This window comes from Carex rostrata, chromosome 19 (genome assembly GCF_964058835.1).
Source record: "Carex rostrata chromosome 19, lpCarRost1.2, whole genome shotgun sequence".
NCBI classification, from domain to species: Eukaryota; Viridiplantae; Streptophyta; class Magnoliopsida; order Poales; family Cyperaceae; genus Carex; species Carex rostrata.
The window spans coordinates 7,714,357-7,785,801 of NC_135936.1; the positions used below are offsets into that span (position 1 = coordinate 7,714,357).

Consider the following 71,445-nt stretch of genomic DNA (forward strand, 5'->3'; position numbering starts at 1 on the left):
TAACTCGTGAGACAACTGAGTTAATAAACTCAACTCAGTTTCAACTTGAGTTATTAGTGAGTTGAATCCGAATTGATTCCAAAGGAGTCATGAATCACGAGGTTTTTTTTTGTGCACCCCTACCTACATGCAAGCTCTCTTTCTTTTTCGTAATTTAATAATGCTGATCTCGAAAAAAAAAGTAAATTCTATCATTAACATTAATTTAAACTAAAGTTAATTACTATTTTACACTCCTCTCTAAATTAGACGCACATGCAATTGCCCCCTTTGGTTCTTAAAAGTTATTGCACACCTTTGTATTAGACAATAATTAATTTAATTTAATATTCATCCTATCAGTACTGTACTGACAAGCAGTACATAATTAATCATGATACGTAGCTTCTAATTCCTTCACTTGATTTCTCATACAGTAAAAATTAAAAATAATATATATATAGGAAGGAATATTTAATTTGACATCCGAATTTATTTGACAACTAAAAATAACCAATGAGACTTATATTTTAAAAAATTAGATATACTTTTATAGCCGATTTTTTTATTTATATCCAAAAAAATAATTAAATTTCAAAAAATAACCAAATCTGAACAGGATTTCGAAATCTACCCAAACTGAAAAATTTTTTCTGGTAATTCAGTCCAAAACTAGAAAAAATTTCTCCGGTTTTAGAATTCCAAAACAGCGGCTAAAAAAAAAAAGAAACCGTAATTTTTTTTCCTGTTTCAACTTTTTTTTTCTTTTTTCAGATTTCTTTTTTATTTAAATAGAAATCTTTATAATTTATTTATTTTTTGTATTGAAATATTAGAAATATTTAATATATTTCTTTAACAATAGATGGAATACTATATAATTTGATTTATTAGAAAGACTGCTACAAATAACCCGGATCAACATTTTTCATGCCGGATTTTTTGCGGCTGTAAGAAAAATTAATATATTTCTTTATGAATTATTGGAAAAAAAATAAAAATGCTTGGATTCTGAGTTATTGATCCCGGTTTAAAAGTCACTTCTAGGTAATACATAAAATATTGTCATCTTTCTAGTACATTTAATTTCTAAAAAGTGGTATCTATTTTTGAAAAAAAAACAAAAATTTTAAGTTATTTAATTATTGTTATTAAAAAGAATTCTCAAAATAGATACAACTTTTTATAAATTAAATGTACTAGAAGGATCACAATATTTTATGTATTACCTAGAAGTGACTTTTAAACCGGGATCAATAACTCAGAATCCAAGCATTTTTATTTTTTTCCAATAACTCATAAAGAAATATATTAATTTTTCTTACAGCCGCAAAAAATTCGGCATGAAAAATGTTGATCCAGGTTATTTGTAGCAGTCTTTCTAATAAATCAAATTATATAGTATGCCATCTATTTTTAATGAAATATATTAAATATTTCTAATATTTCAATACAAAAAATAAATAAATTATAAATATTTCTATTTAAATAAAAAAAGAAATATGAAAAAAGAAAAAAAAAGTTGAAACCGGAAAAAATATTTACGGTTTCTTTTTTTTTATCCGTTGTTTTGGAATTCTAAAACCGGAGAAATTTTTTCCGGTTTTGGACTGAATTATCGGAAAAAAAAAATTCTAGTTTGGGTAGATTTCGAAATCCTTTCAGCTTTGGTTAATTTTTGAAATTTAATTATTTTTTTGGATATAAATAAAAAATCGGCTTTTATAGTTTAAGTAGGTTATATTTATAAAAGAAAAAAAAATGGTGCATTTTGAAAATTGTCTGGTTCATGTATTAAATGCAATATATAACTTATCTATAATTAATTTACATTTATTTTTGTTTTTAATAATTATTTGATAAGTCATCACCATTAATTGTTAAATGAGTTTGTTGTCAATATATATCACTTTGTTCTCTATCGAAAAATATGGCCTATCTAATTAAATTTATTAGAAGAAAAATAAACAAATTAAAGCATCAGATCTTAACAAATATTCCGCTTATATTACACAAATCTTAAATTAAAATTCACACACAACCTCATTACATCAATCCCGAATCCAAACCAAAGCAGAAAATTAAATGGAAACCTGAAAAAAAAAACACATTAGAGAACACAAGTAGTGTCTCTATATATAGATTTCACTTATGCATTGCACCAGTGCTCCTGAAGGAACTCAATGCTTTTACAGCTTCCCCTCTAAGCACAAATTTGTGGTACAGTGCTGCTATCAATGCTCCAACAAGTGGGCCCACCCAAAAAATCCACTGCCACATCAAATTATAACAATCCACAAGATCAGAAAGATTTTTTTTTTTTTTTTTATACCGTTAATAGCCCAAAGGCTTGGAAAGTTGAAAGAAAAGAAAAGAAAAAAAAAAGGATTTTAATTAAGTAGTAACACTGAAGGTGAAGGGTAGATTCAGTACTTTATACTTCCTTGATAGCATATATATATTAATTAGTTAAGGCTCACCAAAACTCGGTTGTACATGCTATATATATTCAAAATAGTTTATGAAGTTCAGCATAAGATTTACTAATTAATGACAAACAAGCCTAACTAGTTTGCAAGAAAATTTGTATAGATATTATAAATCATGAGATTTCTACTTGTGTATAAAACTATTCAGATCGATTATAATAGATGATTGATAAGTCTTTTGAAAAATAATAAATGTCAGTACCAAATTTCTAAAAAAAAAATTAAAAAAACCATCAAGTGCTTACATGTTCGCGCCAGATTTTCTTATTGTTGTAAATAAGTGCAGCTCCAAGACTCCGGGCTGGGTTTATACCCGTACCCGTTATCGGGATGGTTGCAAGGTGCACTACGAACACGGCAAAACCAATTGGCAAAGGCAGCAAAACCTAATCAAAACACAATTTTTTTAGAAAAAAAAAACCTTGTTCAGAGAATGCGAGTAATTTTTGTGCCGTATATATATCAGTTTCATACTATATATAAAGCACATGCCGTAAGATGTAAAATATAATTAAACATACGGGGACGAAGGAATCACGAGCGGTGCGTTTCGGATCGGTGGCAGAGAAAACGGTATAAACGAGAACAAACGTGCCCATGATTTCTGCACCAAGCGCCGCCCCCCTGGAGTAGCCATGAGCAACAGAGTTGGCCCCACCACCCAGTGAGTTGAAAGGGTGTTTCATGATTCCTTTCACTATGCCAGCTCCACATATTGCACCAAGACACTGAGCTATTATGTACAGCACAGCACGAACAAGAGTAATCTTTCTTCCAACCAAAAACCCAAATGTTATGGCTGGGTTAATGTGGCCTCCTACATAGATTTATAAATACAAAAAATGAGATGAGTTATAAACAAAACTAACACACACACACACACACACATATATATATATACACACACACTATTTGCAACATCAAAGTTTAGCAAAGGATAAACCTGAGATGCCACCAATGCAATAGACAAGAACAAAGATGGATCCACCGAAAGCCCAGGCAACGCCCTCAAAGCCGACACCAGTGCATGCCTCTGTCTGACTCTGGTTTTTGTAGCCAATAACAGTGGCAATGGTGATGTAAAGGAAGAGAAGGGTTGCAACGAACTCCGCTATGATGGCTCGGTAAAGAGACCACTTAGACAACTCGCTCATGTCAAACAGTCGCGCTGGCTCGGGTTTTGGGTACGGTTTCTTTCCGTTCTCCATTACTTCTTCCATAGCCTTTGGCATGGTTGGTTAAGCTAGAAGTTGGTGCTTTGGATAGATTTGCAGGGTAATGGTATAGACTGGGCTAGCTAGGTTCGTTGAGGGGTTAATTTATATTTGAAGGGAGGTACGGATGGACAAATTCTTCCTTTAATCTTTATTTTAGTTTATTAGATAAAGATGCCTTAGCTTTGTAAATTTACAGAAATTTCCAACACATTTTCATTTTATTTATCAAAGATCATAACATGAGGTCGCTTAATTAAGGGCATCTGTTTTTGGTTCCTTCATAATAGACTTGCATCAAGTCGAACATAATACTAATTCTAATATGCTACACGTAGCATAGAGGGCCTCTATGCAACGGCTTAATATTTGAATTTTCAAAATTGTAACGGTCGATCCGAACCGTTCAACATGATCTCAACATGAATATGTAATCGCAAACCAAATTTTACATTTTTTTTTAATTTTTTTACTATTTTTTTAGATTGGTAGAAAATCACTTGATCTGAAAAATATGTACCATTCAGATCAACTGATTTTCTATCTATCTAAAAAGATAGTAAAAAAATTCTAAAAAATGTAAAATTTTATTTGCAAGTACATATTCATATGGAGATCATGTTGAACGGTTCGGATCGACCGTTAGGATTTTGAAAACTCAAATATTGAGCCGTTGCACAGAGGTCCTCTATGCTACGCATAGCACCGTAGGCAACTCCATATCTGTGTGTGTAATCTGATGTTGCGCACTAACATGTGTGCTTCATGAAAAATAAATATAAATGCACTTAAATTTATCAATTAAAATTAATTAGATATATTATTGTTCAACCTTATGATAATCTTTTAAAAAAATACCATAAAAATCAATGCGTTAATTGTGTTATCGTTGGTGATCAATCAAAAAAAAAAAAAAAACCGAGATACAATATTTTTTGAATTACTTGCGACTTCAGAAATAAGATGTAATATCTACGGAGGAGTTCATTCTAGTTATGAAAAATTCATTGGATATTTCTAACTAGATTAAGGTCATTGACATTTTTTGAGTAATAACATGAGCCATGCTCCGATTTGATTAACCGCAGTTGATTACATTATTAGGGGTTTAAAAATTAAACCCTTTGATGTATTTACAAACGAGCAAGCAAAATAAAAAAAAATTATATATATATAGTAGAAAAATGACTCTGGTAAAGCAACACAGAAAAAACCAGCAAAACCAAAAAAATATACGAGCCTTGTTTATTAAGATATATCTCCTCTATTCATTCAATTTCACTGAATCTCAATCTCAATTAACAGAGCAGTTTTTAATTCATGCAGTTCACGAATCATATACAATACTGTTTTGAATAATATTATCCGTGCACTGTATGAATTAATAATTGCTCCGTCAAGATTTGGCTTGCCTCTTTTTGCTACCGACTCTCTTTTGGTATAGAAAAGTGCTTAAAGTAACAGCTAATTAAGAAGGAAGGCATTAGGAGTTGTCGGCACTGAAATTAATTCTTTTTTAAATTAATTGTTGGTGTGAATTTAAATAGAAATTTGTGCGCCAACACCACATATTATATAGAAACATATATATATTAAGAGGAGGGTTGAAATGCATCCAAATTTTTGTGCACTCAAATGCACTATATCTTTCAAATTCTTTTTCTCTGTTTTCAAAGTCCAAATAGTCAATCCGAACCGTTAGATGCGATCTATATATTAAGATATGCTTGGAGACCAAATTTTATATTTTTTGGAATTTTTTTACTATTTATTAAGCCACTTTGAAAATCGCTGATTTTACATTTTCTGGACCATTGGATCAGCGATTTTCAAAGTGGTTTAATAAATAGTAAAAAAATTTCAAAAAAATGTAAAATTTGGTCTCCAAGCACATCTTAATATATAGATCACATCTAACGGTTCGAATTGACTATTTGGACTTTGAAAACAGAGAAAAAGGATTTGAAAGATATGGTGCATTTGAGTGCACAAAAATTTGGGTGCATTTGAACATGCCCGGTCCTGGGGCAGGGCACCCAGGACGATGGCCCTAGGCCCCGGGATCCAAAGGGCCTCAAAAAAAAATTTAGTATGTGTATATTACAAAAAAAATTATTTGTATATATTAAAAATAAATAAAATGTTAGAAATCAAACTTTGTACATATACATATATATATGAGGGTTCAAATGCCTCCATTTTTTGTGCCTCCATCATGCCTCCATTTTTAAAAACTTAAATAACTCAAAGTTTAAAACTTAAATGTCAAAATAAAACCGTTAGATGTAATCTATGTTATTTTCTCTATGTGCCCATAAAAAATTATCACATTTTGATTTTGCTTTTATATGAATCAATAAGGTGAAAAATCAACGTCTAGAAAATTATCCACATTTGTATACATTTTTACAAGCTCAAGATGACAATCAAAACAAAGTTGAAATGCCATAATTTTTTACACGTGCATAGATAAAATGATATAGTTCATATCCAACGGTTTTATTTTGAATTTTAAGATTTAAATTTTGAGTTATTAAAGTTTTTAAAAATGGAGGCATGATGGAGGCACAAAAAATGGAGGCATTTGAACCCTCCTCTATATATATATATATATATATATATGGAGGAGGGTTCAAATGCACCCAAATTTTTGTGCACCCAAATACACCCTATCTTTTTTCTTCATTTTCAAAGTCCGAATAGTCAATCCGAACTGTTAGATGCAATCTATATATTAAGATGTGCTTGGAGACCAAATTTTACATTTTTTGGAATTTCTTTACTATTTATTAAGCCACTTTGAAAATCGCTGATCCAATGGTCCAGAAAATGTAAAATCAGCGATTTTCAAATTGGCTTAATAAATAGTAAAAAAATTCAAAAAAATATATAATTTGGTCTCCAAGCACATCTTAATATATAGATCGCATCTAACGGTTCGGATTGACTATTCGGACTTTGAAAACGGAGAAAAAAGATTTGAAAAATAGGATGCATTTGGGTGCACAAAAATTTGGGTGCATTTGAACCCTCCTCATATATATGTATAGAGCTAGGCTACGGTGAGTTGCGAAGTAAAACACGTTTCTACTTCACGCCGTATTTTTATTTTGAAAGTCCAAATTACCGATCCGAACCGTTAGATATTTAATCCATATTGAAATGTGCTTGGAGACCAAATTTTATATTTTTTGGAATTTTTTTACTATTTATTAAGCATTTTTTAAAGTTGCTGTTTTGCTGTGAACAATAAACAACAGTAAAATTTTCTGGACCATCAGATCAGCGACTTTCAAAATTGCTTAATAAATAGTAAAAAAATTCCAAAAAATGTAAAATTTGGTCTCCAAGCACAGTTCAATATGAAGAATAAGATGAACGGTTCGGATCGATGTTTTGAACTTCAAAATCGCAAAATATAAGCGTGAAGTAAAATAGTTGCTTTACTTCGCAACTCACCGTAGCCTAGCTCTATATGTATATACAATTATACATACATATGTTATATAAATGTAAGGGTGTAAACGGCCGGATACGGATCAGACGTGTCTTTATCCATTATAATTTTTCGAATACGGATGCGAATATGGATAGTTTCGGATACGGATACAGAATTGATATTAAATGTATACGAATACGGATCAGATATCAAACGCATATAAATATAATTCGGATAATTAAAAAAATTATTAATATACATTCTAGTAAAGTATAATATCAATATATAAAAAAAATTTCATTCATTAATTAGATCTAATATTTTTCATAATAAATTTGTGGGATACAAAACATATATCATATTACTAAAATATTAGTCACTATTCATCTCATAATGTTATATTGTTAATTAGAATATATCAATTCAAGATCGATAATATTTTTTTCTAAGCATATAGGACAAAAAAAACAAAGAGAGTCTTGAACCAGCTATATTAAGGATCATTTATCAATACCATGCAACTAAAATATAAGTAATATATAATTGATATTTAACAAATCATTTCTTGTGGAGTAGAGGTGTAAACGGTCAGATACATATAATTACGGATAGTTAATTATTAAACTGTATTCTTATGCATTGTAACTTTTCGGATACGAATATAGATGCGGATACAGATAGTTAATTATTAAACATCCTTATCTGTTATAACTTTTCGGATATGGATACAAATACCGATAGTCTCGGGTACAAATACAAATCAGATAATTTAAGTAATTTTCCGGATTCAGATCCCGCCCCGGGCCTCAAAATCTTCAGGACTGGCCCTGCATTTGAACCCTCCTCATATATTAAACAAAGAATGTTATATATTTTAATTTGTGTCATTCCTGCCAATATTTGCCACTAACAATCCACATATATAACAAATAAAGAAAATGACTCATGCATCTTGTATATTATTAATTTATTACTAACTTTGTATTTTTTTATAAATATTTTCATGTATCCACAAATCAAGAAATTAAATGCATGACTAGGGGTGGCAACGAACCAAACCGAACTAAACTTACCTTAGGTTTGAGTTTGGTTTGAATTAATTTCGAACCGAACCTGGTTTGATTCGTTTCGAACCGAATCCATTTCGAACCGAACCCATTTCGAACTACACATTTTTCGAATCGAACCCGAATCGAATCACGAACTAAATTATTTTTTAGCAGTCCTAGTTATACCGGTAGTTTATACATTAATTTTTTCTCACGGGACAATTCACATGGCTTCCTTTTACCGGTATGAACTATGAAATTAGTGTTTTTAAGTTGAAAAATTGTTCATGAAAAAATACATCAGAGACGGCTTTCCTGGTATGAACTATGAGAGACGACCGAAGAGAGAGGAGAGACAGTCATCTAGTCCGGAGAGAGGAGTGACGGCCGGAGAGACAGCCAGTCGCCAAGAGCGTCAGCTAGATTTTAGAGCTAGAGGGAGAGTGAGTTAGGGAGAGGTGGAGAGAGAACTAGGTTATTGAGATTTGAGAGCGAGGGAGTGTCGGCTAAGTTAAATTATGACTCTCTATCTTGGATTTTAATTTTATCAGGTAAATGGACGGCCGATGTTATTATGAGATTCGAACCATAAAAATGATCGAACCCATTTCGATCGAACCAGGCTAGGTTTGGGTTTGGTTTGAATTAATTCCGAACCGAACCTGGTTTGGTTCGTTTCAATTCGAACCCATTTCGAATCGAATTAAACTCGAATCAAACCCGAATCAAACCCGAATCGAATCACGAACCTCAAATTTTTTTTGCCAGCCCTATGCGTGACCCATCATTATATGTTGTTAACTTTGGACTTTATATTTGTTTAATAAATCTTTGCATCTAAGTAACTTACCATGCACATAACAAATATATGAAGAAAATTAATGGCCCATTCTTCTTTATTCTTAACTTTGCACATTATATTTGTATAATACATCTTTTCATCTATCCATCCACGTCATAAATGAAGAAAATGACTCATCTTTGTATATTCTTTAACTATTTATTTATATTTGTTTAATAAATATTTTCATCTAAAATAAAAATAAAAATGATTCATGATATTTTTTATGCAATAATTTTATTTTGTTACCTATACTAAGGACAACAGCCAATTATACGTATGACATACGATGGTCACTTTTTACTAGAGGAGAAATTCTCACTTTATTTATTTATTTATTTTTGGAAAAATTCCGTGTATACTTCAATGTTTTCAAATCCTTAAATTTTCCAATTGCGTTAGTTTTCCTAATTACAATACACGGCTATGTTCTAAATCTACAAAATAATTATATATGTTCTACATTGACACAAGCTGCTAAAAGTCTATAACCACTAGCTAGTACTAACAAAAGCAATGATAGTATGTTTGTAAATTATTATTAGTCAGATATATTCTTCACTTTGCTTGAAGGTAGGGATAACCTCAAAGAAAATTTAATGAGAGGAAACTTCCCACAATAGAAACTTTTAACATAGAATCGTTCGGAGTTTTTTTTAAATAGAACTAATTTTAAATATTTTAACAAAACAAGTATCATTGATTTGTTTTTTTTTATATATAAAAAACAGCTCCACCGATCCTGCAGATCGGTGTAGACATAAACATATTTGCTCCACTAATCAATTTACTATTGATTTATGTGGTTAGATTATTCAGATGGGTCATAAAATGGCTCCACCGATCCAGCAGATTGATGGAACTGTTTTTTGTATAATCCAAATTAATGGTGCTTGTTTTATTAAAAATATTAAATTTAGCTCAGTGGATCAGTGGAGCAAACATGTTTGTGATCGGTGGAACTGTTTTTGTAAAATCTAAATTAATGGTGCTTGTTTTATTAAAAATATTAAATTTAGTTCTATTTAATAAAAAAAAAAGAGCCAATAATTGCAAAGTTCAAGCAAGCAACTGAATGCATTAAACTAGGCTTCTGAAATGCATTAGAATTGATCAGCAGAATACTTCTGAAATGCATTAGAATATAATCTAGTATGAATGCTAACAGACTAGGCTTTCCATATGGAAGATATGCAACAAATTAGCAATCAAAAAATTAATTCCATGATCACCATGTTATTTTTGTTTTAGTTGCTCTATTTCTTTTTGTGCCTCTGGCAGAAAGACTTGAGCCTTTCCAGACCAAGTTCAAGAGAAGATGGCTCAACTGCAAAAGTAATGCGCAACCAATTTTTCATCTCCAGAACACTTCCTGCAATAGAACATTTAAACATGAACTAGAACATTTAAATTTCAAACAACATAATTCCTAATGAGATGATACAGTGAAATCCAAATCAACATGTATTTTACCTGGACAAAGTACCACCGACTCTTCTTTGGCCAACTTGAAGCAGAAATCCACATCATCATTTATGCCATCCAAAAGTGACAATTCCAGTTTCACCTAAATTTAATGCATCACTATGAGATCTAGTTCCAGCACCTAAATTTTCGGCTCTCAGTCACCCGAAAATCTCCTGACTTTTTACACTAATTCTATAAACAAATTCATTAGATCCGGTAATACTATGAAAACAATCATATAAACAAGTTCAATGGATGTTCTGCAGGTGAAACCGCGTGGTCCCAGATGAAAATGCGTGAAAGCTGTTGAAAACGCGTGGACGCGTGGTCAACGAACAAAGTACAATCGGCAGTTAAACTGGGGACTACCTTTTGTAAACATACACATATTATCCTGTGAACATACAAATATTATCTTGTGAAAATACAAATATTATTTTGTGAACATACATATTGTACTTAAAATTATGGCAGTTGAAAGCACATGGCCGAAAAAGTACTTCTTCCATTACCGACGGTTGAAAACGCGTCGGAACTAAGTTAAAAAGGGATGATTTTTATACGCGGGGATTTTGGGGGGACTGTAGCCCGAGGGATGTTACATTTTCCCTTATGTTATAGGATGATGGTAAGTAGAGGTGTTTATTGGGTCCGGTTTATTCGGTTTTGAACCGAACCGAATTAGTTTGGACCAAACGGTTTGGTTTTTTTAGTTTAATGGTTCGGTTCGGTTTAGAAATTTTCAAAACCGAAATAACTGAATCGACCGAACTTTTATATATTATGAATTTGGTCCGAACCACCCCGTTTATTTCTTAATCAGTTGCTTTAAATACTTCGGTTTATTTCTTTATATCCCAATTTATTTCTTAATACCCCGGTTGATTTCTTAATATACTTCGGTTTATTATAAATAAATTGCTTTAAATAAAAAAATTAATATATTTCGGTTTGATTGTGATTGGGTTTCATTTCTAGCCTACCCCAACTCGTTTGGGACTAAAGGCTTGGTTGTTGTTGTTGTTGTATATTTCGGTTTGAACCAAATAAACCGAACAAACTAAAATAAAACTTTGGTTCAGTTCGGTTCAGTTGCAATGCTAAATCAGTTCGGTTCGGTTCGGTTCTATTTTTGAAACCGAATTATAACTTTGGTTTGCCTAGTTCGGTTCGGTTTCAACTGAACCAAAACGATGAACACCCCTAATGGTAAGCACAGATATTCTAATATTATTTTCGTATTACCATAACAAACATTGATGCCTCTGGTTTGCGAGGGCAGGTAATGCAGCTGATCTCCTTTATCTTGGCATAGCATATCTCAGCTGTCACTCTTAACAAGTTAACAATTCTTTCGAAGTAACCATTTTTTGTTCTTTCGATAATTTGAGGAACTGCTGCCTGTCAAATAGACAACCTTTCAGTCCCAAGGTAATGTCAACTATATCCACATCAATGACAAATTAAAGATTGCTATTACATATATACCTGAATAAATGTTGCAGGATCTGCTGAAATCTCAAGGAAGTTTCTGATCGAATCAATTACCTGTTACAGAAGAGAAAAGAGTCATACAGGGCAGTACAAAGCTCAACTAGTGCTTTTTTAGTTCCTAATCTTTCCAACTTAAAGGCATAAAAGGAGAAAAATCGTAAACTCAAATGTCACCTTGGTTTCCTTCAAGATGGCTTTAGGGTCGGTCATGACAACCCACCCGAGGCGCCACCCTGGAACGATCCAACCTTTTGAGAGAGAGCCCAAAGTGAGGATTGGGACAATGTGACCAAAAACACCCATTGGCACAAAAGGTGTGCCCCCAAATGTCGAATGGCTGTACACTTCATCGGCAATAATCATTATTCCTAGTTTACTTGCAGTCTCTGCAATCTGTATACAATTTCCAGGATTGACTTAAAGGAGGTTATTCTGAGGACTTGGTTAATACTGCACAAGGCATGTTTAATTATTTATGTTTAGAATATGTTCAATGCCTCCTAACAGTAGTTATTCTATACAACTTACAAGGCAGATAGCAAATGAAATACCAAAAGTATCTGTTGCAATTTGTATTAAGGGTTAAACTAGTCTTGGTCTTAAGAGTGCAGTGACTACTACTAGCAAAACTGGTAAAAGTACAGTATTTTTTTTTTAAATGTTGGTAGAAGCTACCAAACAAAGATAAATGTACTGTATACAGTGCAAAAACAAACACTCAAACAAACAAACAAACAGAGCAACAAATATTTACACAGAGATTTAACGAACAAAAGGAGCACAGAACAAACCAACCTTCTGCATGTGCTCAAAGGAAAGCACACTTCCACAAGGATTACTAGGGTTAATAATCACCAATGCAACAGTGTTCTCATCAGAAAGTTGCTCCACTTGGTCAAGATCAATTTGCCATCCCTTTTCAGGAACCAAATCAAAATGCCTGATTTCCAAGTTGCTATACACACAATGTGTCTCATACATTGGGTAGCCGGGCCTGGGGAGCAAGATGTTGGCCCCGGGGCGTGCAAGAGATGCTGCAACTAGTTCAATTGCCTGGTTGCAACCAGCAGTGACGAAAACATCATCAGGTGAGAGCTCATATGGAAGGTTCTCTGAGAGATGCTCTGCAATAGCCCTGATTTTTTAAAACTGTAAGTTGAAGATAAATAAAAAAATTGGCCATAGGGCCAAAAGTCTTCAGAGCACTATTTATTTGCACCCATCCCTCTCAATTTTGAGCTTCAGTAGAGATTTATCAGTCCCGATTAACTTTGCCCCCCCTAAAAATTTTTTTGTTCCCCTCTAAATGTTTGATTTGTAATTCAGGTTACAATTAGGGTTAAAATCAAAATAAATTTCTTCAATTATGATTCATAATTAGAATTATAAATTAGAGCATCAGAAATTACAAGTCAGAGCATTAGAAAGTATAAATCAAAACATTGTTTTCTATTGAGTATCTAATTAGTTAATGGGTTTAAATCTGATTAGCTATTTAAACCCGATTCAATATTTTTTTGCCCTCCTTTGACGAAAATTCTGGATCCGCCCCTGACTATAGTCACACAATGGAGTTATTTAATGACGATTATACTGGAGGTGCACTCAGGGAAATCAAAGGAATAACATTTTCAGTAATAGAATCGGCAGAAATGGAATAAAATCAAAATAGAATTTACAGAATGCTTATATAAACCAATGTAATTCTCTGTACAATTCAACGAATTAAGAAAATAAAAAATTACCTTTTCATTTTTTAAATGTTAGTAGCTTTAAATGTTTTCTAACAATTCCATCGATTAAAAACGTATTTTTCATTCCTAAATCTATTCTTTTATTCTCACGAGTTCCTCTAATCTAAAATAATATTCTATTCCTACTTAACTACACTCTTAATCACTCTATTCACAAATTACCTTTACATTCTTTCTTCTCTATTCTATTTCCTATTAGTATTTTTTTAGCAAAGTGTTTAATTAAACAGAGAGGAGAGAGCTCTCACCGCCTGGCGGAGAGTAAGCCAACAGTAGGTGGATAGTGATTATGCTGAGCTGATCTGAGTGACTCGACAATGGCATCCTCAGCTGAGGTGCTAATGCGGAAGCTAGGAAACACCGAGGGATCGCCATGGCCGAGTGGGACCAATGGTTGTGGGCCCCGCTCATCCACGTTGCCAGTGATCTTGTGGACTATGCTACGGATGCTCAGACCACCTGCCGCCGCTAGCCGATCGCTCGGACCAAAATTCCACCTGTTCACTGCCTCCGTCGGCGGCTTCTTGGTCGTACCGTTCTCCATTTAGGTGGAAGCTAGGTTGTCTAAGTTGTTTGTCGGAGGAGAAGGAGACTTCAGTGTACTCTGTGTGGTTAGAAGGCTTTTGGGTGAAGGGGATTCACCTAAAGTAGCTAGCTGACACAAGAGCACTTACCAAGGTTAGAGAGAGCCTGGCTTGTCTTCCTGCATTTGCATTTCAGAGAAGAGGTCGACAACTGCTTTAAGCAACGACATCTCTCTGGGGCATTTAACCAAACACTTTGTCTGGTCTGGTCTTGCCAGAGATCTCTCTGGAGCATTTCACCAAACACTTTGTCTCGACTCTTAAACGAAATTGATTCCCTGATATATATACTAAAATATTGTTAGAAATAAAATTTTATATTTTAAAAAAAAAATTTACTATTTTTTTAAGAGGGGTAGAAAATCACTGTTTTTTCAAATGTTCAAAAATAATGATTTTGTATCTATCTTAAAAAATAGTAAAAAAATTTCAAAAAATATAAAATTTCATCTCCATGCATATTTTAGTATAAATATTATGTTGAACAGTTCAGATCGACAATTTGAACTTTGAAAACGAAGATATAAAATATGAGATATGAAAGACATGAGGTATTGGAACCCTCCTCTTCTACAAATAATGAAAACAATATTTTTGTTTTAAAAAATAAGATAACATTATGTTTATTTTTCGGAATGTATGTTCACAGATATTTTCTAGTGAGGCTAGCAATGGTATCATGCATAATAATCAAGGTTCTAAATAGCGATTATAGCGTTATAGCTTTTAAGATCCGAAAAAGTTATACTGAGCTATAGCACAACCATAGCTAGTTATTTAGAATCATTATAAAAGAAAAGTGGTTAATAACGTTATAGCTTTTGAAGTCCAATAAAACTATAACGCAGCTATTGCGTACCTATAGCTAGCTATTTAAAACCCTGTGCATAACGCATATTTGTCTGTACTATGAAACTAAATTTTTCGATTTGAAAGTTTTAACCGTCAATCCGAATTATTTAATATAGTCTTTATTTTATATGAATATATACTTGTAAATTAAATTTTATATTTTTTTTAAATATTGTTACATTTTTTTTTTCATTAATCCGTAGTACAGACGAATCATGCTAATATATGCATAGTATCATAGACTCACTCAATATTTTCAATGTGTGTATATTCACTCAGACAGTTCAGAAATGTTGAAAACAAATCTTCAAACACATAAAATAATAGAGTAGAACTATCGGATTTACTTCAAACACACAAAAAAATTAACTCCTTTAAATCTGCATAATAATGCAAGTGCTAGAAATCAACCTCTAAATCTTTTGCAATTCTTACATATATTGATAATATAAAGAAGTTATAGTTTGAGAACTTCTAAATTAATATAATAGTGAAATTAACCACTAACTTATTTTTTTGAAAACTTGATAGTAGCTACCAAGATTCGTGATCTTTGGATATAACAACTCTAGAATATTTTTTTAGCCAATTGTGCTACCTCCCCTTTCTCAATTAACCACTAACTTAACATTCAAAACAGCCGCTAATTCAACAAATCAATGAAATAACATAATAGCGAGCAAATCTAAACTAATTCAAAATTTTAGAACAACTACTTTTAAACTCAAATACATAATAGCGATCTATTTTTTACTATTTCAGACTTAATCCAAACTGTATGCTATTCCGAAAACATCCATACGGCATCAAATATGTTCTTTCGTTTAATAAACCATTCATTATTGAAAGAATAATTATTTAGGAGTTGTAGCCTTACCTCGCTAATAGTGGTTCAAAAGTAGGGGTGTAAACGGATCAGATATTATCCGATTTCGTCCGAATTTGAATCCAAAAAACTACTTAAATTATCCGATCCATATATATATCCGAGACTATCTGTATCTCAAAAATTATAACATATAAGGATACGGTTAGATTTTTTAACTATCCATATCCAACCGTACATCCCTACACCACAACAAATGTACTCTGTATTCTTAAATTGATTTATTAAATTGCATATACATGATTAGTGACTAATATTTTGATAATATGATATATTTTGTAATCAACAAACATATTATGAAAATATTAGATCCAATATATGTATCCCAATATTCGATCCGTATCCAACCGTTTACACCCCTATTGAAAAGGCACTTTGTGATAAAACTGTAGTCGTTGGGGGTCAAATGTTGGAAGGGAAATTGCTCTCTTCAATTGAAACATACAAACCTTCACTAATTGAGAGAGAAGTGATCTCCAATTTTTGCACAACAGCCAATATTTGCTTGTTTGTACAGATGGAGGGGATCCAACGGCCAATATCATACGCATGTACTGACATTTTAAGTTCGGCTTTGATAGAATGGATCATTTGAAACTACTGTCTGCAGACCAACATCATCTTTATTCATCTCAGTAGAGAATAGTAGGTTTCAGCGAAATATACAAGTTACATAATATGATGGTGTGCGTGCTTTTCTGGTAAACAACAGTTCCTCAATCAGTAGTTATAAAGAGGTGAGTAGAAAGCATATAAATGCAAATCAAAGCACCATTTGGAGAGAAATTCTCTTGAGTTGCATAGGTTGCAACTGTGTCTTATTCAGCCATTGCTTGATTGTTCTCATCTTCTTTAATTTCAATTCCTTCATTATGCCTATCTTCTCCTTTGTATTGTTGATGGTGATAACGAATTATCACTATGGACACAAATGCTGCACAACAGCAACAACATTCTTTAAGAAAAATAATTAAAGCAACAACATAAGACGGTAAGCGATGCTTCACTCAGCATATCTTGCAATAAAACATGTACCTGCTATGATGCGAGTCTTGATGCTAAATAAATTCCAAAACATAGTGGCCACTGATGCCGCAACAAATTTCTTGCGATGACAGTTTCTCCAAGCTTCCACAACTCGATGAGTTACATTATCAACTGGAGAATCAAAAAACCATTAAAAAAATTGTACAACATGTTCACTATCATCAATTAGTGCAAGATAGACTTAATTTACCTCCTCTGTTTATCTTTTCTGAGTAGCTATGATAGAGCTTGGGTAAGGTAAAGCTGAAGAAAAATCCTGTAAAGTTAGATGTTTATAATATTAATAAATATATAGTGAAAAAAAATGTCTAATTAGATTATTACTTTCAGTTTAAATTTACCAGCAGCAGAAAGCCTCCAAAGTGTTATCAAGTGACCATATTTTGCACCGAAGAGGAGAATAGGTAGCACCTGGAAAATAAAGAAAAATAACAATACAAACCATTAAACACGACTATCCTTACATCTCAGCAAAAAGAAAACAGGCACATTTTTTCAAGTTTACCTTAATAGTTGTTGATGGGTCGCCAGAGAAAAGCAATTTAACCATTGAAATGGCCTCATTAGCAATTGGTAGCATAACCCTTGATACACTAAGGATGTCTTCTTCTGTGAATTGAAATCTTGTAGCAGGCTTCAACTCTGGCCTATTAAATGTGATTTTAAATTAAAATTGGCAATAAACTAAAATTAAAAAATAAGCAAGCTGTTGACTTAATGTACCTTTGTGGGATGGAATCTCTTAAGAAGGCCAATGCCAATATGAAGATACCCAAATGGCAAAAAGTTGAGATCAAACTGCATAAATTGCTAAATAGTTAAAAAACCAGTTCAGTTGAATGGTAAGGAATAACTTTCAAGCTGTTATTTTGTATACCTGAAGTTAAAATCTTTTGAAAATGAGGTAGATAGGAAGAAGATTGAGCCAAGGCCAAACCAAAGTGTGGATTTTGCAACATCCTTCCACATTATAAGCTCATAAAGACAGTCACATAAACCGACATTAGAATTGTCTCCTTCATTACAAGCAGCAGAGTCTTTAAGTACATATTAAATTTAAAGAAGACAACAAAGGGTTAGCAAGCTAAGTCCAAATCCAGAAAATTGAAAAAATAAAGGGATTCAACATAGAATTTAGCAACAAATTTAACTGGGGCAAGTTATACCTCATTCAGTACTATTGGTGAACTAAACAGTTCAAGATTGTTTTTTTTTTTTTTTTTTGAAGAATCTCTTGGTAAGAACCAAAAAAATTACCAAGACCTCTAGTCACTTCAACAAACACCTTTTGAGCATGCTTGCACAACCCCAAAAAAAATAAGCTAGGTCCAGATTAAATCAGAGGACATGAAAAAGTGTGTTTGGTAATTTCGTCGAACAGATTATATGCAATCTAAGATTGAAAAATATTGTAGTTGGGTCTCAAATTAACTACTAACCTTTTTGTGTATCCTTAGCAGGAGGAACAAAGGGGACTATGCTCAGATCTTCTCTGGGCTCTCCAACCTGAGCTGCTTTCTTAGTCTTACACTGCCGCTTCCTCCTCCCTTTAACCCCACCTTCTTCCTCTCCATTTCCCAACTCCTTCTCCTTCTCTCTCTCCTCTCTCACCACAACAACCTCCTTGTCCAATCGTCTCCTCGCTCTTCGACCAGCCCTAGGAGATGCCACGCAGCCTCCAGGGAACCCACTCGCCGCAGCCACCACCATGGCTGTGGCCCGGCCTCTCCTTTTCTTCCTGGGGGTCAAATTTACCAATGGCTCATGCGCTTCTTCGTGGATCATACCACGTGATGATTTTGGCCTTCTCTTTGGGGACGAGGAGAGGAGTTCCTGGAGAGGGATTGAGGCGGAGAGGTAATTTGAAAGGTGGAGAGGGGAGGGTGAGATCGAGGGTTTCTTGCGTGAAGGAGGTGTCGAGGCTGGAATCGGACTGGAGGGAGGTGGTGATAGTGGCGGCGCCACCTGATAAGGGGGCGGTGGAAGTTTAGGAGATTCCATTAGAGAAGCAAAGAAGGTGGAGAGGATTTTGATGGAGCTTTGAATTAAAGTAGGGGAATTTGGGATTTAAGAGAGAAGGGAATTCTAGCCGTTGGGAACTGGGATTAGAGAAAATGATTATCGCAGGGGTGTCTCCTTATCCTCCCAGGTACCTGATTCAAAACAATTGAAACGGACGGTCCAGATTTACTCTCATCCGGTTCTTTCTCGGGATCAGTATTATATGTGCTTCGAGATTCGTGTTAAGTTAAAACTAATAATTTTGGCCCGTCAAATTCAATTGTACTCAGTCCGGTAACCTGAGAGGATGTGAATTCCACAGGGGTAGGTTAGCAATTACGAGGAGATTTGAATTTGCGTGGAGCCTGGGCCCAGTGCCAGGGGAAGTATTTTGGACCGTTATCAATTGCACCAATCCGGATTGCTTTGGGTCTTATGTAATATTTGAACGTAGGAAAAATTAATGTTGTTTTCGTCGGGTTGAAATTTTAAAGCTGTAAAACAATAAAAAAAAACAGCTATTGAAAAAGGACTGGGCCAATAATATAACCATTTGTATAACTCGCAAGTAATTAACCTTTTTTAAAGTCGTGAACTTATTTATGCACATTTATCAGCATTTTTTATCAGTACTTTCAAAATATTTATTTTTTGTTTAAAGGTGTTTATATCTCACGATAGAAATTTGAATATCTTTTACATATATAGTAACCATGTAGTCGACTTTATGAAAGTTGAGATCATATGCGTGTTCAATGTTTTTTTTTTTTTTTTTTTTTTTTTTTTTAGTTACATAATTTCCAAAAGAAAATGTAACTACTTCTGAATGTAAATAAAAGATGTATATGTCGTTATCAATTTCTTTAAAAAAAAAAATTTATTTTACTAAGTCGTATTTATCTGACAATTTAGCCCACCTGATTGCATTAGTATGTTTATTTAATTTGACTTGTATTAACACCCCCCCCCCCCCCCCCCCCCCCCCCCCCAATTTCATTGTTTCATCATGTGCAGCAAAAAATATTATTATGGTCGAGATTATTTTCTTCATTTAGTTTAAACAATAAATAAATGGGAAAATTAGTTTTATGCCACCCCAAAATATTGAAATTAGTTTTTTGCCACCTCAAAACTTGAAATTAGTTTTTTGCCACCCCAAAACCAATCAATTTATGAAATTGCCACAATTATACATTTAATATATATATTGGATTAAAATTATTCTGAAAATTGTTGTATAAAAGATGTATTTTGATATTTCCAAAATTACCCTTCAATTGAATGTATGAAATTAGAAAATTGAGGCTCCAGTCCACCAGCCCTTCATCCCCTTCGCCTCTCTTTCTCACGTTCCTCCGCCAGAACCATGAATTCCGCCCCAGATCCGATTGTCCCTCTTCTTCCCGTAAGCTCCCTCGCCAGAACCATGAAATCCGCCGAATGAGAAAGAAAGGTTCCGCCCCCTCCTCCATCCCTTCTCTCAGCACCTCAGCTTCAGCGTCTCCTCTCGCAACTCCTCCAAAACAGAAGCAGGTTAGTGAAGCGGAAGAATCTGATTTATAAGAAATTAAGAACTGTTATTGTTATTTTATTTAAGTGGCAATGTCGATATTAAAACCTAGCATCAGTAATTAAGCCAATACATCATTTACTCAGATGCTGCTAAATAATCATGTAAATATTAGGATCACATCTCATATTTGAATCTGATTCGTGTTTGGTCCAATTTTGAATCACTGATTTTGGGGAAAAAAAATGAATTGGGATAATATGTAAAAATGATCATTCGAATCTTTGATTGTATACGAAAGAAATGCATTGAGTTGCTATTTGGTCAAGTTTATTCTAAAAAAGGTCTTCTTTCTTTTGATAGGCATTGAACTTTAAAAAATGTCATCTTGTGCCAATGGAGATGAGATTAGTGACATATTGCAGTTGCTGGTACTATTTTATTCTTTTGTTGTGTTACAATTTCCACTTTCATTGTTGAAAAACTACATTGTGATTGATGGTTAAACTTAGTTCTATTTTGTTATGTTGTCAAAAAAGATATATGTTAAGTTTAATTTTTACGTTTCTGATGTTAAGAATGATAGATGTTATTAATCTGTTTTATTTGTTATTACTTTTATGATGTTAAGAATGATAGATTTACTTTTCTTTTCTGACTTTGAGTTCATTTAACTTCACAGTACATATTTTACTTTTATATTGCATCCTTTCAAGTTGATAGATAAATTTGGGTTAAGTTGCACAATGGGGTGAATTTAGCATATCAGGCCTATAAAAACATAATTAACCAGATTTACTGATTGCATAATTTTGGGCTAAGTTGTTCATCTTGTGTAGTGACAGATTGCAGTATCCCTTTAACTTTCTGAACTTATATTTTTTTTACTTGCAGGTGGTACTAAAGGAATGCTCACTCCAGAGTGTGCATGAAGTATATGAACATTGTTAGAATAGTGATACTTAATTTATTTTGGGATACTGATACTTAATTAATTTTATTTTTGTTTTGGGAAGTTTATTTTTCCTGTAATTGCTTCTCTGCTCATTAACAAGTCCATGCTAAGTAAATATCATATGTATGCATTAAACTGGGATTGTTTTGTGATGTATGCTTTTTATATAATTTCATAACAGTCCCTATTCTTTATTTTTTTCATTGTTCAAACTATTGTGATTTTAGCTGCACTACATGTGCACTCTAGACTCTAAGTCCATCAGTACATGTGCACTACATCGTTCAAACTATTGTGAAATTATGTACAAAAAATCAGACAATGCTTGAACTAAAATCAAGTTCTTTCATCCTTGAGAATTAAACCTATCACAAATATAAACAATTAATGAAATCATGTACTCAACAATATTATTGCATTACTGTACCAGCACATTACTTTTAATAGTTGCAGTTGAAAATAGAAAATAACAACAGAAAATCAAATTTTACAAAAATTTGAGATTTAACATTATCTTGTTATGAAGTTCTATCATCCTTGTCAATTAACAAATATAAACAATGGAGTAACAAGAAATGAACAAAAATTGCATAAATCAAATATCTAATTGAATATATTGCTAAAAATCATCTTTGCAGCTTGAGACTAGCAAACTGCTCCCCATTGTAACACATGCCAAAATTACCTTGAAAATAGAGAAGAGAAAAAAGAATGTCAAAATCAGTAAAAATAAATATATAAACGACATCATATTAAACAATTAAACAATTAATCTTATAACAAATAAAGGTGCTATCTCCTCGGTTGAAAGCACAAACAATTAAACAATTAATCTTATAACAGCAGCTTATGTGCATCTCCTTGATTGAAAGCACAAACAATTAAACAATTAATCTTATAACAAATAAAGGTGCTGTCAGGATTAGTACTTAAGCATCTCGGTTTGATCATTCATTTTCCATTAAATTTCTAAATTTTTGTACAATAGAATTGGGGCTTATCTGTTAAGAAACTGGTACAGAATTGGTATTTCCTGTCAGCAATTTCTCATTGTTGTAAACACTTAAAAAAAGAAATTGAGCTTACCTGGATAGAAGGAGGCAACGGTAGGGTGGAGAATGTGCAGCTCGACAAGGGAGGGTAGCGGGTTCTCGTGAATTGCTCGGCCAGGGTGATGAGGACCTGTGTGTGAGTGTTAGGGTAGAGCGCTTTTGTGTACTAGCGTCACAGATAAGGAACTGAGAGAGGAGAGATCGTTCACTTGAGAGGGTCGGGGAGAGGGGTTGCACAAGAGCGATTTAGGGTTTTTTCACTAATAGAGGGGAGCTTACGGGAAGGAGAGGGACAACCAGACAGAGGGGGCGGAATTCATGGTTCTGGCGGAGGAACGAGAGAGAGGCGAAGGGGATGAAGGGCTGTAAAAAGGAAGAAATAATATAGCATTTTTTTTTATTATTTATGGATGATGTTAGCCCCTTATAACTAAATTTTGGTTTTGCCAGGACTATAATTAATGCTGCAATTGGTCAATGTTTCGAGTTTCTACACTCATACACATTTTTTTTTTTTACTTTTTTACTAACATTCAGAATTCCCTCCAAAAAGAGTTTGGTTCATATGCCCAAGCCCAATAGCTCATAAAAATGCAAAAAAAAACTGCCAAAATGCATGGTTCGAGTGAAAAACGCCACTATGCCAGTTTAAACATAGCAGTAAACGCAGCAGTTAAGGCTGCTTTTTAATTAGCTGTGTTGAACATTATCAGAAAAATCTCAACCAGTACAGCTTTACATATTCCAATTTGAAAAAATTAGTATCTACATGTCAAATTGAACACACATCAAATATTCATACAAGAATTAATCTGAACAACAGTTAAAGCTCAAATGTTCACAACAAGTAATGTACACAAGAAACTGTAACCAGTCAAGTGGTCCTTCATGACTAGTGGATCAACCCAGCTAATACCAATATCAGGTGTAGTAATATTCAATCTATTCAGTTGAATATTCGGTCTAATATTCCTATTCAGTTGCAATCTGAATAGAAAATCTATATTCGGTCCGAATATGGGGTTTAGAGCATATTACCGGTTTAGAGTATATTAATAGTGGTTTATACCACATATTACCATATACAACATATGCGGTATTTATATATATATGAATTCTCATTTAAAATCTGAATATATAAGTCTGCATAAAAAATCTGCATATGCGATATGAAAATCCAAATATATAAGTCAGCATAAAAAATTCACATATACGGTCGCATACCGCATGTGTAAATTTTTTATGCAGTGGCTTTCTGCATACCGCATATAAACTGAATATTAAAACACTGCCAATAACAACTTTATTTGTTGACACACATTATTTTTTTTTATTTTATTTTTTAGAAACAACACACCACAGTACTTTTAATCACCGTTTTCTAGGTGATCAACCCATAACACGTTACAGACAAATAAAATCTCAATGACAACAACATACTCCACTGTAAATGTTTCTGCAAATCACAAATAAACAGCTAGAGGATCAAATATTCTGTTAATTGCTGCCTTCTTTATTCTACTGCATAACTCAGCTTATTTGTCAGACTGTTTCTCATGTCTCTGACAGAAGGATTTGAGTCTCTCTAAACCAACATCAAGGGTTGCTGGCTCCACAGCAAAAGTAATTCGCAACCAGTTTTTCATATCCAGTGCACTTCCTGCAACAGAACAATGCACACAAATTAAGTCATCAGATTAAAACAAACTAGGACTTCCTTTTTTTTCATGAAAAGCTCAATTATTTTTGGAACTAGCTTGATGCATCAAATGTGAACTATCATCCAATTATTGGTTAACAGCAATGGTTGCCATCAGTTTTGGTGCTCATCCTATCAAACATAACAAGTAGAATTTAAGCCAAAAGTGAATTGTTATTTTATTAGAGAGCCTCTTGGGCTTATATAGATATTACATCTTACAATCTAGTCCTTCAACTTTCTCTATATTCCTATTTCACGAATAGGTCCCTAAACTAGATACAAATACCAACATAATATAATCCAGATAGGCACATTAAAAGGAAGTTATGCAAGCTTTTCGTCCAAAAAAATTGATTTGAAGTGAACTGGTGATCTGAATTTAAGCAGACACCTCCAATTGTTATTGTGTTGATTGACTGGTAATACTATTGCATCAATAGAAATTAATGTGCTGGACATTTGTGTGTGTGCGTTTAGGAAGGAGGGGGGGAGTTTCTCCTATTATGATGTGCTTGACGTTAATTATTGATTTGAAATCTCATTTATGTGAAGTTACCTGGACATATTATGACAGATTCCTCTTTTGCCAATTTACAACAGAAATCAAGATCATCACTAATATCCTCCAAACAGGATAAATCCAGTTTAACCTACAGGTTGATGAATTTTAGTTAGGTTATTGCATTTAATTTGGGCAAAAAGAAAGGAGCATGAGATTTATTATTTTGAACTTGTTACCAGAACAAACATAGAGCCCTCTGGTTTGTGGGGGCAAGTAATGCATTTGATATCCTTTATTTTGTTGAAGCATGTCTCTGCATCTTCTCTTAACAAATGAATTATCTTGCTGAAGAAACCATCCTTTGTTTTTTCAAAAATTTGAGGAACTGCTCCCTGATAAATTAATCAACAAAGTAAACTAAATTCTGAGATTTTGAAAGAATCTTGAAATTTTCCAATTTTTTTTTTTTTATGAGAGAAATGGAAACCACAACTTGACAATACCTGAATGAAAGTGGCAGGATCTGATGTAATGGCAAGATAATTTTTAATCGAATCAACAACCTACAAAATTTTAGAAAAACTAATACAAGTCAATATTTGTTCAGAATAACAGGAATATTTAGCAAGAAACTTTCCCGGCGAAAATACAAAAGTATGTAGAAAGACACGGCATAATAACAAAAATAACACACTTTTGTTTTTTTCAAGATGCCATTCGGGTCAGTTGTGACAATCCAACCAAGCCGCCAACCTGGCACGACCCACCTTTTCGATATGGATCCCAAGGTGATAACTGGTACAATGTCTCCAAAAACCCCCATGGGAATAAAAGGATTGTTCCCAAAGATCATATGGCCGTAAACTTCGTCAGTTATCACCATTATCCCTAGTTTTCTTGCAGTTTTTCCAATCTGTAACCAATCACATCACATAAGAAGAACTAAACTTGTTAAAATTGTTTGCACAGAAGATTAACTTGTTAACAGAATTACAAAAAAATCATAAATTATCTAAATTATGATGTAGATCTCTATGTATTGTGCCGTTTATCTGCATTAACAGGAAAGTATAAAATTGAACCTTTTCCAAATGCTGGTACGTGTACACATTTCCGCAAGGATTATTAGGATTGATAAGAACAATGGCGACAGTATTGGCATCAGTAAGTTGTTCAACTTGATCAAGGTCAACCTCCCATTTTTTCTCGGGTATCAGATTGAATCGCCTAATTTCCACATCATGGACAGCACAGCGTGCCTCGTAAAGGGGGAAACCTGGCCTCGGGATCAAAATGTTAGCACCAGGTCTAGCGAGAGCTGTTATGACGACTTCTGCTGCTTGTTGGCAACCGGATGTGAGAAAAACATCGTCCGGAGAAAGCTTGTATGGCAATTCCTTTGAGAGATACTCTGCAACTGCCCTGTGTTTTTTTAACAGCCAATAACTTCTACTTTAATTAAAATAATTACAAAATATTTTTTGTTTGTTTTAATTAAAATATGTTAAATCAAAGGCTTCTCCATTTCAAACTAAAAAATAATTTATGTTACTCATGTGCATTATAGTTTTGATGCCTTCAACTTGCATGCACAGTTCATGCCTTCCAATTCTTACACCTCTTACCTCAGAAGAATTTGAGAAATCTCTGTTTCATTGTGTCTGGATCTTTGAATTATGATAGAACCGAAAAAGGCGAATTAATATATATCAATAAGCAAACTGAAAAGACCAACCGTAAAAAAAAACGGTGTAAAAAAGAAGATAAATAACGTGCAGTGGCACAAGCTCCATCTCTCTACAGAGAATAACATCTAAAAGATGGTAAAGTATATCGGATCCCTTTAATCAAAAATATAAATAACAACATACTGCCTTGCTGGGAGCAGACCGACAAAAGGCGAATAGTGATTATGCTTGGCCGATCTGACCGCTTCTACAATTGCATCTTCAGCAATCGGTGTTGTGCGGAAGCAGGAAAACAGCGAGGGGTCGCCATTACCAAAAGATACCATCGGCTTCGGGCCCACCTCCTCCACACAAGAAATGACCTTGCTGAGGGTCCCACGGATGCTTAGGTTGCCAGCCACTGCCAAAGCCTCATTCAGACCAAACTGCCATTTCTTGGCCCCATTCTCTGCCACCATTTTTGCAAAATGTAGGAGTCTGATCACAGATTGCTTCAAGTGTTACTCTGGTGTTTGAACATAAAACACTAGTTTAAAATGAAGAATGGAGCTTTTACGTATTGAACATAGAAAATGGTGAAATTTTTGGTAATTATTTTGAGTGATTAGATGATGTATCCTCTGAGAATGGAGCCTTTTCGCATTGATTATTAGAATCAGGGTACATTAAAATGATCAAAAGATGATAATCATTATTACTCATTTGGATCTGCGTTATTACAAAATTGGTTACAAGGATGATAACCATTATTATGAGAGATTAATTGCATGGTATCCTCCGAGAAAATCAAGGTGCAAAAAAAAAAATCTAATTAATAATTTGGAAAAGGAACTTTGAGTGGATTTAAAGTTCAGCTAGTGCTTAGTCACCCCTGTGTTTTCTAATTTAATTCCAACTTTTTATTTTTGTAGAATATTTTATATAGTTCAGCTTTTCTCATAAAATATTAAATATTTATTTGTAGGTTTGTAGTCTAGTGGTTAGAGCTCTGTATATTTTGTGAATAAGGAGACTTGAATTCAAATCAAACCTACTATATACTATTTATATGCATTTGAATTTCAGCCCTTTAATGAAAATTTTCTAGTTCTGATATGTTGATTTACACGAGAACAAAGTTGGATATTAATAACTTTGGGTTTTATATTTTTTTTTTAATTTTCAAATGAAGTAACAGAAATTAAAATGATAAATTCCACATATGTTGTATATTGCGCAAAATGAATACAGAGAGAACAACAAAAAAATACTCACACAAAAGAACGGTTACAGAAGTGTCGCACTTTAGAGCACCAGTCCCACAAGTAGAAGAAAGAAGATTTAACCTCTTAGTGATGAATCAGTACATATTCTCTCACCTATTAATTTATAGGCTAAACTTCACAATACAAAGAGAAGTTTTTGAAATGGACATTGCAGTATATATAATTAAGGGATCGACTAACAATCCCCCTATTTCAGTCCCCTATCTGTCCCCCGCACTAAAAGACAAAAAAAATAGTTAAAACGTGCTAACTACCACCAAAGAGCAAGATTAATGCTATTTTATTAATAGTCAAAACATATAGTATTCATACCTACGAATTTATAGTATTCATACTTATTATCATAAACATTTGTCATATGTAAACACAAGCTGGAGGGGACCAGTAACAACCAGGGGGACCGCTGACGTCTTGTGACAGCCTGGATTGGGGACCGCAATCGTCTGAAAGCGACATTTGCCAAGATTGGAGACCACTACAGCGAAACTATATATTATTCATATCTAAATAAAGAAGTATTCATATCTAAATAAATGAAGTATTCATACTGACGATTATGAAGTATTCATACATGTTTGAAATAATTTATACAATTCAAATTCAAAGTCAGATTCATCTCTCACCCCACCTCTTCCAAGAAGTATTCATACTGACGATTACGAAGTATTCATACATGTTCAAAATAATTTATACAATTCAAAATTCATTGTCAAATTCATCTCTCTCACCCACCTCTTCCAAGAAGTATTCATATCTAACATGAAGTATGCATATCTAACAAATGAAGTATTCATATCTAACTAATGAAGTACTCAATATATAACAAATGAAATATTCATATATATAACTATTCATATCTAACTAATAAAGTATTCACACATGACACTAACAATATTCACATCTGACACTAATAATATTCACACCTGCCCAGATTGGGACCAAGAAATATTCTCAACAGACTAGTATGCATATCTAAAACAATGAAGTATTCATATCTAACTAAAGAATTATTCATACTGACGATTACGAAGTATTCATACATGTTCGAAATAATTTATACAATTCAAAATTCAAAGTCAGATTCATCTCTCTCATCCCACCTCTTCCAAGAAGTATTCATATGTAACATGAAGTACACATATCTAACAACTGAAGTATTCATATCTAACTAATGAAGTATTCATATGTTGCATTGTGACAACCTTCGCTGGGCTAGCATGGACCCCGTCCAATGGTGCACCACGCTCTCTCCGCCGAATCTTGACGGTGCACCATGCTCTCCTCGTCAGATCTCGACGGTGCACCACGCTCTCCTCGCCGGATCTCGACGGTGCACCACGCTCTCCTCGTCACGTGAGAAGATTGAAGATTGAAGAGGGTGGGTTTTGACCACGTGAGAGAACAAAAAAAGAAAGTTGTTAGGGGGACAGATAGGGGACAGATTCAAGGGGAACAACATCTTTACTCTATAATTAATATGAGCAATCAAATTCAAGTTTCATTAATTTCTATAATTGTTTTGAACAGCACTGCTGGCTAGATTCATGCCACATGAATATTCCCACCGTATTAATTAGTTACCCATCCATTCCACAATTCACATCCTCCCTCTTCAATACCTGATATTATCAGAATCTTTTAAAATTATTAGATCTTGGCACGAATCTCAAAGCCCAATAATACTGCCCCTATGATAGCCCAAATCCCAAACCGGTTTGAGAAGGATACGAATCCTCCAATATTCCAATGGGTCCTTTTTCATCTAGAATAAATTATTCTATATCGAAATAAAACATTGGTCAAGTTGTTCGTAAATATCATCAAATATTTGTTTTCTTTCATATTAAGGTCAAACAAAGTCAAAATTTATTTAAAATAATTGTTTATAGGTGTCTTGAATTTTAATACTTAAACCCAGTGTACTTTTGTTTGTTTGATATTTCAATTAGTTGGAAGTGCCATTTTTTGCTGAAGTCTCAAAAAAAAGTCACCTCACCATATTTTCACTATAACTATTATTGTTATTATTAGATCGGGATAAAAGGAGTCTAAAGGAGGTTGTCTTAATCCGTGCTAAGCTAAGGAACTGGTGTTCGTCAAAATTAAACGGCTAAGAAAGCTAAAGGAGACTCCTTTAGCCTTAAGAAAACTTAAAGTGAATGATGATATATGCACTTAAATTGAACAAGAGCGAAGGTTCAAAATCACTGATTTTCAGAAGATTCTAACCATTCAAAATCAGAGATTTTGTACCTATTTAAAATATAGTAAAAGATTTAAAAAAATATATATTAAAGTTGGTCTCGAAATGCATTTTTATATGGAGATCATGTTCAATAGTTTGGATCGACAGTTTGAATATTGAAAATAAAAATAAGAATGTGAGGCACGAATACATGTATGAGAAAACTTTACTCATTAAACAATAAAGTGTATATATTGAGAAGTCAGAGGAGGGATCCATTAACAACATTTTATGGTTACAACATCTTACAATATGATTTTCAAAGTCAAAACATTTGATCCAACCCGTTCAACATGATATCTATATTAAAAGTCAAATTTTACAGTTTTTTGAATTTTTTTACTATTTATTAAAGTATTTTACAAAACTATTATTAAAGTATTTTACATTTTTTTTATTTTTTACTATTTATTAAAGTATTTTACAAAACTATTATTTTCATACCACTGAATTTTGTACTCATCTTAATAAATAGTAAAAAAAAAAGTAAAAAGATCCAAAAAAAATATAAATTTGGATCCCAAGTACATTTTAATATAGATATCATGTTGAACAGTTTGAATCGGCTATTTAGACTTTAAAAAATCATGTTATAAAATGTATACAACATGTTGTAAGTGAATCCTTCTTCATATATTAATTGATTCAATCTTCGTTGTTAATTTTTTTTTATTTTCAGTTCATTATTGTTCTCTATTAAGTAATCGAGTTCAATACTTTCTGATCAAATCATATTCAAAGTGAACGTTAAAGCCTATAAACTGAACATTAACGCTCAAAGTGAACATTAATCCAGTTTTATTTTATACGGGGAATTTCACTTATACCCCACAATAACTTCAAAATTATGTATTTCCCTCTCTAAAATTCAAAATTACATATTTCCTCCTCTAAACTTACAAAACTTGTAAATTTACCCATTTTATTGTCTTTTGTATTAAAACTCATTAAAATTTATAAAACACTCATTTTACCCTTCATTAAAAGCAAAAACAATAGCATGTTAAGAAAAATACCGCTCTTATAAAATTTCCGTTATATCCTTTACCCTTTATGACTTGAAAACCAAATATCCATGAAACCCTTTACCCTTTATAAAATACACATCTTGTCCATATCAAATATAAGACCGGCATTTCTTAAACAAGCTAATTTTTTTTAAAATAGATATTTTATAAATTTTAAATGAGTTTTAATTAAAAAGTAATAAAATTGGTAGATTTGTGAGTTTTAGAAGTTTAGAGGGGAGAATACGTAATTTTGATATCTAGAGGGGGTGATTCATAATTTGAAGTTTTTGATGGATATACATGAAATACAATGCATATCTTCATTTTTAAAGCCTAAATAATCGATCTCAACGTTCGACATTATCTTCATAAAAATAAATAAAATTTTATATAGTTAAAAAAAATAGGTAGAAATTCACTTGAAATTCTACACCATTTGAAAGTAGTGATTTTTTGTCTATCTAAAAATATAAATTTCAATCTGCATATATATTTTTATGTGAAAATCATATTTGAACAATTCAAATCAACTATTTAAATTTTGAAAATAAAAATATAACCTGTAATATGGACCAATCTACACTATTATTTACTCAAAAGGGAAATATTGAGGTTCCTTCGGGGTTCTACGGCAAAACTGAAACGGACGGCCCAGATTTAATATCAGCCGGTGCCTGTTCAATTTAATTGTGCTTTGAGATTCGTACTGAGTCAGGTAACCTGAGGGGATGTGAATTCGGTTCTATGTCGACATATGAGCAAATATGGACGATTGAATGTCGACACGGGTTTGGAAAGCGATGTGGTTTCGGTCAAAATAAGATAATTGGTTGATTTTTTTTTTTTTTTTTCTCTTCCTGTTTGAGGCTTTGAGCACTCTGCACTCCCCCTAAACAAAATATATATGTGGCTCGAGTAAAAAAATGCATGGGGCGGTTTTTATTCTTAGTCAAACCAATGAGGCAATGATATGTCCATAGTCATGTTGTCATCATTTTATTGATAATATGTCATGATGTTAATGCCATATATGATATATCCGTGAGAATCGAGAGACCGAATCTCTTGTAGTGTATTGAAAACTTCGCAATTTACTCAATTAATTGTGTTTTCTATTAATACTCAGTATCAATTATAAACTATTCATTTTATTCTTTTATTAAAAAATAATAAATATGTACTTTATTTAAGAGAAATATTTAATTTTCTAATTACTCAAGTATTAAGAAAAATGATTCATCTTCTTACACTAACTACATTTTTTTTTAATAAATATAAAATGATAACTTTATATATTAAGATGAGTTTTAACAAAAAAAAATAATAAATTGAATAAATTTTGTGAGTTTTTGAAATTTAAAAGAATAAACATGATATTATAAATTTTAAGGAGAAAATATGTAATTTCAATTTTTTTTTATAAATTTACTTGAAATGCTCCTAAGTTAAATATCGTCGTCCTTGTCTCCACTTTAATGAATTAAAAAGACATGTGTTAACTTACCTCCATTATTTTATTAAAATTGATTTACTTTGACTTATTCACAAATTATTCTAAAGATAACGAACGATTATATGATATGAGCCACACTTACACTACATAGATCAGGAAAGAGATAAATGGTCAAAAAAAAAGACACATCAGTATCTTTATCTATACGGATATTCGGATATCAGATATACACATTTAAATTTTTTAATACGGATCAGATATTATCCATACTTCTTTTACCCCTTAGTCGATGGTATTGAATAAAAAAAACTGAAAATTAATAAAATTATATGGTTTAAAGGTAGAAAATAAAATTGAAACTGAATAAATTAATAAATATTTTATAATTTTATTTTATAGCAGAGACAAATAATATTAATATTTGTAAAAATAAAAAAGGAAATATAAATAAATTTTAATTTATAAGAAGAATTTAGACTCTTGCCCTCTTGTTCAAAAGATCATAAGATAAACATCAGGTTGCACTCTAATGTCAATAATATCATAAATGTGATTTCAATTAAATATTGAAAAAGTCAAATTTGAATAAAGATCGAATTGAGGTTTTAATTTGAAATAGTACAAGTAAAATATATATGTGTACAGGCTTCTCTTAAAAATAAAGTCCAAAAAAATATGGAAAAAGCTACGAAGGAAATGTATATTGTTTGAATTTTTTTCTGTTAGTATCTTGATGAATTCATTTCATTAATTTGTCACGCAAATGCTCGACTTGTGCCATTAAATTAAAATTATTATATATCGGTATTAAAAGTATTTTATGTTTAATTTGTGACAAGTCTTAAAAGAAAATTAAGTCTGTAATGGCCGCAATACAAATTCCCCAGTTGAGTTTACATGAGAAATTAAATAAAATCAAATGAATAATTAGCCATTGATCAAGACAGCACAATTGTTATCTTATATGATTTTATAAATATTATCAGAGTTAATGAAATTTGTTTTTTAGTACAAATCTGCTATGGTGTTGTTTATATGAATTTTTTATTTAACAAAGCATATAATTTTCAGGTTTATTTTTAATAGGTTGATTTATTGATACTTCTATTGGCGTGTTCTTTGTTGAATTGGGCACGCTTTACTAATTTAAAAAAATAATGAAAAACTTGAAAGAAATTTAAAAATCATTATTATTTATTAAGCAAAAATAAAAATAAAAATCAGCAATAAATAACAGTTTTTTTTGGTACGTAAATACATTTTATATAAATTTTGATATATTTTGAAACTATCCGGTTATTGATTAAATATTGATAAATTAAATCATTAATTTTTAAATTACGTAACAGATGATTTATAATTGCACCAGATTACTTACACTCCCTTTGTAAATCATAGATAAAATATATCAATAATTTCCATTCAATGGCTTGTTACCATTGTTAACTTTTTTTTTATGTTGAATATAAATTCTGACGATCTACTAATTAAATTTTGTGATTTTAGTGTAGAGTTACGTTGTGTACATATTATTGGGAGGTTAAAATTTTATCTTCTCTCTTGTGAGGAAATAAAAGTTAACAGTGGTAACAATTTGTTTGGGGGAATGAAATTTGAATTTTTTGGGGGTCCGAGCAGGTTCGGATTTGGGAGGGCGGGTAGGCGGTCCAGTCCGAACGGGCACGGGTTTGACACGGTCCAGGTTATCACGAGTTTTTTTTCAAAAAACCCGGTCCCGGTCCATTTTAACTCTTACCCAGGTTACCCACCTACCCGTTTCAAACCCGACCAAGGTTACAGTACGGTCGAGTACGTACCACGAGCAGTCCGGTCCAGATCCAACCTGGGCGGGTATTTTCAATACACTAATCTCTTGCACCCCTGAGGACATGAAATTCCTGTCCCTGGAGTCACTTCCAGATGGGTCCGAGATGAGTCCGATATCAAATATTTAAATGTTAAAAGTGACCCCTATCTCATCCAGCAGTGGCTCTAGAGGCAGAAATTTCCGGCACTCCTGAAGACAGGTGATCCGGTTCCGTGAGAATCACCTCAGCCTCAGATGTCAGAACGAAATTTGCATTAATGCATTGATCCCTCAAAAAGGTCTCTAATTAAAATACATGGCCCAGTTTTAAAAAAAAAAATTGTATAGATGGCCCAATTATTATTATTATTATTATTATTATTATTATTATTATTATTATTATTATTATTATTATTATTATTATTATTATTATTATTATTATCATTAACTTAATCATCATCATCATGTTTTTTATAGAATGGAACTATATTATTTACAGTAATTATTATCTAAAACTATATATTAGTATCACTTAAGTAATATAATAATTAGTATGTAAAGGTATAACAGCTTTTTAATTAAGTTTGTGCTAATTAAAGGTTCAAATACTTTGAAGTTAATTCCGGGAACATAACTGTACTATTTCAAAAAGACTTGTAAGTAAGCACCTCATTGCATTCTATTTTTCAATCAAATGCGATGGAAAATATATGGTAAATCCCTGCATCTCACTTCAATGATAAGTGCATGGGACAAAAAAATGTCTAGTTCATGCCATCACACAGACATTACCCAACTGGAAACAATTAAAGGTCTAGTTAATGCCATCACACATAAATTAATTACCCAACTACCGCAATACCGCATTGTTTATCTCGATAATTAACTAAAGTATCGTTAATGCATCAGGATAATTTTTAAAGTCATATGACCAGTACAATATTTATTTTTTGTGGTAAACAAGCAATAGGATGTGAGTAATGTGACAAGGATGGATGCCGAATCTTCTATCTAGTTTTGAATACACAAATTGGATTGAGAAAAGAAAGATATGGGGTCAATGTCAAATGAGAGTGACATGGCCGTGTTTCTTTTTCCCCCGTTAATTAATTACTTGACCAAACCGACTGGAAACGTCTTAACTCTTTTTTTTTTTTTTTCTTTTTTTTGGGAGAAGTTGGCAGAAACTGACAAGGTGATTTGTATTATACATAAGGTGGCATGATTTGTTGGTCTAAAAACCGTTCAACATGATGGATATATTAAAATGAGTTTGCATATTAAATTTTACAAATTTTTTTTAATTTTTGTTTACTATTTATTAATATTTGTACAAAAAATTAATGGTTTGAAAACAACGATTTTGTAAAATACTTAATAATTAGTAAAAAAAAATAAAACAAAAATGTAAAATTTGATCTACAAACATATTTTAATATATTAATCATGTTGAACAGTTTGGATCGACTATTTGAACTTTGAAAACTTTGAAAATGTAGGATGTAATTTGGTGTCACTAAAACAGAATGTAAGTGGGTCCCTCCTCCTAGAAAAATATCATTCAAATTTGTCTACTAATTATATTGTTTTACATATGAATCAAGAGTAGGATTAAAATGTACCATTGGTTTTGTGTCCCAATCATACCTCACGTCTATATCTTCATTTACAAAGTTCAAACAGTTGATCCAAACCGCTCAACATGATCTCCATATTAAAACGTGCTTAGAGACCAAATTTTATATTTTTTTTGAAATTTTTTTACTATTTTTTTAGATAGGTACAAAAATCAATTTATCTGGACCATCCAAAAATAGTGATTTTGTATCTATCTAAAAAAATAGTAAAATAATTTCAAAAAATATAAAATTTGGTCTCTAAGCACATTTTAATATGGAGATCATGTTGAGAGGTTTAGATTGACTGTTTGAACTTTGTAAACAAAAATATAGACGTGGGATATGGTTAGTGCACAAAACCAATAGTGCATTTTAACCCTACTCATGAATCAAATACAATTTTAGTAAGTATGAACTTCATGCGAATAAGTATTGTATGTAATATATTTATAAAATTTTATCAAAAAAAATATACTTATAAAAAACAACGTGTGACTTCAAGTTCGGAACGATTATTTTTCAAATAATTGTTAGCATGTATCTTATGCAAATAGATAATAGCCAACTGAGGATCTTATAGTAGTGTCTAAACATGGCGATAAAAATTTAATCTGATAGATTTACTGTAATAATTATTTGTAGAATTACCTGATTCAATCTATCACTCCCAATTAATTCATTGCCTAGTTCTAGTTCGGAATATGCAGTTTTGAATTGAGACCGAATCGTCTGCCCCCCGGGGGGCAGGAATTTCCTGCCCCCAGAGTCTCTGCGGGTGGGACCCCATTTAAAAATAGTAACAAAAATTAAACCCTTAAACAGTAATGGTCCCACCCCGGTCCCACTGCGCAGAGACTCTGGGGACAGAAAATTCTTGCCCCCCGGGGGTAGAGGATTTGATTTCGTTTTGAATTACCTACTGAGTTCGGTTAAGAGTATTGCTTTTGATACTCATTGGTTCAAATCCAATAGTATGTAGAAGTTGTTAGATAGCGATCATCCCACAAAAAATTAAAGAATCTAACATTAATATGATTCAAACTTTTTGAGTCGTTTCCCAAACCCACGGCTCAAAAGGTTTATAAATTAGGCATATTATAACTCTATATTAGAGGTGCTACCGGATCGGGTAGTTAGAGTTCGGACTCCGGAAACTATTATATTTGGACATGTACTCTAAAAGTGTTCGAGTCCGAATTTCGATCCATATACTTATTAGTTTCAAATCATGTTGAGTCCGAATCTGGAAACCTATCTAGCTATAGATGTTTTGGATTCGGTCTTTCAGTTCCGAGTATATAGATATCCATAACTTGTTTGTGGATTACTGGATCTGGATCCGGAGCAGATACATGTCACAACTCACAAGCATTTGAGAAACCCTTTAGGTTTAAATATAATTATAATTTCTTAAACATCTCACATAATATATCATTAAAAATATAAATTAAATATGCTCCAAAATATTGAAGGTTAGATAATTTTAGAAAGTAAAATATTAGAAATAGTGATTTTATTCTATGGTTTCAAAAAATCATGAATAGAATATTAATACCAATTTGTTTCAATCAATGAAGAGAGCAACAAATTTCAACGATCCGTGTAGAAAGACAAATATATAGTAAACAAAGAGATCAAGAAAGGATTAATTAGCTTCGAAAATTTATAGGCAAAAGGTGAACGTAACGTTTTATTTCAATAAGTTGTGCAAAAAGAACATAAATTTCATTCTTAAAATTAAAAAATACTACAAATAATTGTTTTTTCATAGTTATTAATATATGTTTTATGTTAAATAATTACAAAGAAATGATACTATCATCGTATCGGATATTCTATACAGATATCGAATCGGATAATTAAATCAAATTTATATTTTATCCATTACAGTATCGGTTCCGGTTCGAATCTGAATTGGATATTAAATTATTAATTATAACTGTACTTATAATTTAACTAAATATACTTTTTAAATTATATCTTATCCAAATTAAGTGAATCCGGATCAGTTACAGATCGAATCTAGATAATTGAATAAAAGTAACACCTCTACGTGCCCGTACAGACCAATTCATTTGCACCTAATTAATGCTGAAAGGTTTTTCTAATTAATGTCCTATAGAAGTGGAGTCATGAGACTATGAGGCTATATTACTGAAGAGAAGGGATCGGATTGCACCCTATGTTTACAAAGTCCAAATAGTCGATTCAAACCATTCAACTTGTTAGATATGTTAAAATGTACTTGCAGATCAAATTTTACATTTTTCTGAATTTTTTTATTATTTATTAAGATGGGTACAAAAATTCAACAATCTAAATATAGCAATTTTGTTAAATACTTAATAAATAGTAAAAAAAATCAAAAAATGTAAAATTTGATATGCAAGCACATTTTAACATATCCAACAAGTTGAATGGTTTGGATCGACTGTTTGGACTTTGAAAACTTTGAAAATGAAGAGTGTAATTCAGTGTCACCAAAAAAGAGTGTAATCGGATCCCTCCTCATTACGGAATCGATACGTGTATAAATCTATATATCTATTTTCAAAATTTAAACGGTCAATCCGAACAGTTAAACATAATTAACATATGAAAGTTGTTTTACTGTTTTTCTAGATAGATAAAACATCACTACTTTTAATCCATAATTTTTAAATCATACAGATGAACCAACAGTGAATTGGATGCAACATTTGTAATAGGTGCACATATATCAACCCAACAATTCCCACCTTTATTATTTTACCAATAGTTTGTCGGTCATGCTGTTTTAACCGACTCAATAGTCGATACATATTACAGATCGATAGCAACAATTACACCCAACTGTGTATTGGATGCAAAGTATAACGCAATGACGAACTCTTTGTTCATCAGTCATCACTGCCTTAACAGTTTAACCAGGGCTTATTTGTTCAACTCTTTCATGCCTCTTGCAGAACGATTCGAGCCTTTCTATTGCAACTACGAGAGAAGTTGGCTCGACAGCAAATGTGATGCGCAACCAGTTTTTCATCTCCAGGGCACTCCCTGCAAGATGAAATCACACAAAACTGCAATTACTTACTGTAAACAAATTCAGAAGCATCTTTTACTAAATACTAGATATCTTGGAGTGATAGACGCAAAAGACTGTGAGTGTATATTCAGAAAATAGGAATAACAACAATAGCCGCCTTGAGGTGGAGATCCAGAAAGAGGATAGCCTAAGGGTGTGCTCCAGAGAGGGGGAGAAACCCTTCATTAAAGAGAAGGAAGGTAACACGCACTCATACCGGAGCTGCCCGCGATGTTCACCCGCTCCAGAAGCGAGGAGATCGGAGAGGAAAGGAAGAGAAACGGCACTGTGCCAAGGGGAACTCAATGTACAAAAGCTCTAAAATCCGTCCCCCCTGATTCGGGGTGTAGAGGGAGTAACACGCGCTCGTGTTCCTTCCTTCGCCTCTCGTCCCCTTCATCTGCGCGATTTCTGGAGCACAACCTAATTGTCAGCTGGAAATCTATGTGGATTGACCAACTAATTGAGATAATGTGAGTGCCCCGATAATGGCAGCCAATAGCAGCAAATGTGAGGATCACTGGTAGCACAAGTTGTACAAGTGCATGTAAATTAAATAATGAAAACAAAAGGATCTTACTAAAAGGTACTCGATATGAATTAAAATTCACACAGAATGCTTAGTCCAAAGTTAAAACAAATCAGGTAATATATTTCAAAATGCAGTAAACTAAATTGACACAGATTACCTGGCAATACTATGACAGACTCTTCTTTTGCCAATTTGGAACAGAATTCCACATCATCACTGATATTATCCAGATATGACATATTGAGCTTGACCTACAGAAATTGTAATTTTTTTGCAATTAAATAACCAAGACACCAAGCAAGTCTCACTTTCTTTTATTTTCTTTTTCTTTTTGTGCTCTTACCATAACAAACATAGAGGCCTCTGGTTTGTGAGGACAAGTAATACACTTGATATCCTTTATCCTGTTGTAGGATATCTCTGCCGAATCCCTTAAAACATGAATTATATTGTTAAAGAAATCAGCCTTTGTATTATTTATCATTTGAGGTACTGCTCCCTGTAAATTAACAAGTATGAAATGAAAGAGAATCAAAAGAAATTAAAAAATTAGTAGAACTAGGGTGTTCTTAAGCTCACCAAAGTGTTTGGTGAGCTTGACTCCAAAATCCATCAAATTAGTTTCAAATGACGAATCCGAACCGTTGGAACCCGCCTATTTTACGTGTGATTCGTCTACATGTGAAATTTTGGAACTTTCGAATTAGTTTAGTATAAAGTCAAGCGGTCAAAACATGTTCAAAAAATGAATGCACTAAAATTAATTTATTAACCTTCTAATTTTGACCAATTTACTTTATACTAAACTAATTCGAAAGTTAAAAAATTTCACATGTAGACGCATCACACGTAAAATAGACGGGTTCCAACGGTTCGGATTCGTCATTTGAAACCGATTTGACGGGTTTTGGAGTCAAGCTCACCAAACACTTTGGTGAGCTTAAGAACACCCTAGTTCTACTCTTAAAAAATATCCAGTTCTGTTAATTCTTGCTAACATTTGTAAATAAAGAAGTTTCAAGAAGACCTGAATAAAGGTAGCAGGATCCGTTGTGATGTCCAGATAGCTTCTGATGGAATCAACAAACTAACAGAAAAGATAAATTCAATTTAGTCAATATTAATTTGGGAATTAGGATAAAAGAATACAATCCAAAAACTAAAAGCATTATTGATTTCAAAAAGAGCCTAAGAAGCAAAGATCATAAAGAAAAAAAATGGCATGCCTTTGTTTTCCTCAAGATGTGTTTGGGGTCAGTTGTGATGATCCAACCAAGTCGCCAACCTGGCACGACCCACCTTTTCGATATGGATCCCAAAGTGATAACCGGCACAATATCTCCAAGAGCCCCCATGGGTACAAAAGGATTGCTCCCAAAGGTCAAATGGTCATACACTTCGTCAGAAATTACCATTATACCCAGTTTCATTGCAGTTTTGGCTATCTGCAAATACAATCGAAGCCAAGGATAGCAATCAGCACACATATTAGCAGTTGTTCACATTACAGCCGCTAAGTGTCTGACATACACTACAGAACTCCTTCACATGCTATTATATTAAGTGGCAGAGCCACATTGAACCAGGGGTAGGCAGCTTCCGCCACTTTGAACCAGGGGTAGGCAGCTGCCTATTCTTGGATTTTAAAAACTGGATATAGGTCTATAATATCGGGCTGCTGCCTACCCTTGGAAAATTTCTTTGGAATTTTTTTGCCTACCCTATACAACCTATGGTTTGAATTGGTTAATTCACGGTAGTCCGCAACCCTCTAGTTGTACCAGTAAAACTTTTTGCCTACCCCTGATAAAAATCTTGGCTACTCCCCGAGTATATTCACTAATCAATACAAAGTAGATATATTAAATGTGAACCTCCTTCATGTGCTCGTACTTAAGCACACTGCCGCAAGGATTATTAGGATTTATAAGAACAATGGCGACAGTATTCTCATCAGCAAGTTTCTCCACTTGGTCAAGATCAAACTCCCATCCTTTCTCAGGAATGAGATCAAAATGCCTCATTTCAACATGGTTGAAGGTACAGCGTGCCTCATACATGGGGAAACCTGGCCGAGGGAGCAAGATGTTGGCATCAGGTCGGGCCAGAGCTGTTATGACAATCTCTATTGCTTGTGCGCAACCCGCTGTGATAAAAACATCATCAGGAGATAGCTGGTAGGGAAGATCCTTTGAGAGATACTCTGCAACTGCCCTGCATTTTTTTTAATGAGCACTGAATTTTCTAAAGGTCGCCATGCAGATCCTTGCCAAAAACCCACCACCAGAAAAGTTTAACATAAAATAATGTATAATAGGCTTATTGGATCATAAAAGGTAGACAATTGGGTGCAACTCTGTAAAATAATTTTGCATGCATTCAACAGCGGCATAAAACCAAAATCCCAAAAGAGATACTGTGTAAATGCTGCATTTTGTCAATTATTGTTTTACAAATTACAACAATAACATCCATACTATTCTCCAATGTTAGTCTAGTTTAGGTAATTTTAAATATGTGAAGTTCACACCTACCAGTGTAACACTATTTATGTGATCTTGTTCCCTCCACTTTTCTTTGTTTTTGACTATGTTTTGTTGACCTTAGTCAATCCCGTTGCACAAAATAGTCATCCAAAAAAATATTACATTAGACTGTAATTGAGGTTATGTTGACATATTTATGAAAAAAAATGTTCGTTTGAGTTGAGAACTTAAATGAGCATTTTTTTGCACGAGTTGCTAAATTTTACGGTTGTTGAAGTTACGTTGACATATTTATAAAAAAAATGTTTTGTTGAGTTGACAATTTAAATGAGCATTTTTCTGCATGAGTTGCTAAATTAGGGATATTTCATTCCTGTTCTCCATTACAACAAAAATAGGTGTTGACTTATTCCATTCCCATTTTTCATTCCCAACCAACTTGATAAGCATTTGAGAAATGAGCCCATATTCTTTGCATGCAAGTGAAATAATTTGATATTGTTTTGAAAACACTGCTTTTTTGGAGTTGCCAAGAGCCCTTTACCAACGTGCCATAGTCAGTTTGCATCAACAGCAAAGAAACAATTTTAACAAACTAGGATGAACAAAACAGATCAACAACCTATACCTAAAATTTCAGGTGCCCCAGTTATTTCCATTTGATTTTAAATGAAAAGCTCTTATAGCCATAGTGACATGATTCGGGTATAATTCGCGACGTTTCCGAATCGAACTCCCAATAAAACGCAAAAAAACGTATAATACGTTTTATTCGCGAATAAAACGCATATAAAGCGCGACGTATTATTCGCGAGAAAAAGGCAAAAAAAAAAGTCAATTATACCCGAATAAAAAAAAATTTTGAATTTTTTGCGTACTTATTGTACCGAATCATTCCCGAATTATACCCGAATCACGAATTTTTGAACTCGCCAAACCGAACCCGAACTTTTAATTTGTCACTATGCTTATAGCCACTACAACGATGCAGGGGATATGGACCAACCAATTGTTAAACCAAATAAAGCTAGCTCCCCTCCCCATGCCAATTATTCAAAAGAATTCGATTTAAACAAATGAATTCAACACTCACTGCCGAGCAGGAAGCAACCCGTTGGTAGGCGCGTAGTTGTTGTATTGAGCTGATCTAACCGCCTCTACAATTGCATCCTCTGCAATCGGAGTGGTGCGGAAGCTTGGAAACAGCGAGGGGTCGCCATTGCCGAGCGTGATCATCGGCCTCGGACCAGTTTCCTCTACACAAGCGATTACCTTGTTGAGGGTTCCACGGATGCTCCTGCCACCAGCCGCCGCCAAGGCCTTGTTTGCACCAAATCGCCATCTCTTTTCACCCTCCGCCTCCGCCTCCGGCTTCCCACCGTTCTCCTCCTCCATCAAACAAGAGAAGGTGAGGATTGATAAGAATAAGCGGTTAACTGATTCTTTGGCGACACATTTCGGACTAGGGAAATTGTTGTACCAGTATACGTTCATTCCTTTTTTGATTTTCCGTATCCCAGTATATATAAGAATCAGTGTTGCAAGTTAAAAAGAAGCAAAATCAAATAGTCTTAGTGTGGGACCAGATAACCAGCACAGGCTTTTATGGGTACTTATGTGAAGACTGATCCGGAAAAGATTCTGGAAAATACGAAACAGACAGACAATGATTCCAAGAATATTAAATCAAGTCGATTCACAACTTAACCGAGGTGGCGAGGCCGAGGAGTACGTGTCCTCTGAGATATCTCATATTCTGCTTGACTGACGTGTCCGGTGGCTATTCGGGGGTGACGTAGGGGGCCAGTATTATTTTAGCTTTGAGATTCGCGCAGCACGTATTACAACGGTTGAGATTTTCAAAAAAGTCACGCAAAATATGAGACATCTCAGAGGATTCGAATTCAGTGGGGAGGTCACAGAAAATTATTGGAACATGGGTCCGAATCCAAGAGTAACTGATAATTTGAGTTTAGATACAGACCGCCCGATCAGATCCGTGCCAATCCGGTCGGACGTGGAATGCAGATGGTCTCTTTAATATTCGTGCTCAAACCGATTGGACGGTCCGAATATAAATTCAAAAATTGAGTTACTCTCGGAGCCCAGAACCTGGTGCATGATTTTTTTTTTTTTTTTTTTTGGTATTTAAACAGCCCGTAGGCCACCCGGTGCATGAATTCAGTGAGGGCTTGTTCGGCGTGCCACTGTGTCCGCGGGAAAAAAAAAAATTCACTCAGAGTAAATTTTTTTTTTCCCACGCGAATAGTGTTTTGGCCATTCAAATTGAATCCAAACCCAAACCCATTCCCGTTCCCGCTTAGCAACCGAACACGCCCTAACAGTGATTTATTTAATAGAGCAAAGCTAGCATGTGTGTGGTGTTTATTAAGAAAATTTTGTGAATACGGTTTTAAAAATTTAACGGATTAGTTTCAAATGATGATTTCAAACGGTTTAAATTGATGTAATTCATAAGTAATGTACATGCAAAAATTTGTGATTTTTTAATTTATGTAGTAGATCAAGCAGTCAAAAAAATGAACAAAAATAAATGCATAAAAGAACTTATAAAAAAATTATTTTTTTACTCTTTGACTTTGTAGTTTGTAATAATTGAATTCAAAACTTTCAAAATTTTATATGTACATGCATCATTCGGTTTTAACGATTTGAATTCATCATTTGAAATCAATTCGATAGATTTTTGAAATTATACTCATCAAACTCTTTTGGTAAGCACAACATAAACAACTTTGCTTAACTTAATAATATAACAACCCTCAAAAGATAACTTTATAACTTTAAAATCTAAAATTTGTAAATAATCTATACTTTATAGATATTATACACATAATAAAATAAAAAAATTAACAAAAATTTCACAGTTTGCAAAATAACTTAAAAATTACATCAGTTCGTATTTAATAATATCTAATAAAATATTAAAAACATCTAACTTGCTCGAAATTAAACTTAAGTAATTTATAAAAACTGTAGTAGAGAACCGTATCATGTGAAACTGTGCCTATGCAATTAGATTGTGGAGAGAACTTTTGACTCACTACAACATTTACATACGAAATGGTGGTAATATAGTAGACATCTGGACTCGGGGACAGTCTAAAAAAAGACACAATAGAATGTCATATGCCCTGAAAAAGTTTGAATTCGTACTCAAAAAGTTTTTTCTGAATTAATGTATTTAGACCGTCCAATCAATTTTAAAATTCGTGCAAATTAGATATGCACTATTATTAAAGACTCTCAACAGTATAGGCGGGATCGAATGAACTCCATTTACAATCAGACGGTCGAGATATATTAACTCGAGAGATTTTTTTTTTTTTAGTTAATGCAGACGATGCGGACTCAAAAGTTTGGGCTCTCTGACGACAAAAGAATAGAAAACTTTTTCTAACAAACAAAGAATTGTGCATGGCTTGATAAAAATATTACAGCTCTTGAGATATTTCTGTGGATGAGCTCCGGTTAGGTTGAACAAAGAGAGAGTAACAATAGGTGCTTACTCGTGTATTATACTAGGAACTTGTATATTTAGTTGAGGAGTTAGTAATTAGGTCCTTTTAAATACACTTATATTTTTTTTATCAAATATATTGGTGGTTCACCGCTCACCATTAAAAAAAAAAAAGGGTTGATGATAAATTTCCCGTGCTGGGCCTGGACATGACATATTATTATATCTTAGAAGCGACATTTTTCAAGTTATTGGACTGAGAACAAATTAGATCAACATATCCAGTCACCCATAAATGCAAATTAAAATGGAGCTACGTAACAGATTACAGATGTCATAAATATTTATGTATACAAATGAAAAATAAAACGAAGGTGCTGCCTAGATTCTTACCGGACCAAATTTCATTTTCAGAATACCCAAATAGAAACCAAGAATATATGGCATGCACATGAGAGAAAAAAAAAAAAAAATGGGCCATGTCAACAGTTTGGATAATCAGAACTTTTAAATCATACACATGAACCGACAGTGAATTGGATGCAAAGTTTATAATAGGTGGACATAGATAAACCCAACAATTACTGCCTTTATTATTTTACCAATAGTTTGTCAGTCATGGTGTTTTAACCGTCTGAATATCAATACATATCACAGATCGACAGCAACAATAACACCCAACTGTGTATTGGATGCAATGACAACAACAATAACACCCAACTGTGTATTGGATGCAATGACAGCAACAATAACACCCAACTGTGTATTGGATGCAATGACAGCAACAATAACACCCAACTGTGTATTGGATGCAATGACAGCAACAATAACACCCAACTGTGTATTGGATGCAATGACAGCAACAATAACACCCAACTGTGTATTGGATGCAAAGTAAAGCAACGACAAACTCTTTGTTCATCAGTCATCACTGCCTTATCAGTTCAACTCTTTCATGCCTCTTGCAGAACAATTCGAGCCTTTCTAGTGCAACTACGAGAGAAGTTGGCTCAACAGCAAATGTGATGCGCAACCAGTTTTTCATCTCCAAGGCACTCCCTGCAAGATAAATCACACAAAACGCAATTACTTGCAGTAAACAAATTCAGAAGCATCTTTTACTAAATATTTGAATCTTGGAGTGCCATCAGCTTGTGAGTTGTAATAACAATAAACAGCCGTAATCAGTTGGAAATCAAGATCCAAGAGGATGGCCAAATTATCAACCTCAATCTATGTGGATTGGCCATCTGATTTAGACAATGTGAGTGCCCCAATAGTGGCAACCAATAGCAGAGAATTGGGTGGGTGTGTGTGTGTGTGGGGGGGGGGAGGGGGGGGGGGGGGGGGGGGTTGATCACGAGTAGCACAAGTACAAGTAGATGCAATTTAAATAATGAAAACAAAAGGAATCTTACTAAAAAGGCACTTGATATTAAAATTCACGCAAAATGCTTAGTCCAAAGTTAAAACAAATCACGTAATATATTTCCAAATGCAGTAAACTAAATTGATGCAGATTACCTGGCAATACTATGACAGACTCTTCTTTTGCCAATTTGGAACAGAAATCCACATCATCACTGATATTCTCCAGACATGACAAATTGAGCTTGACCTACAGAAATCGTAAAAAATTTGGAGCACGTTTATGTTTAAATTAACCAAGAGATGGAGCAAGTCTTAATTTATTTTATTTTTCTTTTTGTGCTCTTACCATAACAAACATAGAGGCCTCTGGCTTGTGAGGACAAGTAATACACTTGATATCCTTTATCTTGTTGTAGCATATCCCTGCCGTATCTCTTAAAACATGAATTATATTGTTAAAGAAATCATCCTTTGTGTTTTTGATAATTTCAGGTAGTGCTCCCTGTAAATTAACAAGCATGAAATTGAAGAGAATCAAAAGAAATTTAATAATATCCACAGTTCAGTTACGACTTGCTAACATTTGTAAATAAAGAAGTTTCAAGAAGACCTGAATAAAGGTAGCAGGATCCGTTGTGATGTCCAGATAGCTTCTGATGGTATCAACAAACTAACAGAAAATGGATATTCAATTTTAGTCAATATTAATTGGGGAATTAGGATAAAGAAGAATACAACTCAAAAACTAAAAGCATTTTTTCATTTCACAAGAGCAAATGAAGCAAAGGTCATAAAGAAAAAAATGACATACCTTTGTTTTCCTCAAGATGTGTTTGGGATCAGTTGTGACAATCCAACCAAGTCGCCAACCAGGCACAAGCCACCTTTTCGATATGGCTCCCAAAGTGAGAACCGGCACAATATCTCCAAAAGCCCCCATGGGTACAAAAGGGTTGCTCCCAAAAGTCAAATGGTCATACACTTCATCAGTAATTACCATTATACCCAGTTTCTTTGCAGTTTTGGCTATCTGCAATTACAATCAAAACCGAGGATACCAATCAGCAAGAAAAATTATGCACACATATTATCAGTTGCTGCCAAGTATCTGACATACACAACAGAACTCCTTACATACTATTATATTCACTAATCAATACAAAGTAGATAAATTAAATGTGAACCTCCTCCATGTGCTGGTACTTAAGCACACTGCCGCAAGGATTATTAGGATTGATAAGAACGATGGCAACGGTATTCTCGTCAGCAAGTTTCTCCACTTGGTCAAGATCAACCACCCATCCCTTCTCAGGAATGAGATCAAAATGCCTCATTTCAAGATTGCTGAAGGTACAGCGTGCCTCATACAAGGGGAAACCTGGCCGAGGGAGCAAGATGTTGGCATCAGGTCGGCTCAGAGCTGTTATGACAATATCTATTGCTTGTGCGCAACCCGCTGTGACAAAAACATCATCAGGAGATAGCTGGTAGGGAAGATCTTTTGAGAGATACTCTGCAATTGCCCTGCATTTTTTTTAATGAGCACTGAATTTCATTAATGTCTGTAATTACAGCCATGCAGATCATTGTCAAAAACCCACCGCCAGAAATTTTAACATAAAATAATAGGGTGCAATTCTATGAAATAATGTTGCGTGCATTCGACAGTGGCATAAAAAAATCTCCCAAAAGAGATGCTGTGTAAGTGCTGCATTTTGTCAATTATTGTTTTCCAACAATAACATCCATACTATTGTCCAATGTTAGTCTAGTTTAGGTAACTTTAAACAAGTGAAGTTCAGACCTACCAGTGTAACACTTTTTTTTTTTGTAATATTGTTCCTTCCATTTTTCTTTTTCTTTTTTAACTATTTTTTTGTTCACCTTAGTCAACCCCGTTGCACAAAATGGTCGCCCAAAAATATCATACAGTTGTTAATGTTATTTGACATACTTACGAAAAAAAAAATGTTCTGTCGAATTGAGAACTTAAATGAGCATTTCTCTGCATGAGTTGCTAAATTATGGATATTTCATTCCTGCCCGGTATTACAACAAAATTAGGTGTTGACTTGTTCCATTCCATTCCCATTCTTCATCCCCAACCAACTTAATAAGTAATGAGAAATTCAGATATATGGCCATCATAACTTCTTGATTTTGATATTCCCCCCCATCAAAAATCTAAAGTTAGTTATTTCCCCATTTAAACTCACTCAATTTGTCAATATCCCTATTTCTCAATTAAATCACTTAAAATTTAAAAACAAATATTAATATTAATAAAACATTAGAAGGGCAGTTATACCCTTCCTCTTTATTCTTCTTTAACATAAGAATAAAAAAAATATCAGAATTGAAGGTCTTCTCCCCTGCCTCTCCGCTTCCAATTCATAACAGTGACCTATTCTCTGATCTCAAACCCGTTCTCTCCTCTCTCAACACCAGACACCAAATTTTATTTCCTTTACCAATTTCTTGATGTTTAGCTAGTCATGGGGTGAAAAGCAGTGGAAAATAATCCCAGTTTATCTAGGAACTGTACCAGACTATTATTCTACCTTATCTCGGGGTTCTTATACAAAAGTTTTAGCCATAACCTTATAATTAAGACCCACGTAAACAAAGGTGCAATCAATCAACAAAAGAAAAATATCTGCTATAATCAGATCAGGGAATATGGAAATTACACCATAATGTTGACTGTTATTGCAATAACACCCTAGATGTTATATTTTTTTCTAATAACACTAAAACCTCAAGGTTGAGGTGAAAATAAAATGCCACTTTTGGTTTGTTTAATTCATCTAAAACTTTTGATATTTTTGTACAATTACAAATCATGTATGTATTTTAACCGGGCTTGATTTTAGTTCACTTTTAGCACAAGTGAAATGATTTGGTATTATTTTAAAAAGACTACTTTTTTTAGTTGCCAAGAGCCCTTTACCAACATCAACATCCCATAGTCAGTTTGCATGCACAGCAGAGAAACAATTTTAACAAAATAGGGTGAACAAAACAGATCAAAACCGTACCCATAAAATTTCAGGTGCCTCAATTAATTCGGTTTGATTTTCATCGAAAAGCTCTTATAGGCTTATAGCTACTATGAACCTCAGAACAATGCAGCGGATACGGACCAACCAATTGTTCAACCAAATCAAGCTAGCTCCCCATGGAAATTACTCAAAAAGATTAATTTAAAAAAATGAATTCAACACTCACACCCGGGCAGAGAGCAGACCGTTGGTAGGCGAGTAGTTGTTGTACTTGGCTGATCTGACCGCCTCTGCAATTGCATCCTCTGCAATCGAAGTGGTGCGGAAGCTTGGAAACACCGAGGGGTCGCCATGGCCAAGCGGGATCATCGGCCTCGGGTCTGTTTCCTCAACACAAGCGATTATCTTGTTGAGGGTCCCACGGATGCTCCGGCCACCAGCCACCTCCACGGCCTTGTTCGGACCAAACCGCCATCTCTCCTCAGCCTCCACCTCCACCTCCATCGATGGCTTCTTACCGCTCTCCTCCATCAAACAAGAGATGAGAGGAGGATTGCTAAGAAATAGCGGTTCACTGACAGTGATAGTTTTGGCGACACACTCAGGAGTGGAGCCCGCATCGTCTGCATCAACTCAAAAGACAATCTTTTGACTGAATACATATCCACCGTCTGATTGTAAACGGAGTCCATCCGACTCCAGTCTATAACTTAGGAGGCCTTTAATATTAGTGCGGATCTTATCCGCACAAATTTTAAAGCTTACTGGACGGTCCAGATACATTAACTCAAAATATTCCTTTTTGAGTTAATGCAGAGGATATGAATTTTTTTTTTTTTTTTTTTGATTGGAAGCCCTTAGACGGAATCGTATCTTCTGCGGAGCTTTTAATCTACTTCGTTCATTTTGTATCGAGCTAACCGAATCAGATCTTCTCCGAATCGGAAAAATTCTTAAAATTTGCCCTTCTCTCTTTTCACCCGCTCGATACAAAATAAACGGATCAATTAAAAGCTACTCTGATACGATTCCGCCCTTAGGCGGGATACGAATTCAGGGAGTTGTTGAATGTTGTCGATTCTTGATTTGATTTTCTGTATCACAATCTATATCCGAATCAGTGTTGCAAGTTTTTTTTTTCTTTTTTTTTTTTTGAAGAAAGGCATAGGCTGCCATATTTATATAATATATTTGGTACGTTTGGATCGTGCAAGGAATAGCTCAAGAATAGCGATTTTTGGGTTAGTGATTGAGAATAGTGCTAACCTAAGGGATTCAAGAATAGCACTAACTTTGGCTATTCCGAATTAGTAGAAATGTTGTTTGGATTGTATGTTAGGAATAGCAAATGGAGGGAAGAAATATAATAATGATTTATTTGTTTTTATCTTTTCAACTAATTTTTATATTTATAATGGCTTGTTAAATATATATGAAGCATCATATATATCAATAATACTTCAATTGCTTTTAATACCATTCTAATCACAATTAAAATTTAATTAAACAATATTACACAAATCACACAAATTTAATTTCAAAATAATTATTATATTGAACTGTTTAAATTGACTATTCGAATTTTAAAAACGAATATATTGATTTGTAGTACATATCAATTCACACTATGCATAGTACCGTAACCTCACTCTTTATTTTTATTTTGTTTCATGTTATTTATTTTTCTTTTATTATGCTCAAGAAAAAATATTGTTCTCATAAAATTCTTCAAGGAGAATATATGAGAGAAAAAACATATTTGAAAAGAGCAAAGGTGGGAGAAAGCTGCACAATTAATTAAATAAATAAATAAATTAGTGGATGGTGAAAAAGGCGTAGAAGTGACAGGATATGGAAGAGGCCAATCCCCAGCCTGTACGTGCCCCCTTCAATCTGTTTTTTATTAATATCGCTAACCTCCGTTTTCCTCAAATTCGCTAATCCACGTTTTCAAAGGAATAGCATAATAGCGATATTTCCATGCTATTCTTATTTTTCATTTGACGTTTGGATGATAGCTAATCTGGAATAGCAGAGCTATTCTTGAGTTAGAGCTATTCTACCCCAATCCAAACGCACCAAATTTGTATTTGCAGGTCCCTAGAAAATAAACAGAACAAACAGAAAAAACAAGGGGTCTAGAATCTAGATCACTGGCTATACATGTTGATCCCCTGTTGACTCTCATACGGTCCACTAACTAGTTTGCTAATTTCCCACAATTTGAAAAGCACACGCTAATTTTCCACAATTTGAAAAGCACATGCTACCTTCCTCCAAGATCCTGTGAGCTAATACCTCAGGCAGTGGCGGATCTAAATAGATTCAGGGGTAGGCATGTACTATAATACCTCAAGGTAGTGATGAATTCAAATAGATTCAGAGGTAGGTAAGTGTCTATTTTTGAATTTGAATTTTTTTTAGATGCAGTAGTACTTTATACTTGTGCTTATTCCTGAATAGATATAATATCTATTTCTGAATTTAATTAACGGTCCAATAGAAGAAAATTGTAAGAAAAAAAAAGTCAGTTTAGACTAATTCGCTTAAAAAAAAATAAAAAAAGACAGTCTGATTCGCTACTCCACTTACAAGAATCGTTGATTTGTTAAGAGAAAAAAAATATCAACTATTAAGTATATGAATATGTACCGTGAATTAGATCACGTGTCGTGTCATACTATGATTAAATTTGGAATGATAGTCATGGCACGTGAATGGTCAGAGCACGTTAATTATGCCATGACATAACGTGTCCAAACGTGACCTGCCCGGTTTGGTCATGTTTAACTTCTTCTTTTTTCATAATTTAAGTTAGTTTTTTCAGGATTCACTATTCGATTAAGATCTAATTATTATAATTATATGTAACCACACGTGTTGTATTGTGACTAAATATTTTGCGTGATGTGTCTTGTCATATCAAATTTTTAAAAGGTGGTCATGACACAGGACACGCTAGTCATAGCACGTAACAAGCACATGTGTTTTGACGAAATCGTATCGTGCCATAACTTTTTTAGATCCCTATATACTACTTTGCTCTGATTTATCAAGAGAAAAAAATATACTTTTGTTAATATTTTGTGTCTAACCCTGATCAAAATTCTGGATCCGCCCCTGATCTCAGGTGGTATGAACTCATTTCTAAATATCTTTCCATTAGAAGAGGGGAGTGTCTGATGCCCATCGGACCAAACTCGGTTCAATGGGCGGTCACTATCGTGCCATTGAAAATCTGTAATCTTCACTTGATTATCGGATTCATTGATGAAAATCAAAATAAACCCGCTAACGTTTCTTCTCCAGTTCTCCTTCTCCCTCAATTTTTTGCTCTCTCTTCTACAGAAAGAAAAGAGAAGTAACGATATTCCTAAATTGGCGCTCACCCTCTCTCACATCCTCTATCCCCCCGAGATGACCTTCGCTTTCTCCGATGACATTTGTACCTCTTCTCGCGCACTTTACCTTTCTCCTCCCTACTGCTCTTGTAGTTGTCAAAAACCCTAAGTGAATATATTATGAAGCACCTCCACCATCGACCATAAGGTAATTCAGCTTCTTTTCACTCTCAGCTTGTAACTCTCAAGAATGTATGTAGGTTTTAAAGATTTTGTTTAATTTGATTTCAAAAGGTTGTTTGTTTGATATTACCTATTTAGAGGTTGGCTAATGTGCATTTGAATGTATATGATCTGATATGTATACAGTTCAAATTTGAAATTTCAAAATCCAAACGGTCGATCTGAACCGTTTATCTTGTTCTCCATATTAATATGTGCTTGGAGACCAAATTTTACATTTTTCTGAATTTGTTTACTATTTATTAAGTATTTTACAAAATTATTGATCCAACGGTGGCTGTAAAAAACAGTAAAATCAGCAACCACCGTTGGATCAACAATTTTGTAAAATACTTAATAAATAGTAAAAGAATTCATAAAAATGTAAAATTTGGTCTCCAAGCACATATTAATATGGAGAACAAGATGAACGGTTCGGATCGACCGTTTGGATTTTGAAATTTCAAATTTGGACCGTATGCATATCGAGCCATATACATTCGAATGCACATTAGCCAACCTCTACCTATGTATACCTATTATGTGAGGTAATAATTATAGTTAGGGTAAGGCTAAGGTGCTATGGGTTGCATAGCAACCTACAGTGGTATGGCTTAATATTTGAGTTTTTAAAATTCAAACGGTCGATCCGAACCGTTCATCTTGTTCTCCATATTAATATGTGTTTGGAGACCAAATTTTATATTTTTTGAAAATTTTTTACTATTTTTTTAGATAGGTAGAAAATCAAATATCTGAATGGTGCAGAATTTTTTAGATCAACTGATTTTCTACCTATCTAAAAAAATAGTAAAAAAATTTCAAAAAATGTAAAATTGGGTCTCCAAACACATATTAATATGGAGAACAAGATGAACGGTTCAGATCGACTGTTTAAATTTTGAAAACTCAAATATTGAGCCGTAGCACCGTAAATCGCTATACAACCCATAGCACCTTAGCCTTACCCTTATAGTTATGTATAATCAATGTAGTTTCATAAAAGAAAAAAATTATAACTTTGTGATGCTTGGGTTTAGGGTAGGCAATGTAAAAGACCTGCATATTTATTAAGAAAATGTTGTGCCTTTTGTTCGGTATATCAAGCTTAGCTGCCATTTGTGTTGAAATTGATCGATCCATTCCAATCTCATGTGAAAAAGTTCAACTAGGACTTGATCTAAAGACAATTATGCTTATATTAAGGCTATAGTGGATTAGTCTTACCCAATTGAATGAGTGTCATATAAATATCGAATTAAATCCATATTAGTAATATGCATGCTTATAAATAGTGTAATAGAAAATAGCCAAGATTTGAATGAGCTGCACATAACTAGAGAGGAAGAGCTCACATTTGAAGGGTCCGGATCCTCTAAAGTAACTCAATCTTTGGATTTTGAATCAAGACCGTCCGATGCGAATTTGTCAATCGAGACTGTTTCGCGATTTGAATTCATGTCTCGGGATATGTGCACTCCACTTCCGATAGATCATCTCGGATTCTAATCAGACGGTTCCGATTTAAAACCCAAAGATTGAGTTACTTCCCTGAATCTGAACTCACATTTGAAAAGGTTAGTTGTTTGTCATCATTTTAGCACTGATATATACTTGGCAGTAACCACTCGTGAAGAAGGCGGTTGGATGTCCATAGTGTTGCAGTGTCTTTCCTCATTTGGAGATAGGTGATGATTTTGACTGGGCTAAGGACAATGCATGCACTGTAAGCCAACCTGTTGTAGAATCTCAGAGCCCCAATTTACCAGTGTGATATCAGTCCCCTAAGCATTGTTGTTATAAAATTCCAGAGCCTGAATTTATCAGTATGATATTTTTCAATGCTCTGACTTATAATTTATGATGTTTTAATTTATAATTCTAATTACTAACTATAATTCAAAAAAAAAATTTGATTTTAACACTAAATTTAATATGAATTACAAATCAAACATTCAGAGGGAGACAAAAAAATTTCAGAAAGAAACAAAGTCGATCGATACCAATAGATTACCATTAAAATTCGAAATTCAAGAGAACAGCTGCCCCCTGTTTCTACTCTGGGTCCACCCTGACCCCTGTGCAGATGTCATAAATACTTATGTATACAAACGAAAAATAAAACAACAACATAAACGATGTGCTGCCTAGATTCTTACCGGACCAAATAGAAACCAAGAAATTTAGACATGCACATGAGAAAAAAAAAAATGGGCCATGTCAACAGTTTGGTGGGGAAAGGGGAAAAAAAAGGCACGTGTGTAAAGATTAAACCAGTAGCTAGGTTGATTCTTTACGTAACGGAACTATAATTTTACCGATTTTTTTATAAATATCTAAAAAAAATTAAATTTCAACAAATAATCAAAGTTAGGGTAGATTTTGAAATCTATCTATGATAAGCATAAATTATATACACATTTGATCTAGATTTTATCGTAAAACAACCTCAAATATCTTGTATTTTTAATATAAAATGATTTAAATACACCTAGAATCAAGTTACTGCGGTTGTTTGGCTTTTCGTTGCAGGAAATGATGAAAAATGGCGAAAATACCCTCCAGTGCGGACCAAGTCACCCGCAGTGCGGATCAGAGCAGCCGCACTGAGTACTTAGCCGCATTTCCAACGTCCAAGCGCAGCGCAGAAAAAAGTCCGAGCCTAGTGCGGATGAACTTCCATCCGCAGTGCGGATGAGCCCAGCCGCACTCAATACTTAGCCGATTTTCAGGACCTTCAGAGAAGCAGAATCCACCCGCAGTGCGGGTCAGCTATCCGCACTGCCATCCGCATTCAACTAATTCGCAGAAATTAAATAAGGAAACTTGGAGCCAATGCGGGTGAGACCACCCGCAGTGCGGATCGGCCATCCGCACTGGAGCCGCAGAAAAGCCAAATTTAAATGATTTCAACACGGTTTCTATTTTTGGCACTTCGTGGACGCGTTTTACAGCCAAATGAGGACAAGGCATCCTGGGAAACAATCCAGATATAGCACCCACTAACTCCACTTTCTAGGCTCTTAATTGGGCATGATCCTTGGCTATAAAAGAGGGGGTTCATTCTCTCCATAGGAGACACATCCCTATCTCTTTCATTCTCTCTCTATACACAATACTTAGCGATAAATTCTGGAGAAAAGGAAAGCTTTCAAGCAAGGAGAAGAAGGGTTTCCTGAGCAAGAAGTCGGCAAGATAGAGGTTTTTAATTTGTCAAAGGGTGTAATTACTTCCTTTATTTCATTTCTTCTTACTTTGCCAATTTTTGTAATGGATCTCTCCATGAGGGAGTAGTCCTCTCTCTAGGGGTTTAGGTCAATGCATGAACTTGTTTAATTGTATCTTATTCGGTTATTTGTCTTTGTTATGATTGTTTTATTGGGATTTGATGTTAATTTCTGTGATTTATCATTTGTGTTAATTACATAATTAGTACTTGAAATCGCTGTAGTCCCGCTTTGGTATCTCTTTGTCAAAGGATCCAAAGAAGTTAGGACGAGAGGAGAGTACCATTTATGAATGCAAATACCCTAGGTTTAGATTAGGATTGTAACCAATTTGTGATCTAAACCAGAACTATAGAAATTAAGGTTAGGAATTTGGTGAAGAACCTAACCGTGAAGGCAAACCCTAATTAGGACATCTCAAATCGAATCGGGTATTGGTATGAAGGACTTAATCGTGAAGTATCAATATTTGAGGAGAGGAGAGACTAACAAGAGCTTATGGTCTAAGTAGCTAGGGTGAAGGACCTAACCGTGAAGTCCGAATTACTTAGACACGTTATTAATTCACGAAAGTGACCCTTAATGACATATTAGGTTAGAAACCTCATCAAATCATACATGAACTTAAACAAATACCGAATAGATATAGTTAGCAAGGGAATGTAGACCAAAGACCCTTAGATCTTCTCATCTAGAAAGCAATCTAATCTTTCTTTCATTCATTTACTCTTATTGTTTTAAAAACTCTCTATTCGGGTATTGAACCCAAATTTAGGAATTGTTAGAACAAACCCCCCCCCCCCAATTTACTTTTGTTGCACTTTACTTTCCTTTTATTTTCTGAAATTTATTACTAAAGTTTAAACTAAGTTTCTATCGTACTCCCTGTGGTTCGACACCCCAAATACTACTTTGATAGAATTGTGCACTTGCAATTCAACTCAAACACGTATTAAAGGTTTAAAAAAGTACATCGTTGTACTGAAGCTTTTTACCATACCATTTGGACACATCAATCTAAACCGCAAAAAAAATTTCCATTAATTCAGTCTAAAACTGCAAAAAAAAAATTGCAGTTTTAGAATTCCAAAACCATGGTTTAAAAAAAAAGAAAAAAAAATGCCAAAAAAATTTTGCAGTTTCAACTTCTTTTTCATTTTCCAGATTTTTTATTTAAATAGAAATATTTATAATTTATTTATTTTAAGTATTGAAATATTATAAATACTTAATATATTTCTTTGAAAATAGATGAAATACTATATAATTTGATTTATTAGAAAGACTGCTACAAATAACGCGGATCAACATTTTTTATGCCGAATTTTTTGCGGTTGTAAGATAAATTAATATATTTCTTTATGTGTTATTGGAAAAAAAAAATGCTTGGATTCTCAGTTATTAGTTCCGGTTCGAAAGTCACTTCTAAGTAAATACAGAAAATATTGTTGAATATCACCATCCCTTTCACCGAGGCAATTACTCACATGCCCGCTTATGCAAAATTCTTGAAAGACATACTATCCAACAAGAGATCAATTGAGGAAGTAGGTACGGTGTCTCTTAATGAGGAGTGTAGCGCTCTTTTCTTAAACAAGTTACCTCCTAAATTGAAGGACCCCGGGAGTTTTGCAATTCCATGTATAATTGGTGATACCAAATTCGAAAGGTGCCTATGTGATTTGGGTGCAAGTGTGAGCCTTATGCCAAAGACCGTCTATCAAAGGCTAAAACTTGCTGACTTGAAACCCACAAGAATGTCTCTACAACTAGCCGATAAGACGGTACGCTACCCCGAGGGGATTGCGGAAGATGTGATTGTTATGATTGGTAAGTTCTTCGTCCCGGTAGACTTTGTAGTAGTTAAAATGGAGGAGGATACCCATACTCCTCTCCTATTGGGACGGGATTTCCTAACCACAGCCGATGCAAACATAAATGTCAAAGAAGGCAAAATATCCTTTGACATTGGAGGCGAAAAGATAAATTTTCACATGTTTGATGCCATTAAATTCCCTTCAAATGACAATGATTCTATTTGTAGATTGGATGTTTTAGATTCCATTTTAGCTACTCATGAGGAGGAAGAGATGGTGAAGGAACAACTCGACCCAGATCTAGAAGAAACCGGGTCTCAAAACGACGAAAATGGTGAAAATACTTCCCAGTGCGGATGGAGCACCCGCACTGCGGATGAAGTGATCCGCACTGAGCTCCCTGAAGCTGCAGAACCAACTTCCATAGCCCAGTGCGTCCGCACTGACCATCCAGTGCGGATCAGCCACCCGCACTCAGCCATTTCAGCTCAGATTTGTGAAGTTTCGACCAATTCCGGTGCACCGAAGGTCGAACTCAAGCCACTACCACCTACCCTTCGCTATGAATACTTGGGGGAAGACGAAACCTACCCGGTGATTGTCAATTCCGAGCTCAACAAAGAACAAACCGAGAAGCTTCTACGCGAACTAAGGCTTCATCGGAAGGCGATCGGATACACAATCGATGACTTAACCGGGGTAAGTCCATCCCTTTGCATGCATAGGATCCTAATGGAGGATGACCACAAGCCCACCATTGAAGCTCAACGAAGGCTCAATCCGAATCTTAAGGAGGTGGTAAAGAAGGAAATCCTCAAACTACTTGACGCCGGGATCATCTACCCGATCTCCGACTCCAAATGGGTAAGCCCGGTGCATGTAGTTCCAAAGAAGGGAGGCACAACAGTGGTAAAAGGCGACAATGACAAAATGATCTCCACAAGGGTGGTTATCGGGTGGAGGATGTGCATCGATTACCGAAAACTCAACAATGCAACACGAAAAGATCACTTTCCTCTACCATTCGTGGATCAAATGCTCGAACGGCTAGCCAATCACACACACTTTTGCTACCTCGATGGGTACAGCGGATTCTTCCAAATCCCCATACACCCCGAAGACCAAGAGAAGACGACTTTTACCTGCCCCTATGGCACGTTCGCGTACCGAAGGATGCCGTTCGGTCTATGCAATGCCCCAGCAACCTTCCAAAGAGCCATGATGGCTATTTTTTCGGATTTATTAGAAAATTCCGTGGAGGTTTTCATGGATGACTTTTCAGTTTTTGGTACCTCTTTTAATGATTGCTTATCTAACCTAATCAAAGTTTTAGAACGTTGTGAACAGGTTAATCTAGTACTAAACTGGGAGAAATGCCACTTCATGGTGCAAACGGGGGTTGTTCTAGGGCACGTGGTGTCTTCCAAAGGCTTGGAGGTCGACAAAGCAAAGGTTGAAGTGATAGAGAAGCTGCCATATCCGACTTGTGTGAAGGATGTGAGAAGTTTCCTAGGGCATGCCGGGTTCTATCGACGGTTTATCAAGGATTTCTCTAAAATTTGTAAACCTCTTACCAATCTAACCATGAAAGATGCAGAATTTAATTTTGATAAGCCTTGTGTAGATGCTTTTGATAGGATCAAGAAGGCGCTAATCTCAGCCCCCATTCTTCGACCACCAAATTGGGAGGTGCAATTCGAGATTATGTGTGATGCAAGCGATTTCGCCGTTGGGGCCGTGCTAGGGCAAAGGATCGACAACAAGCCACATGTGATCTATTATGCGAGCAAGGTCCTAGATGAGGCACAAATGAACTACACAACCACGGAAAAAGAATTCTTAGCCGTCATATTCGCTATTAACAAATTCCGGCCCTATTTGGTGGGATCCAAGGTGGTTGTGTACACCGATCATGCGGCAATCTGATACCTTCTAAACAAAAAGGATGCCAAACCACGCCTAATCCGATGGATTCTCCTACTCCAAGAGTTCGACCTAGAAATAAAGGATAAGAAGGGGACTGAAAATTTGGTGGCAGACCATCTATCACGCCTCACCATTGAATCTAAGGAGGAAGACATGCCCATCGACGATTCATTCCTAGATGAACAACTCTATGCAGTCAACAATCTCGAGGCACCATGGTACGCGGATTTTGTCAACTACCTTACATGTGACATAATACCTCCCTGTCTAACTTTTCAACAACGGAAAAAATTCTTGTCGGATGCGAAATATTACTTTTGGGACGAACCGTTGTTGTTTAAGTTAGGAGTGGATGGTATCCATAGAAGGTGCGTACCTCAAGAAGAAACCGAACAAATTCTTCATTGTTGCCACTCATCCGCCTATGGAGGACATGCTTCAACCGACAAAACCGCCGCCAAAGTCCTTCAAGCCGGGTTCTTTTGGCCCACACTTTTCCATGACGCAAGGGAGTATGTGCTTAGGTGCGACAAATGTCAAAGAACCGGGAACATATCTAGAAGACATGAGATGCCCTTAAACTCCATACTAGAAGTCGAATTATTTGATGTTTGGGGGATCGACTTTATGGGTCCCTTTCCAAGTTCTTGCAACAACAAGTACATACTTGTAGCAGTGGATTACGTATCAAAATGGGTAGAAGCCGTAGCTAGCCCAACCGCCGACTTCGCCGTGGTAAGAAAACTCTTTAAAAAGATTATTTTTCCTAGGTTTGGAGTACCCCGAGTGGTGATAAGTGATGGCGGATCTCATTTCATCAACCGCCAATTTGACGCTCTACTACTCAAGTATGGAGTCAAGCACAAGGTGGCCAAGGCGTACCATCCACAAACAAGCGGGCAACTGGAGGTATCCAACCGGGAGATAAAGAGCATCCTCCAAAAGGTGGTGAATACATCAAGGAAGGATTGGTCACTCAAATTGGACGAATCGCTGTGGGCATACCGGACCGCTTTCAAAACACCTATAGGTATGACTCCTTTCAAACTTGTGTATGGAAAAGCATGCCATTTGCCGGTTGAGCTTGAGCATAAAGCTTATTGGGCGATAAAAACCCTAAACTTCGACATAAGGGCCGCCGGTGAGAAAAGGATCCTCAATCTACACGAATTGGAGGAATTACGCCTCAATGCGTACGAAAATGCCAAGCTATATAAGGAGAAGACGAAGAGGTGGCATGACAAACGCATAATAAGGTGAGAATTCAAGGAGGGAGATACTGTTTTATTGTACAATTCAAGACTCCGGCTCTTTCCGGGAAAGTTGAGATCAAGATGGACCGGACCATACAAGGTAATAAAGGTGTTCAACCATGGCACAATTGAGATTTTGAGCGATAAAAGTGGACCATTCAAGGTTAATGGACAGCGCCTCAAACATTTCAATCATGCAAGTCCAATAGGCGAAAAAGAAAGGATTCGCTTGGTCGACCTACACACTCAATAGTGAGCACGAATCATGTCGAGCTCACGACGTAAAATTGAGCGCTTCTTGGGAGGCAACCCAAGGTTCTTTACTTTCTGCAATTTATTTTTTACTTAATTTACTTACCAATTTTACAAATTTGCAATTCACTAACATTGGAGGGTCATGCCAACGAAAAACTGCGAAAATTTTCCCCAGTGCGGATGGAGCACCCGCACTGCGGATGGGATGAGCCGCACCCGAGGTAAGTTTTCTTCTTTTTGCGAAAAATTCAAAAATTTTGTCGGTGCGGATGGGGGACCCGCAGTGCGGATGGGCCCATCCGCACCAGTGCGTCTCTTTAAACTTAACCACCCCGTTTTCTTCGCGCCCTTTCGTATTTCCATCTATAAACCAGATTTTCTCTCTTCTAAACCCTAAAATTTCCTCCCTCTACCTATTTCTTCTTCTCCTCTCCCTTCTCTACTCTTTTTCACTCCCCCTTCTCCCTTTTTCTTCTCCCAAACCGAAGTTTCACTTCTCTCAAGCCGTTCTTCGTGAAAACTCGGATTTCTTCGGGTTTACTTGCAATTTTCGCGATCTACAACGAGGTTTGATCTCTCCTTACCCTTAATTTCATTTATTTGTAGTTAGATCTGTGAAATGGTACCAAAAATCAAAGAAATCGTCCAAAATTGGTAAAATCGGTGAAAATCAACCCCGATGCGGATCAGCCACCCGCAGTGCGGATGAAATGACCCGCACCAACCCTGTAAAATCCTAGAAATTGACCAAGTACCCGATGCGGATCAACCACCCGCAGTGCGGATGGGTTTTCATCCGCACCAGGCTCGGGAAAACCATAACTTTGCCAATTTAGACCCAGTGCGGGTGAGATGACCCGCAGTGCGGATGTAAATGACCCGCACTGACCCCAAATTTCGTCAAATTACATCAAATTCTTCGTAATTTTTAACTTTTCTCAATTGTATATTACAGGTAAGATGGCAACCAGGGCATCCAAGCGTTTAAGGTCCGGCAAGGGCAAAGGACAACCAAGCAACCCAACCCCTTCATATCCACCCGCCATGGAGTTGAACTCTAACCAACAACTCCGGAAGATGGCGCTTGAGTCCCATCGGACTCTCGAACCATCCCGATGGATCTGCCTGTTTGCTCTTGAACAGTTGGGGCTGACTGACACGGTTCACATGCTCACCGACCGCCTTGGATTGTGGGACTTCCTATGTGAAGAGGTTGACACATACCGAGCCATCACAATCGAGTTCCTCTCTTCCTATGAGTTCGATCGGGCCTCCAGAACCATGAGCTTCAACCTTGGAGGTTACTATGTCTCCGTACACACCACCGAGTTGCTGGAGATGTTTAATTTAAGCCGAGCAAATGTGGATCAGATGCGAACTACTATCGGGTTCTTCCCCGATATGAATGAGCACCAATTCCGCCTCCTGACCATGCATGATGTCCTCAATGATCAGCGGGTTAAGAACATCTCCCACCCAGCGATTCGTTATCTCCAAAGGGTACTTTCTCATACTCTTTTTGCCCGAGGGGAGACCGCTTCGGTCTTCAACGAGGGAGATATGACCTATATTTGCAGCATGCTTAGGCGCAATAATGGAGAGATGATGTATATGCCACACATCACCTACAACTTGGCAAAACACTTCAAAACAGTGGCTAACAACATTCAACCGGGCGGTGTCGTAAGGATTGGGGGAATTATTACAAAAATTGCTCGGGCACTTCAAATACCAACGGGCGATGATGTGGTACCGGGTTACACAGTTGTGGACCTTGAGGGGTTGGTAAGAGCACGGCTTCTCCGGTATGATAATGAACAAGAGGCATGGATAAATCTGGGAGTGCAAAGAATCTTGCACCGCTTGCCTCTCCAAACCAACCTCGACCCGTTGGACTATGCCACATGGAAGATAGTCGACCCTCCCCTTGAGCCACAACAGCCACTACCACCAGCGCCACCGGCTATTCCCCATGCCCAACCACAAGTCCAACCCGATGCAGCTGCACAAGGAGGTGTAACAATGCAGCAAATGTGGGAGTTGATGCAATCCATGCAAACATCCATCACCAACCTCAACCTTAACATCAACAACCGCATGGATGCCTTTGATCACCGTATGGATGAGGTGGAGACACATGCCGCCGCAGCTTACCACTACGCCCGTAAGGGATTCATGAGCACCAATCCTAACTATGAAGAAGATCCACCAACACCGCCATACCAAAGAAGGGCTGCTAGACGGATGGAGGCCGAATTGGCAAGACAACGAGTTGAGGAAGAGGCAGCTCAAGCTGCACAAGAAGAAGAGGCGGCTGCAGTTCAACAAGAGGATCAAGATGATGAGGAGGACGAGCCCGCGGATGACATGGATGCGGAGGATTGATCGCACACACCACCACCTTTATCCCGGGCCGTTTATCATATTTCTTCCCATTTACTTTTGTTTATTTTTATGCATTAGGGACAATGCTTAATTTAAGCTTGGGGGATGGGAATAACTTATCTGCATAACTTATCTGCATGCATGTTTAATTTTTGTGTGTTTATTTTCAGAATTTTAGGATTCATAACTATATTTTTACTTGACCTTGAGTAGAATTTGTGAAATTGAACTTAATTGCTTGAGATTACAAATTTGTCAAGATGTTTTATGTAGTTATGAAAAATAGAGTCTTGCATAATTGGACTTAATTGTTTGAAAATGCATAAAGTATAAAATCATGTTTAATTTCTGTGTTAAAAATTGGCAAAAAGAAATTTCTTTGATAAGTTTGAGTGATTGACAAAATATTAGAAATTTTAGTGCGAATTTTTATGAATTTTTAGGAATACCCTTGGAATGATTAGAAATAACCTCATACTTTGGCGAAAAACTTTATGGAAATAAAGGTTTACGAAAATGAAAACTTAGGGATTTAAATTTGTTTTTGAAAATACAACTTGTTTGTGAAAAAATGAATTTAGAAAGATCGGGATATCCATAGGTATGATTTAATGCCTAAGGATGTGTGTATTCATGATATTTTGCAAAAATATTGAAAAATTGTTCAAAATTTAAAATTTTTAGAAAAGAGATTCCGCTTGCTTATGTTACGGCGACATGACGTACTTGTAGCAATGAATCATTGACACTTTGCTCCGCTAGTTTGCCCGATAAAGTGACCGGGTTCGCACTAAACATGTGAGTTCGTGTCATGAAAGGGTTAAACCAAGAGCAATGCAAAATGCACTTTTGAATTAAAACGGTTGGGTATGGTTAACCACTTATAACTAACCGGTTTTGTTCTAAGGATAAAGAATTATAGTGTCATAGGATAAAAAGCAACAAAAGAAGATAGGAATTTTGCAAATTTCAACACACAAAGTCCTCGAATTTCTAGCCTAAGCTTGTTCCAAGCTTGGGGGATTTTTTAAAGAATTTTCGCAAAATAAGTATGAAGTTTTCATAATGAGTTTAGATGTTCTAGGTTTACAAATTCTAAGTCTTTAAGGAAATAAAAGTTAGAGTAAGCAAATTGTGGGGTATTTTATGATTAACCAAGGGTTGAATTTTAGATTTGTAAAGATTTACGTTAGGGTTTCTAACTTTTGTCAAGATCATACAAATTTTTCTTAGAATTTTTTTTTTTTGGAAGAAATGTATATTTGATATGAGGGTTAAATTAAAGATTGAATTGTGTTCCAAGTATTGCTTGAGGACAAGCAAAGTTCAAGCTTGGGGGATTTTGATAAGCATAAATTATATACACATTTGATCTAGATTTTATCGTAAAACAACCTCAAATATCTTGTATTTTTAATATAAAATGATTTAAATACACCTAGAATCAAGTTACTGCGGTTGTTTGGCTTTTCGTTGCAGGAAATGATGAAAAATGGCGAAAATACCCTCCAGTGCGGACCAAGTCACCCGCAGTGCGGATCAGAGCAGCCGCACTGAGTACTTAGCCGCATTTCCAACATCCAAGCGCAGCGTAGAAAAAAGTCCGAGCCTAGTGCGGATGAACTTCCATCCGCAGTGCGGATGAGCCCAGCCGCACTCAATACTTAGCCGATTTTCAGGACCTTCAGAGAAGCAGAATCCACCCGCAGTGCGAGTCAGCCATCCGCACTGCCATCCGCATTCAACTAATTCGCAGAAATTAAATAAGGAAACTTGGAGCCAATGCGGGTGAGACCACCCGCAGTGCGGATCGGCCATCCGCACTGGAGCCGCAGAAAAGCCAAATTTAAATGATTTCAACACGGTTTCTATTTTTGGCACTTCGTGGACGCGTTTTACAGCCAAATGAGGACAAGGCATCCTGGGAAACAATCCAGATATAGCACCCACTAACTCCACTTTCTAGGCTCTTAATTGGGCATGATCCTTAGCTATAAAAGAGGGGGTTCATTCTCTCCATAGGAGACACATCCCTATCTCTTTCATTCTCTCTCTATACACAATACTTAGCGATAAATTCTGGAGAAAAGGAAAGCTTTCAAGCAAGGAGAAGAAGGGTTTCCTGAGCAAGAAGTCGGCAAGATAGAGGTTTTTAATTTGTCAAAGGGTGTAATTACTTCCTTTATTTCATTTCTTCTTACTTTGCCAATTTTTGTAATGGATCTCTCCATGAGGGAGTAGTCCTCTCTCTAGGGGTTTAGGTCAATGCATGAACTTGTTTAATTGTATCTTATTCGGTTATTTGTCTTTGTTATGATTGTTTTATTGGGATTTGATGTTAATTTCTGTGATTTATCATTTGTGTTAATTACATAATTAGTACTTGAAATCGCTGTAGTCCCGCTTTGGTATCTCTTTGTCAAAGGATCCAAAGAAGTTAGGACGAGAGGAGAGTACCATTTATGAATGCAAATACCCTAGGTTTAGATTAGGATTGTAACCAATTTGTGATCTAAACCAGAACTATAGAAATTAAGGTTAGGAATTTGGTGAAGAACCTAACCGTGAAGGCAAACCCTAATTAGGACATCTCAAATCGAATCGGGTATTGGTATGAAGGACTTAATCGTGAAGTATCAATATTTGAGGAGAGGAGAGACTAACAAGAGCTTATGGTCTAAGTAGCTAGGGTGAAGGACCTAACCGTGAAGTCCGAATTACTTAGACACGTTATTAATTCACGAAAGTGACCCTTAATGACATATTAGGTTAGAAACCTCATCAAATCATACATGAACTTAAACAAATACCGAATAGATATAGTTAGCAAGGGAATGTAGACCAAAGACCCCTAGATCTTCTCATCTAGAAAGCAATCTAATCTTTCTTTCATTCATTTACTCTTATTGTTTTAAAAACTCTCTATTCGGGTATTGAACCCAAATTTAGGAATTGTTAGAACAAACCCCCCCCCCCCCCCCCAATTTACTTTTGTTGCACTTTACTTTCCTTTTATTTTCTGAAATTTATTACTAAAGTTTAAACTAAGTTTCTATCGTACTCCCTGTGGTTCGACACCCCAAATACTACTTTGATAGAATTGTGCACTTGCAATTCAACTCAAACACGTATTAAAGGTTTAAAAAAGTACATCGTTGTACTGAAGCTTTTTACCATACCATTTGGACACATCAATCTAAACCGCAAAAAAAATTTCCATTAATTCAGTCTAAAACTGCAAAAAAAAATTGCAGTTTTAGAATTCCAAAACCATGGTTTAAAAAAAAAGAAAAAAAAATGCCAAAAAAATTTTGCAGTTTCAACTTCTTTTTCATTTTCCAGATTTTTTATTTAAATAGAAATATTTATAATTTATTTATTTTAAGTATTGAAATATTATAAATACTTAATATATTTCTTTGAAAATAGATAAAATACTATATAATTTGATTTATTAGAAAGACTGCTACAAATAACGCGGATCAACATTTTTTATGCCGAATTTTTTGCGGTTGTAAGATAAATTAATATATTTCTTTATGTGTTATTGGAAAAAAAAAATGCTTGGATTCTCAGTTATTAGTTCCGGTTCGAAAGTCACTTCTAAGTAAATACAGAAAATATTGTCATTCTTCTAGTGCATTTAATTTCTAAGATGTTGTATCTATTTTTGAAAAAAAAAATAAAAAATTTAAGTTATTTAATGATTGTTATTAAAAAGAATTCTCAAAATAGATACAACATTTTATAAATTAAATGTACAAGAAGGATCACAATATTTTCTGTATAACCTAGAAGTGACTTTTAAACCGGGATCAATAACTCAGAATTCAATCATTTTTATTTTTTTTCAATAACTCATAAAGAAATATATTAATTTTTTTAACCGTCGCAAAAAATCAGGCACTAAAAATGTTGATTCAGATTATTTGTAGCAGTCTTTCTAATAAATCAAATTATATAGTATTTCATCTATTTTCAAAGAAATATATTACTAATATTTTAATACAAAAAATAAATAAATTATAAATATTTCTATTTAAATAAAAAAGTCTGAAAAATGAAAAAAAAATTGAAACCGCAAAAAAAATTTGGGGTTTTTTTTGTTTTGGTCTAAAACCGCAAAAAAAGTGCTATTTATTTTTCTTTATTTTTTAAACCTGGTTTTGGAATTCTAAAATTGCAAAAAAATTGCGGTTTTAGACAGAAATACCGCAAAAAAAATTTGCGGTTTGGGTAGATTTCGAAATCATGCTCAACTTTGGTTAGTTTTTGCAATTTAATTATTTTTTGGATATTTATGAAAAAATCGAACAATTTTAACTCGTTAACCTCATCAAGGTTTACAGATTCAGCACATTTTAACTCGAGTTTCATATTTTGGAATATGCTTATGTGCACCAATACAGAGGAATTCGTTTGCACCTACTTAATGCTAGCTGAAAGGTTTTTCTAACTAATGTCTTATAGAGTGAGGCTAGAGTGGAAAAAACGTACCGTACTGTGATCAAAATGTTGAGGGGTGATTACAGCACATGAATGGTCACGGTACGCGAGTTACACCGTGACTCGTGTGCCGTGTCTAAATGTAACTGGTTATGTTTTTCACGTTTAACTATTTTTTCATAATTTAAGTTAGTTTATTCAAGATTCACCATTTGATTAAGACCAGTGGCGGAACCAGGAATGATCGGTAGGGGGGCCTAACTAGTTTTCTGCGTAGAACCAGGAAACCCACAGCGCAGAGAAAGACGGAGTCGGAGACGCCTGTCGCTTTGGCGTGGCGCGGAGAGAAAGACAGAGGTGCCAAGGGCCCATAAATAAAGAGCCAGGACCCTGGCCATTCAATTGCTATTATACCAATGAGGAGGGTTCAAATGCCTCCATTTTTTGTGCCTCCATCATGCCTCCATTTTTAAAAACTTAAATAACTCAAAGTTTTAAACTTAAATATCAAAATAAAACCGTTAAATGTGATCTATGTTATTTTCTCTATGTGCTCATAAAAAGATATCACATTTTGATTTTACTTTTATGTGAATAAATAAGTTAAAAAATCAACGTCTAGAAATTATCCACATTAATATACATTTTTACAAGCTCAAGATGACAACCAAAACAAAATTGAAATGCCATAATTTTTTATATGTGCATAGATAAAGTGATGTAATTCATATCCAACGGTTTTATTTTGAATTTTAAGATTTAAATTTTGAGTTATTAAAGTTTTTAAAAATGGAGGTATGATGGAGGCACAAAAAAATAGAGGCATTTGAACCCTCCTCTATACCAATATATAAGACATATGTAACAAGTTGTGCATGATATATTAATTATAGATGGCTCCAAGTCAAGAAAGGTGTAAGATACAACTGAATCATGCTCGGCTAAATAAGTTCAATTTTACTTTTTTTTTTATCTTTCCTTGTAATAGGACGGAAATGGCTACCAAGATGTTCATCCAAATGAAGAAAAACTTTTAATAGTGAAAAATAGTGAATGAGTGCAGAAGTACTAAATATAGATAATTCAGTAAGTAGTACCAAATTTCAAACTATTTAAAACTGTACCTGAAAATTGCACATCCACATCAAGGCCTGTCCCTGGTTAAAGCCCAACCCGAGGAGTGATTGACCAGCTGAATGGCCAGGTGCCAAGGGCCATAACTCTCTGTATATTTTTCTGGGCCAAGGGGGGGCCAGGGCCCAGGCTGGCCCAGGCCTTGGTTCTGCCCCTGATTAAGACCTAACGGTTCTAATTACACGTGACTCGCCTGATTACGTGGCATGCCGTGACCAAATCTTTCGCGTGATGTGCCAAATTTTTGAAAGACTGGTCATGACATGGGACACGCGAGTCACGGTACGGAACAATCACACGTGCCGTGCCGTGCCAGTTCCGCCATGCCATTTTTCCCACTCTAAGTGAGGCTATTATAATATACAAATCACCTATGTTGCATGGATACGGATACGGGTATCGTATTGGATACGATACGGATACGGCGATACGGTATTTTTTAAAAATTAAGGATACGATGCGCCTATATAATATATAGTATTTTTAACTATATTATAAATTTAAATACTTGTATTATAAAAATTAAATATCAAAATATAACACTATAGCGAAATATACATTAAATAGAATAAAAACTCTCTTATAACAACAAGTTTGAAATAGTGTAGTGGTAAAGACTTATGGGTGATATGGCACGGGACCCCTCTTCGAATCCCCTTATCACGGTGCACGGTGGTCCAAACGTATCCCAGGAATATCTTAGACGTATCCAGACGAGTTAACCCATATCAGAGACCATATCAAGAAAGAAAGGATGCGTCACATAAGCCGATACGCCAGCGGGCGTATTGGGTACGTATCGGATGCGTATCTGTATTGGAGCCCAAAGGGCCGTATCTGGGTAATCACACATTGACCTGTGCTATGGATCTATCTCTATTGTTGAACATTAAACAGTCAAATTTGAATAGTTAAACATTATCACCATGTGAAAATATATTTAGAGACAATTTTACATTTTTTATAATCTTTTTACCATTTTTTAGATAGAAAATCAACTTTTGGATAATCAGAACTTTTAAATCATACACATGAACCGACAGTGAATTGGATGCAACGTTTATAATAGGTGGACATAGATAAACCCAATAATTACTGCCTTTATTATTTTACCAATAGTTTGTCAGTCATGGTGTTTTAACCGACTCAATAGTCAACACATATCACAGATCGACAGCAACAATATTAACACCCAACTGTGCATTGGATGCAAAGTATAAAGCAACAACGAACTCTTTGTTCATCAGTCATCACTGCCTTATCAGTTTAACCAGGGCTTATTTGTTCAACTCTTTCATGCCTCTTGCAGAACGATTCGAGCCTTTCTAGTGCAACTACGAGAGAAGTTGGCTCAACAGCAAATGTGATGCGCAACCAGTTTTTCATCTCCAGGGCACTCCCTGCAAGATAAATCACACAAAACGCAATTACTTGCAGTAAACAAATTCAGAAGCATCTTTTACTAAATATTTGAATCTTGGAGTGCCATCAGCTTGTGAGTTGTAATAACAACAAACAGCCGTAATTAGTTGGAAATCAAGATCCAAGATGATGGCCAAATTGTCAAGGGGGCGGGTTAACCAGTAGTACGAGTACGAG

At 34.8% G+C, this 71,445-nt stretch overlaps 7 protein-coding genes across 8 annotated transcripts in view; all 7 read right to left on the minus strand.

Moving 5' to 3' along the window:
* Nucleotides 1-1,927: 1,927 nt before the first annotated feature.
* On the minus strand, nt 1,928-3,755 carry LOC144571567 (putative aquaporin PIP2-7). The gene is made up of 4 exons (XM_078320906.1): nt 3,412-3,755; nt 2,990-3,285; nt 2,714-2,854; nt 1,928-2,250 (listed from the first exon to the last, which is right to left on the minus strand). The coding sequence occupies exons 1-4, from the start codon at nt 3,698-3,700 to the stop codon at nt 2,125-2,127; spliced, it is 852 nt and encodes a 283-aa protein (XP_078177032.1). The 5' UTR covers nt 3,701-3,755; the 3' UTR covers nt 1,928-2,124.
* A 6,487-nt stretch (nt 3,756-10,242) lies between these two features.
* Nucleotides 10,243-14,370, minus strand: LOC144571344 (nicotianamine aminotransferase 1-like). 2 transcript variants are annotated; one of them, XM_078320609.1, is made up of 7 exons: nt 13,975-14,370; nt 12,768-13,107; nt 12,147-12,365; nt 11,967-12,026; nt 11,724-11,879; nt 10,485-10,578; nt 10,243-10,383 (listed from the first exon to the last, which is right to left on the minus strand). In XM_078320609.1, exons 1-7 carry the CDS (start codon nt 14,268-14,270, stop codon nt 10,268-10,270), a joined length of 1,281 nt encoding a protein of 426 aa, XP_078176735.1. In that variant the 5' UTR covers nt 14,271-14,370; the 3' UTR covers nt 10,243-10,267. The 2 variants fall into 2 exon arrangements, with proteins under 2 accessions (XP_078176735.1, XP_078176736.1); XM_078320610.1 differs by having other exon boundaries at nt 12,768-13,096; nt 13,975-14,094.
* Nucleotides 14,371-16,653: 2,283 nt separating this feature from the next.
* LOC144571552 (reticulon-like protein B18) lies at nt 16,654-19,162 on the minus strand. The gene is made up of 8 exons (XM_078320883.1): nt 18,535-19,162; nt 17,973-18,132; nt 17,819-17,893; nt 17,601-17,742; nt 17,437-17,506; nt 17,286-17,351; nt 17,084-17,206; nt 16,654-16,982 (listed from the first exon to the last, which is right to left on the minus strand). Exons 1-8 carry the CDS (start codon nt 19,094-19,096, stop codon nt 16,867-16,869), a joined length of 1,314 nt encoding a protein of 437 aa, XP_078177009.1. The 5' UTR covers nt 19,097-19,162; the 3' UTR covers nt 16,654-16,866.
* A 4,753-nt stretch (nt 19,163-23,915) lies between these two features.
* Nucleotides 23,916-26,989, minus strand: LOC144572004 (nicotianamine aminotransferase 1-like). The gene is made up of 7 exons (XM_078321393.1): nt 26,689-26,989; nt 25,900-26,239; nt 25,512-25,730; nt 25,321-25,380; nt 25,054-25,209; nt 24,872-24,965; nt 23,916-24,273 (listed from the first exon to the last, which is right to left on the minus strand). Exons 1-7 carry the CDS (start codon nt 26,961-26,963, stop codon nt 24,149-24,151), a joined length of 1,269 nt encoding a protein of 422 aa, XP_078177519.1. The 5' UTR covers nt 26,964-26,989; the 3' UTR covers nt 23,916-24,148.
* An 11,528-nt stretch (nt 26,990-38,517) lies between these two features.
* Nucleotides 38,518-43,439, minus strand: LOC144571342 (nicotianamine aminotransferase 1-like). The gene is made up of 7 exons (XM_078320606.1): nt 43,080-43,439; nt 41,375-41,714; nt 40,727-40,945; nt 40,528-40,587; nt 39,844-39,999; nt 39,658-39,751; nt 38,518-38,940 (listed from the first exon to the last, which is right to left on the minus strand). Exons 1-7 carry the CDS (start codon nt 43,379-43,381, stop codon nt 38,807-38,809), a joined length of 1,305 nt encoding a protein of 434 aa, XP_078176732.1. The 5' UTR covers nt 43,382-43,439; the 3' UTR covers nt 38,518-38,806.
* A 2,820-nt stretch (nt 43,440-46,259) lies between these two features.
* On the minus strand, nt 46,260-50,433 carry LOC144571341 (nicotianamine aminotransferase 1-like). Its single transcript, XM_078320605.1, has 7 exons — nt 50,067-50,433; nt 48,023-48,362; nt 47,650-47,868; nt 47,449-47,508; nt 47,185-47,340; nt 46,992-47,085; nt 46,260-46,526 (listed from the first exon to the last, which is right to left on the minus strand). Exons 1-7 carry the CDS (start codon nt 50,369-50,371, stop codon nt 46,396-46,398), a joined length of 1,305 nt encoding a protein of 434 aa, XP_078176731.1. The 5' UTR covers nt 50,372-50,433; the 3' UTR covers nt 46,260-46,395.
* A 20,491-nt stretch (nt 50,434-70,924) lies between these two features.
* LOC144571343 (nicotianamine aminotransferase 1-like) overlaps nt 70,925-71,445 on the minus strand; it is a 3,280-nt gene continuing 2,759 nt past the window's right edge. Inside the window, exon 7 of the mRNA XM_078320608.1 lies at nt 70,925-71,246. Coding sequence (XP_078176734.1) covers nt 71,113-71,246 — 134 coding nt within the window. The 3' untranslated portion in view covers nt 70,925-71,112. The remainder of the gene's footprint in view (nt 71,247-71,445) is intronic.

Excerpts from the sequence above, each read along its gene's own strand:
- LOC144571341 (XM_078320605.1), bottom strand. The coding sequence starts at position 50,371 with ATGGAGGAGAGCGGTAAGAAGCCATCGATGGAGGTGGAGGTGGAGGCT. Across the intron at positions 48,363-50,066 it reads GGTCTGCTCTCTGCCCGGGT|GGCAATTGCAGAGTATCTCT; the intron begins GTGAGTGTTGAA and ends AAAAAAATGCAG. Across the intron at positions 47,869-48,022 it reads AGTACCAGCACATGGAGGAG|ATAGCCAAAACTGCAAAGAA; the intron begins GTTCACATTTAA and ends TTGTAATTGCAG.
- LOC144571344 (XM_078320609.1), bottom strand. The coding sequence starts at position 14,270 with ATGGAGAACGGTACGACCAAGAAGCCGCCGACGGAGGCAGTGAACAGG. Across the intron at positions 13,108-13,974 it reads GGCTTACTCTCCGCCAGGCG|GGCTATTGCAGAGCATCTCT; the intron begins GTGAGAGCTCTC and ends TTAAAAAATCAG. Across the intron at positions 12,366-12,767 it reads CCTTTGAGCACATGCAGAAG|ATTGCAGAGACTGCAAGTAA; the intron begins GTTGGTTTGTTC and ends AATTGTATACAG.
- LOC144572004 (XM_078321393.1), bottom strand. The coding sequence starts at position 26,963 with ATGGTGGCAGAGAATGGGGCCAAGAAATGGCAGTTTGGTCTGAATGAG. Across the intron at positions 25,381-25,511 it reads GCATCTTGAAAAAAACAAAA|GTTGTTGATTCGATTAAAAA; the intron begins GTGTGTTATTTT and ends AAAATTTTGTAG. Across the intron at positions 25,210-25,320 it reads ATCCTGCCACTTTCATTCAG|GGAGCAGTTCCTCAAATTTT; the intron begins GTATTGTCAAGT and ends TTAATTTATCAG.
- LOC144571342 (XM_078320606.1), bottom strand. The coding sequence starts at position 43,381 with ATGGAGGAGGAGAACGGTGGGAAGCCGGAGGCGGAGGCGGAGGGTGAA. Across the intron at positions 40,000-40,527 it reads ATCCTGCTACCTTTATTCAG|GGAGCAGTACCTCAAATGAT; the intron begins GTCTTCTTGAAA and ends GTTAATTTACAG. Across the intron at positions 39,752-39,843 it reads AGGCCTCTATGTTTGTTATG|GTCAAGCTCAATATGTCATA; the intron begins GTAAGAGCACAA and ends CAATTTCTGTAG.
- LOC144571567 (XM_078320906.1), bottom strand. The coding sequence starts at position 3,700 with ATGCCAAAGGCTATGGAAGAAGTAATGGAGAACGGAAAGAAACCGTAC. Across the intron at positions 3,286-3,411 it reads TTGCATTGGTGGCATCTCAG|GAGGCCACATTAACCCAGCC; the intron begins GTTTATCCTTTG and ends AAATCTATGTAG. Across the intron at positions 2,251-2,713 it reads AGAAAATCTGGCGCGAACAT|TGGATTTTTTGGGTGGGCCC; the intron begins GTAAGCACTTGA and ends TTGATGTGGCAG.
- LOC144571552 (XM_078320883.1), bottom strand. The coding sequence starts at position 19,096 with ATGGAATCTCCTAAACTTCCACCGCCCCCTTATCAGGTGGCGCCGCCA. Across the intron at positions 18,133-18,534 it reads TGCTAAGGATACACAAAAAG|ACTCTGCTGCTTGTAATGAA; the intron begins GTTAGTAGTTAA and ends ATGTACTTAAAG. Across the intron at positions 17,894-17,972 it reads TCAAAAGATTTTAACTTCAG|TTTGATCTCAACTTTTTGCC; the intron begins GTATACAAAATA and ends CAATTTATGCAG.